Here is a 72,089-nt window from a genome sequence, read left to right on the forward strand (position 1 = left end):
TGGGGGGTTCATTTGCCATTTTTGCTGGTGGTTTAGCTCTCCTTAAGCTCACCACTCATCATTGTTAGCCTACACTCATCTAATCCCAAATACTCTTCTCCCCCCTTTACATAATCACAGCCCAAAAATGTTCTCCAACTAGTCACAAATAGCCCATTACTCACAAAAAGCTTCAATCTCAGTATTAATCCTATCCCTCTCACTCAAAACAACCCACATTCACCTCATTCATGCCTTATGCACACATACTCACCAAAATCTTTCTCTCCCTTCATTCTATCCTATTTTTCCTCTTTTATTTGTAACTATGGAGCCTTTAATCCTTGTTTATTATTATTATGATGAAGGTCATAATATTTTGGAAACTATGGAAGTTCTCCCTCATGTTGACTTAATAATAATAAGAAAAAAATATGATTTTTTACCATGTAAACACACTAATTAACCTGAAATTACCCTATTGCTGGAGATAATACCGTACCACTAGAGGACTGATTTGAACTATCGGATCAGTACCATTAATGTACTAATTAGGTATTGTAATGTGTTTTTCATTGGGCTTTTGTTGCTGTTTTGTCATGTGCAGCCTTTGTTTCTTGCTTGGATAGGCTTTGTCATCACACCGAAAGCCTTTGGATACCATCTCAAGAGCCCATAGTTGAGTTTCGGCTTGGCTTCCCAACATCTTAGATAGATGCATCAATTTCTCCGTCGACAACTATAGTATCAATTAGTAGTTCTAATGAAAAAAGTATTTTGTATCAAACCATGTCATTCATATCAAAATCCAATAAATAAGAGACACGTGTATAAAAAGAACTACCCACTAACTCATGTTTTTCATTTGTTGGCAGGGTAATTATTTTTTGCTGATATGTCATACACTTATTAGATTTTGATACTGTTGACATGATATCATTTAATACCAAATACCTTCTCTGTCAAATCCTTGTGAAAATTAAATTTTTTTTAAAGACTTTTGTAAAACCCAAGAGAGAGATAGGACGTGGGATCCTAATCTTTAGCTGTAGGATTAATCAATAGCTTTTTGAATGTTATCGACTTAGCTTGAAACTCTTTCAAAATTTTTCCTTAATTTTCTCAATTATATCAAGAAAATATTTGAGCTTCTACATATTGCAATAATGTCCATCAACACATTGCAATTGACCCTTGAAAATTAAAGAATTACATATGAGGTCCCATTACCTAAAATTTTATATAATATTTGTCCTTCCACCACACCATATTCCCATATGTCACTAGGATTGTATTAATATAACTATTATGTCCCTAGCTTTTGTAACTCTTAATTTCTTGATTTCATAGTTTCTATTGGATTTCAAAATATCTTTGAAAAACTCTTTAAATATATATACAAATATTATATATATGAAAAACACTTTTGAAAAAAAGTCATTGGCCGGTTTTGTTTTGAGTCAAACTTCAATATGAAAATCAACTAAATATATTATCTTCTTTAGAGACTGGAGGGTTTATTGTTGAGTATTTACTTATTTTACTCATTACACACATAATCGAACGTATCTGTATATAGCCTTTAAAAAAGCATCACCAGATGAAATTGTCAAAGCTATGTGCATAATCTATATATATATATATATAAAACCGAAGCTTTTGAAGCTTCCATAATTTTCCACGTCATCATTTAATTTTTTTTTTATAAATTTTTTCCCCACCAAATACACGTTACAAAACCCAATACCTCTTTAAAACCTAAAACTAAAACTCAGCCACTATCTCCTCAGTTGCTATCTCCTTCCCCTAATGTACCCGAAGCCTGATACCCTTAATTACTTACTGGATCATGTTTCTCTGTCCACGTGTACGTACCAGATCTTGTAGTCCATAGCCCCCCAGTTACATTTATTTCCAACAATCAATCACGCGTGGCACGTTTCCATAAGCCTTTCAGAATGAAAGCCTCCATACCAAAAATTCCTACTAATTCTCGAACAACTCTTTAATAATAACCCACAATAGTCACTCAATCAATCCGTCTACAATTAAGATACCAAGGAAAGTTACTCGATCTATAACTCCTTTCATGCATATATAAAAAAGAAGGCTTCTTTCGCAAGGTCCTCAACTATTTCACAAGCTATTTTCTCCATTCCTAATTTAATTCCTTTCCTATACACAAAACTTTAAACACACAGCTTATATATAAACAACATGGTTTATATGTGTTTTCTTGGTCTGCTAGTTATTGTTTTTTGTTTTAAAAATTTGGACATTATGATTTAGGTTTTGGGTTTTTCTTGAGATTTGTTTTTATTTAGCCGTTCATGGTCTACTGGTAATTGTTTTTTGTTTTAAAAATTTGGACATTATGATTAAGGTTTTGGGTTTTTCTTGAGATTTGTTTTTATTTAGCCATTCATGGGCTGCTGGTAATTGTTTTTTGTTTTAAAAATTTGGACATTATGATTTAGGTTTTGGGTTTTTCTTGAGATTTGTTTTTATTTAGCCGTTCATGGTCTGCTGGTAATTGTTTTTTGTTTTAAAAATTTGGACATTATGATTTAGGTTTTGGGTTTTTCTTGAGATTTGTTTTTATTTAGCCGTTCACGGTTGGTAGTGTTGGAGAATTGGAATTATTAGGATGAGAGGAAAGGAGGATGGTATAACCCCAAAAATTAAATTTTCTTTTTTTGGGTATTGCTACATATATGACTAAAATATTTGTGTTTTTGTGGGAATTTTTTTTTTTTTTCGGAAGGTTGGGGTTGGTTACTATAGTTGTTTGAGGTTCCTAACAGGGGTTTGATAGAATGCCTGGGAGAGCTATACTCTCAGATGTTTGTTCTCTGTTAGTGTTGGCAATCATAGTTTTAAATACATGCATTTTTTGTTCACGGAATCTTTTAACCTCATAATCAATCTTTTAATGCATGAATTGTACTTCTTTTAACCTCATAACCTCATAAACTGAAGTATAATTCTCTTGATTAAAACTTTCAAAGAATTTATTGCTTATGCAGTTTTATGTTTTGAGAAATTTGCTGATGGAATCTTTTGATTTTCCTATAGATTGTTATGCAGAATGTTGTGGCCCTTGTGGGAAGCAATCCCTTTTCTTGTCTGCACTTTTTTTTTTGTCCCCCACCCTCCCTTCTTTTAAAGAAAGATAAAGATTACATCTTTTTTAGGTTGTCTCCAGTTTTCTTATTTGTATTTCTTTATTCAGATTTCTAATTCTAATTTCTATTATGCCTTATGTGAATGATCTGATTTATTAGAAAAGAAGAGCATTTTGTGCATATTGTTGGATTATATATTTGGGTTGTGCATTTTTTTTTTTCCTTAGGAACCAATATTGTTGCATAGTTGCTGAATGTGTGGAACATTGAGGTGCTTTTACTGACATCAGGTTTTAATAATCTTGAGGATTTCTTTTATCTGGACATAATATATGTTTAGTTTTTTGTTTTTGTTTTGATTAGTATTAAAGGAAAAATGATTTGGCTAGGAATGAGATCCTTCTACTAAAATGTAGATTTGAGGGAGAATGTGGTGTGTTATCGCACTTTCTCAAATACTATAACTCTTCTATTCTCAAAGCCCCTAACTTGGGTAGAGCAGCTGTTTTCTAGGAACTATTTTAAGGCAAAGCAAAAGGGTTTGACATGGAGAAGGCTTTATTGGCAAAGTCTATTCGTGATTTTGAAAAAGCAATATCTATGGTATCTAAGCACAAGAGATGTGGTTGGGAATGTGAGCAAGCAAAGATGATTTATAAAACTCTATGTTTTATGTTGAATAAATATATGATGTACTCTTCTATATAATGTAGATTTGTTGTATTATGTTCTTTTTCTACTCTTTTTGAGTCATAGCAAAAGAATTTGACATTGGTAACTATATTCTATTTATTTATTATGAAAATAAGATTGCAATCATTATTGCAATTTATTTATTTGTTTATTCACAATATATATGTAATTATGACAATAACTTCATTGCCAATGGACCTATGGTAGTGGTATTAATCTTTTTGGCATGTATGTATTTTTATGGAGATGATATACAAGATTTCTTTATCCCTTATTTGTCTTTATAATTTTTTATTGGGCACAAGCATGTACTAGGTTTGACAATGTTTAATATTTGAATTAGTGAAGATTTTATGTTATGCTTGGGTCTTCTCCATTTAGTTGTATTATTTGATTAGTGAGTCTTGAGACATTTTGATTTAGTGCAGCAAATGATAATTGCAATATTGTTTTTTTTCTTTTTAAAGAATCCCGTGCATCGCACGGGTTGGCGACTAGTAAATAAATATACACAAACCCCTTATGTTTGAGAGCAATAGGAAAATTGTGATGGAACAACCTTTTAACTAACAGTGATCACACCATAAGGTGTTCTTGATCGGATCCAGTTCAATGTATGTACTTGATATTGTTAGGGTTATATTTTCTATGTAATTGGCTAAGACTTTGACAAAACGCACTTTACTTGTGATTTGGTAGATCTAAGTTGGGTTTAATGTATCAAGAACTATGTTGTTCAAACATATCAAGTGGTTTTTTAAAGACATGAAGATAGATCCAAGAAACGAGTGAAGAAAAGTTGGTTCATTAAGTTTCAATAGAAGCTCAACATATAATGCTATCGAGGATTATTGAAGAGGCTTGACATAAACTTGACACAAGCTCAATCTATTGAGATCTACGATTTTAGAATTTCCAAATCTGAAATTCGGCTCATGATGACTTGTTTAATTAGGATTTCTTTTCTCACAACCCTAGTCATATATAAGGTTTTTTTTTTAAGTCATCAAGTATGGAAAATAGTGACTTAGAACTCACATACTCTGTGTGAAGCTACTACATTTATACGCCTTAGGATTTTGTAATCAAGTACTTCCTGATCTTCATTCTTTATGAATGTTCACTTGGTGTGTAAAATACTAGTGAATGTTTAGACCCCCAATTTCAAAAATATCAACACAAGCTTATATTCAAACAATGTATGTGCGGAATGATAAATATAAGCTATACCCAAACAATCAAACTACTCTAAGCCATAATTTAATCGCAACACAACAATAATTAAATGTAAAGATTAAAGGATAGAGAGAAGCAAACACAAGATAACACTGGCACGTGTTATTAAAGAGGAAACCGAAGAATTCGGCAAAAAACCTTTCTGTCACCCTCCAAGCGGTGAAATGATCCACGAGAAAATCAGTTGGGATATATGAATAGCAATAGACCCTCCAAGCCTAATCTACCCGATGCACCTAAGCCCTCCAAACTTCTTGCTCCAACAGGGTTAAGCCTAACCTTGTCTTCTCTAGCTTACCGGATCCCACAATAAGCTTATTGCATCAACCAAATGTATTGGTCCTCTTTGAACAGCTCCTAAGCACCAAATAACCTTCTCACTGATATGAATATGGTGAGGTAAGGATTTAGCTAAAGCTCCTCTCAAGGGTATGTCAATGGAGAGGGTGAGAGTAAAGGAATTTGAAGAGTCAAAAGAATAAGATTGTGGATGAATCAATCCTGTTGTTCTCTAGGGTTTATCTCTCAAAATTCTCTCTTGAAGCTCTCTATATTTTGTGGATATAAGGGTATTTATAGTTAGGTATAAGTAGGAATGTGAAAAGTCATTTTTTTGCAAAATAGGGGGCTTTGGCAATTGACTTGCGACTGGGATGAGTCGCAAGTTCCAGTCGCCAAGTAACAGAAGGGCCAGATTGTACTTTTTTTCTTGTAGTGATCCAGCTGTCTTGGCCCTTCAACTTCCTACATGCTTCACACGTGTGACACTTTTGGCGAGTCACCACTCGTGAGTTAGTCGAGAGTTCCAGTCGCGAGAATGCTCTTGAATGCACACACTTGATCAATTCTTCACACTCTCTCACACACAACCCTTATATTATTCCCACCTAAATACAGGGTTTCTAATTGCAAATTTGGCATGGAATAAAACCAACACATGATTGAAGAAATTCAACCTTACAATTTATGAAGTAAATAATTTTGCAGCCAACAACAATCATTTAAGTTGTTGGAGTTAGTCATGTACTGGGATCCGTGCAAAGGAGTTAGTCACAGATTGGAGGTTTGTGCAACAAAGGAAAGAAGACTATTACAATATCAAGTCCAATTAGGTATTGGAACGAAGGTTCAACTATAGGTTGGTATTTTGGGATAGGTTAGGGTAGTGGTAAAATTCCTCATACTTATAACCGCTTGATTATTGATTAGTGGATTTTTGGGAATGGTGACCTTAAATTCACCCGATGGGGTTTTTGCCTTGCTAGAGGTTTTCTCCATTTGTCAACAAATCACCGTGTCAATTTAATTTCCACTACATTTAGTTTATTTAGTGATTTGTCGGCATCTCAATGATTTGCATGTAATTTGACTTCATTAATCAACTTGAGTAATTAAATTAATTAACCGAGGTCAATTTATCTTAACCCAACGGATACATTACACCCCTTCTCTGCTTAAAGCCCTTCCTTTCCAATCTTAATTTTTTTTCTTCTTCTCCCTCCAAATACTCCAAAAATCTCTTTCTCTTTCTTTATCCATTTTTCCTTAAATATCAGTATCACTTCGCATATTCCTCCCCCTTCACTTTCTCTCTCTTTTGGACTTTATGTAACAAAATATCTTCTCTCTCACTTTTTCTTCTACTTTCAGATTTAAAAAAAAAAAAAAAATTCATTTCTCTTTATTATTCCCAGACTCTTCACTTTGCTTCATATTTAGACTCTTATTGTAGTTCTCACAACTCCGTTTGTACAACCAAAGCGTAAGCTCTACTAAGCTCACTTTAGTAATTATATATATATTAGCACAATAATTGTAAGCTTCAATGGTGATATTCAATTAATATTCGTACCCTAAAACAATTTTACAATTTATGAAAAATCATTACTTCATGTTTATGGTTCCTTTAACCATTAACATGATTTTTCTATAGAGGTGACATCACATGTCACATTTAAACAATAAAAAATACCCATAGTAATTATGCACATGAAAATACAATTTATAATAAAATAAAAATGCATAATATTATTGTACATTTTTAGATCCTTGTAAAACACAAGTTGTTTAATCTAATTAATTAACCTAGTGAATACTTAGGTTTTTTATTCAGATCTAGTTTAAAACAAAATAATCATATCATGCAAAGTAGCAGAAAATAAAGAACAAAATGATATGATGACCTAGGAAAACCAAATCGGTAAAAAACCTAGGGAGGGTTCAACCTAGCTATCCTCAAGGTAAAACAGATCTACTATGAAAGAATTGAAGTTTGTACAATAGAACTTAGACCACTAATATCTTATTGCTATCTCGAGTAGAAAACTTACTACCACGACCCCATGATAGCTCCGAGTCCACGGACTACTTCTTTCTTTGATCTACAGCAATCATAAGTTCTCTTACTTGTGACTTTGAGACTCCACTTAAAGCTTTTAGATCTTCTTAAAAGCTCTTTTTGTAGCAACTAAAGCGATCACCAAGTTCTTGACATGAATCTTGATCTTGATAACCCTAAGTGTGTATGAAGGTAAATGCCTCTAGATCTCATAAGAAATTCAACACACAACACATCAAAGATTTAGAGAGCTTTTGGGTACAAAACTCTGGATCTACAAAAAAGGCACAAGCTACACTCTAATCTCTCTCTTAAAAAGCCTTATAAAAATGTGCTTAGGGTTTCCTTTATATACTAGAAGAAGTAGATCTAAAACCCTAATACTTAATGGGCTTGAATTGTTGTTTGGGCCGACTTAAAATTCTGCAGATACATGTTTCGATCGGTCGAGCCTGTTCTTCGATTGATTGAGCCTTGCAGAAATTGAATAGTAATTTTCTGCAATTACTCGATTCCAAACTTACATTAAACCAAACTTTGAGCAAGTCTAAACCTAGACTAAATGTTTTGATCATGGTTTGCCAACATATACAAAGTGAAGTTTTAATACATTAGTTCCTAAAGTCTTAGAACCTAACAATCTCCCTCCTTTCACAATCCGTGAAAAAACACATTACGAAAAAAAAAAAAAATGCTCAAAGTAAAACAGCCCATTCAATTAAAAAGCCCTAAATACAATTCAACCTAAACCACTATCCATCAGTTGCCAAAGTAGACAGTAGCCATGACTGAATTAACTAATGAATTCCTGAAACACTCAACAAAACACATAAACGCATGTGTGGAAAGAAAGACATATAAACAATAAATAATCAAACTAAAGCAAATAACAAATATGCTAACTAACTCTCCCCCTAAGTTAGATACATCAAAAATTTTATATTCTCCCCCTTACAAAACAATTTTATCTTCCCCTAAACAAAACAAACATGATTCCCACATATTCCCACATTTCATCTAAATCTCCCCCTTTTTGTCACGTATTGACAAAGACAACTCAAACAAAGAGTAAATAGAAAATATATGCTATAGAAGTCAAGAGAAAATAGAGAATCAAGGAAACAAATGAATCCAGTTTTATAAAGAATAGAGGCAACTCCCACTATGAAGAGCAACAACTCCTTCTAAGAACAACAAAGGTTAAAAAAAAACTTTTCTCCCCCTATAAAAATAGGAAAAACAAAACAAGTTTTGGGAAAAATAGTTTTGGGAAAAATTTAGGACGTGGGGATAAATAAAAAGACACAAACCAAACTTAAAAATTAAGTTGAGGATACACATGAAAAAAATATTCTCTCTTTCAATAAATGCAAACTTGACACTATGTGACCCATAAACATATGCATGCAATGTGTTTAAGAGAAAATATTTGCACATTGATTATCCATCATATCTCTTAAGAAAAATATTTTCTGCAGTTCACACATAAAAATAGCATATACTAAAATGTACAAAGGACTCAAAAATTAATCAATCAATTTTTAAATCAAGTTGAGTACCCAATTTTGCAAAGTGTATGCATGTTATGTGTGAAAATAATAAGAGATATGATTGTAAAACTGTAAGATGGATACAGAAAACAATGCAATGCATGTGAATCCTAAACATAAATGATGCATGGAAAAAAATAGATTGGTCTAAAACTTAGAAATTGAAAATTTTCAAATTTTGATCAGTCGAGCATCGATCGAATACCAATCGAGCCAGGCTGAGAGCAATGATTAAAAATCAAGGGATTTTTGATTGATTGAAAAACACATTCGATCGATCGAAATTTTGGAAATTTTAATTTTTTTTTGAAAACTGCTTAAGATTATGCAGAAACAACTCAACCCAAGTAATTTCATGAATGAAATGTATGAGAATAAGTTTAAATGTTTTTCAAAAACATGAGTTTTCAACCCAGAACTTCAAAACAAGGTTTTTGATCATCAAAAACACAATTTTTTTGCCAACCCTTAAAACATATTTTGCATCAAACACCATAGAAAGCATTATTTTGGATGGACAAACCAAATCCACACACAATTTCATGTACTAAGTTTAGCAAAGAATAACTTGTGAAGTGTGTTCAACTAGTAAAAGTATGGGATATATGTGAGGTGATAAGTAGATAATAATCAATCACAATTTCTATATTATTCATCATATAAATTTGAGAATGACTATCACCTAAAGAGTTACATCATATAACTCCCACATCTCCTAGAAAACAAGCTTGTACACACCATTTTTATTTCATTGTGAAATTTTTATTTTTAGCCACATAATATACACACCAATTTTATTATTATTCCAAGGCTACACCTTATTTTTTTTTTTTTTTGTGCATGTACTACACTTTCTTGAGCACAAAATCATACAATAAGCACTAAGGTGTTCATGATTGGCTAGTAAATAGTTGTATGATGGTTATTTATACCTTTCTCTTAGGATTTTTTAGTCCTAACAATCAAAAGCATGTGACTTCAAAATCAAGATCATATGATTAAAAACTATAAACACTCCCACACAACATGCACTACATAGCTAAAACTAGCAAAGTGTAGAAAAATAAGCTCATCCAAGCTAAATAAGGTACATATTCAAGAAGTGCAAATATAATAGGCCAACCTCAATTACATATCCATGATGTATAATACAAAAGAAATAAAAATCTTTTGGTTTTAAAAAAATTTTATGACCAAAAACAAAAAGCACACATTGTGCTAGATGAACATTCCAAAACTATGCATGATAGTGCTAAACTAAGCTATAGAGGGTACACAAATAAGAAATATCAATTTCTTAATTAATCCTTGAGTACATGTACAAACTAGTACATACTCACAAAATCAGAAATAGTTTTGTACTTATATAACACACACTATTCAAGTTTCTCCACAATGTTAAGCATGTTCTAATCAAGAGAGAGATATCATAATTCATGTAATCCTCAAGAAAAATAAAACTAGACACAAAATAAAATATTTTTGTCTTTTTGAAAATTTTCAATGTTTTTGGATTTTTTTTTAATAAAAAAAACCTAAAAAAGAACCTAAAAAACAAAACAACCAAAAATAGAAACAAAACATGTCCACAAAAAATTGAAAGAATTAAATTAGAGACAAGTCAGCAATACTCATCTTAGAGAATCTTTTCTCACCCATATAGCACAAGTCTTCGACTTTGTAGGTGAAAATCCCTGAGAAGCAGAGTGTATTTGAGGGATTACACCAATCTTCTGAAAAAGTCTAAAATCCTACAAATTTCTTTCACAAGCCAACAAGCTTAAATTTTTCAAAAGAATATGAAATTTGTATGGACTTATGGTAGGAGAAATATCATCACATATCCTAGATTGAAATATAGAATTTTTAAATTTCAATTTATAAAAATTAGGATGAATGTGACTGGAGACACCACAAAAGTAACAATCAGGAACAAATTTAGGAACATCAGTATTCCTAACAAAAAATCTAGTCTTAGATTTTGATTTTTGCCTCAACAAAGAACAGTTTGGTCTAATATGACCAACAACACCACAAAAGTGACAAGTAGGCACAAAAACAGATTTATTATGCTCTCTAACAATAGGTTTAGACATAGGTTTAGTAACTTCAGCGTCTACATCAGAACTTTTACCTTTGTCTAACCTAACAAAATAAGTTTTTTTTATTTTTTTTTTATTTTTTATTTTTATTATTCCACTTGAAAAGAGGGATATAAACTTTCTTAGTTTTAGACTTAAGAGAAACAAAAACACTTTTGTTATCAACAGTAGGCTTGGTACTAGTCAAATTTTCAATTTTAGCTTTAGATTCAACTAACTCTTGTTCCAAGCTTTTCATCTTCTCATCTTGAGAGGAAATTTGATTTCTCAAAAATTCATTCTTTTTATTAGATTCATCTAATCTAACAACAATTTCCTCTTTTTCAAGATAAGCCAATTTTAACTCTTTCTTGAATTTCTTAGCAATTTTCATAGATTTCAATAGTTCCTTATGAAGAGTTTCACAGGCATCAATAAGATCAACAAAAACAACAGTGTCCTTTTTATTCAAATCATCATTGTTGGTTTTTAGACCCCTTAAAACACAATTGGATTAACCTAGTCAATTAGCCAAGTTGTTACTTAGTCCAAATTCCAAGTCTAGGTTATCACAATCAAACAATCATATCATGCATAGCAGCGGAAAATAAATAAGACAATGATATGATCACCCAGGAAAACCAAACCGGTAAAAAAACCTGGGGAGGATTTAACCTAGGTATCCTCAAGGTAAAAAGCAAATCCACTAGAAAGAATCGAAGTTCATACAATAAGACTTACAAGCCCCCACGCTCGACTTCTTATTGCTACCCACCAGTAGAACTTACTGACACGACCACGTGCAAGCTCCGAATCCACGGACTCTTTCTTTCTTTGGCCTTTGCAAAACACAAACACCCCCGTTTGTGACTTTGAGATCCCACTCAAAGGTTTAGCAACACAAACTCTCCTGTTTTTGACTCCAAGACCACCCTTGAAGGTTTAGATCATCAGCACCTTTGATGACTAGAGAAGGCAGCAACTTCTACAATACCGGATCTTGAGATTCTTCAAGGAATAGCTCCAGTAGAAGACATAAAAAAGCTTTCTAGGAACAAAACCCTAAATACAAAAGAGGCACATTCTTTTCTCTAATAAAAGCCACATAAAAACGTGCTTAGATTTTCCTTTATATACTAGGAGAAGTAGATTAGAAACTCTAATCTTTAATGGGCTTGAATTGCTGTTTGGGTTTCATTAAAATTCTACAGATACAACTTTCGATCGATCGAGCCTGTCTTTCGATCGATTGAGCCTGTCTTTCGATCGATCGAACCAGATAGATTATGAAATCTTCTTCCTGCAGCTTGTATGTTCTTGAATCTTGACTTGAATCACATTAAGCATTGTCTAATAAAACCTATAGATTCTAAGATCTATATTTAGACAAGTTTGTGTTCATGATTTGCCAATTGTTCTAAACATTTAGAACCTAACAATCATAATCAAAAATAGTAAGACACTTAAAATTATCCATGATAACAGGGATCAAGGATCAACTCTAGGTATAATAATCTAAATCAAGAGTTAACTTGTTTTAATACCACTTGTACATTTTTAGATCTCTGTAAAACACAAGTTGTTTAACCTAATTAATTAATCAAGTGAATACTTAGGTTTATTATTCAGATCTATCATGCAAAGCAGCAGAAAATAAAGAACACAATGATATGATGAACCAGGAAAACCAAACTGGTAAAAAACTTGGGGAGGATTTAATCTAGTTATACTTAAGTTAAAACAGATCCATTATGAAAGAATTGAAGTTTGTACAATAGAAATTAGACCATTAACATCCTGTACATTTTTAGATCTCTTAAAACACAAGTTGTTTAACCTAGTTATTTAGTCAAGTGATTAATTAGGTAAATTATTCAAATCTAGGTTAACACAAGTAAATCATATCATATAAACAATGCGGAAAATAAAGAACACAACGATATGATAACCCAGGAAAACCAAACTAGTAAAAAACCTGGGGAGAATTTAACCTAACTATCCTCAAATTAAATCAGATCCACTATGAAAGAATTGAAGTTTTTACAATAGTGACTTAGACCACTAACATCCTATTGCTACCTCGAGTAGAAAACTTACTACCACGACCACGTGACAGCTACGAGTCCACGGACTACTTCTTTCTTTGATCCATAACAACCACAAGTACTCCCATTTGTGTTTTCTTTAAACTCTTGAAACAGCAACTGAAGAGATCACCAAGCTCTTGACATCAATCTTGATCTTGATAACTCTAAGTATGTATGAAGGTAAACACCTCTAGATCTCACAAGAGATTCACACATACAACATATCAACAACCTCTAAAACGTGGTTGTGGTTTTTCCTTTTATACTTAAAAGCAAAACATAAAACCATAAAATTATATGGGCTTGGGATGAGTTGGAAAATTTGCAGAAAAAATAATCTGCACGAGTTTTGATTAATCGAGTCTAATTTTCGATTGATAGAGCCTTGCAGAAATTGAATAGTTATTTCCTACAATTACTTGATTCCAATTTTACACATAACCACACTTTGAGCAGCCTAAATCTAGACTAAATGTTTTGATCATGGTTTGCCAACATTACACATTGAAATTCTAATACATTTAAATTCTAAATACTTAGAACCTAACATATCCTATTACTTCCTCGAGTCGAAAACTTACTACCATGACCCCATGATAGCTCCGAGTCCACGGACTACTTCTTTCTTTGATCTACAGCAACCACAAGTTCTCCTACTTGTGACTTTGAGACTCCACTCAAAGGTTTTGGATCTTCTTAAAAGTTTTTTTTTTTTTTTTTTTTTTTTTTTTTTTTTTTTTTTTTTGCAGCAATTGAAGCGATCATCAAGTTTTTGATATGAATCTTGATCTTGATAACCTTAAGTGTGTATGAAGGTAAACACCTCTAGATATGACAACATATTCAACACACAGTACATCAAAGTCCTTAGAGAGCTTTTGGGTATAGATCTACAAAAGAGGCACAAGCTGCACTCTAATCTCTCTCTTAAAAAGCCTTATAAAAATGTGCTTAGGGTTTCCTTTATATACTGGAAGAAGTAGATCTGAAACCCTAATACTTAATGAGCTTGAACTACTATTTGGGCCGACTTAAAATTCTACAGATACGTGTTTCGATCGGTCAAGCCTGTTCTTCGATCGATCGAGTCTTGCAGAAATTGAATAGCAATTTCATGCAATTACTTGATTCCAAACTTACATTAAACCAAACTTTGAGCAAGTCTAAACTTAGACTAAATGTTTGCTTATGGTTTGCCAACATATACAAAGTGAAGTTCTAATACATTATTTCCTAAAGTCTTAGAACCTAATAATTATTTTTGAGGGCACATAATTTTAACACAATGACCATGCCAGAACCATGAAGAAGCATGGATTATTTTTATAGCTGTTCAGGAATTGCAAGTGGAAGTACAGTACTAAGTACAATATGCAATGAAGAAGATGAACAACGAGACTGAATCCACATTATTACAAAACAAATTCAAAGAGAACTAGTCTCTATTTTAGCCACATCTCAAACCACGGTGCTTGGAATACTCCAAAATCGATAAGGTTCGAATTTTTTCTACTAAGAAAGTTGGAACTAATGGTCACATTGGCCTGCAACTCTGCATATATATGATATATCGGCTAATTAGCTAGCCAAGAAGACCTTGAGCCATTTCGCAGACTTCTTGAGGATTCTGTCCAAGTTGTTGAGGTAATCAGTGTAAGCACCGCACAGTGTAGCCTGACCCTATTTCCATGCAGTCCATTAAAGCCCACACGAAGTATCCATTTACGTCTGCTCCCTGTCTGCACTCAAACAACAAACAATCTTTATGACTTTGTTTGTTGGGACAAACTTTTTAACTTTATGGTCTTATTTATGCATAATATTGGTGCCATCAAAAGAATATGTGACAATTAATTAGTTGCGATTGGCAGATTATAAAGCGGAACAAAATTAGTAGGTAGCACTCAAGAACATACTTCATGGCTACTGAAATGGCATAAAGATGGGCAAGAATATGCTGAATCCGAACATCATCTTGTAATGCATTATAAATGCAAAAAACGTGGAACTCTTTCCTTTGATAAAATAATGATCACACATTTATAGTTTCATCTACCCCACCCAACTCCATTTCCTTTATCCAAATACAACTACTGGTCTCTGTGTTTTAAAATTCTTATTACACTCTCCTTGCCTCTTTTTTGCTGCAAAAAGCAAATATGTGAAGGTTGAAGTTTCATGAGTAATTCACCTCAGTCTCAGAATCATCAAAGGTCACCTTCAGTTTTTTCCCCCTCTCTCTTCATTGTTGTAGAATTTTTGGTTATAATTGATGCCGTGAGTTAGAATAGAATCAGTGTAACTTAGGAGAGTTAGGACATTGCTACATGTAATGATAAAAAAGAACAAATTCATTCCGGCATATGCTACCTTGTTGTGAGTCTTGTCAGGAACGGACCTATGATTTCTTGTTGTTACTCACCCACGGTGCAAAAAACATTGTTAGATCATAATAGGCGTAGAATTTATACAGTTTTATCTAAAAATGACCTATATTAGATTGTGTATAATTGTGTAAATTTAAAATTTTTTTATAATAACCGTGTAAATTTACACTAACACTATTTATTTCGTATTTCATATTTTTTATGTTTATTCTTTTTTCTTTTTCTTTTTTTTATTTTTTATTTTTTTATTTTTTTATTTTTTTATTTTTTTATCTCAAGATGTATCTCGAGGTAAAGAAAGAGAGTAGATGATAATTGCGTTAAGTGAAAAAAGAGAATTAGCTAAAAAAAACAAGAAAATTTGATGTTTTAATGAAATGTAGTGTAAAATAGATAATCTGATGTGGAGTGTTTTGATAATTAAATATGTAAAATAGAAAAGGTAGGTTCTTATACTAAAATAGACAAATTTTTTTTTTTGTAAGAGTCGATGCGAATGTCCTTACCTACCTACTACCAACATTTAGTGGCAGCTCTAGGATTTTTTGTCTAGGGGGTCAACAAGAAGATAAATCTTAAATAGAAAATGAATCTTTTGGTCTACGATATTTCTTTATTACAAATTTGTCCAAATATTCTGTTTGAAGCTACTGCATTTATACACATTAGGATTTTGTAATCAAGTACTTCCTGATCTTCATCATTTATGAAGTGAAGAACTTTGCAGCCAACAACAATCATTCAAATTGTTGGAGTTAGTCTTGTACTGGGATCCGTGCAAAGGAGTTAATCACAGATTGGAGATTTATGCAATAAAGGAAAGAAGACTATTACAATATCAAGTCTAATTGGATATTGGAGTGAAGATTCAACTGTAGGTTGGTATTTTGAGATAGGTTAGGGTAGTGGTAAGATTCTTCATACTTGTAACTGCTTGATTATTGATTAGTAGATTCTTGGGAGTGGTGACCTTAAATTCATTCAGTGGGATTTTGCCTTGCTAGAGATTTTTCCCATTTGTCAATAAATCACCGTGTCAATTTAATTTCCGCTACATTTAGTTTATTTGGTGATTTGCTGGTGCCTCAATGATTTGCATATAATATGACTTAATTAGTCAACTTGAGTAATTGAATTAATTAATCGGGGTCAATTTATCTTAACCCAACAGAGATATTACACCCCTTGTCTGCTTAAGGCCCTTCCTTTCCAATCTCATATTTGTTTTCTTCCTCTCCCTCCAAATACTCCAAAAATCTCTTTCTCTTTCTTTATCCATTTTTCCTTAAATATTAGTATCACCTTGCATATCCCCCCCCTTCACTTTCTCTCTCTTTTGGACTTTACGTAACAAAATATCTTCTCTATCACTTTTGCTTCTACTTTCAAATTAAAAAAAAAAAAATTATCTCTTTATTATTCCCAGAATCTTCACTTTGCTTCATTTTTAGACTCTGATTGTAGTTATCACAACTCCGTCTGTACAACCAAAGCGTAAGCTCTACTAAGCTCACTTCAGTAAAATATATAAATAAATATATATATATATATATATTAGCACAATAATTGTAAACTTCAATGGGGATATTCAATTAATATCCGTACTGTAGAGAGGGAAAATTCCCGACTTATCACAAGCTGACACATCACATTATCAAGTCCACAAAATACAGTCAATTACAAAGCACCACGTACTGCTGCTAGGTTTTACTATCACTATTCAGAAGCCAATAGAAATTTGCCAAGTGTCATGCAAAAACCAATCACGCATCAGCGCACGTGTAGGCGATGACTCAAGCAGCCTTGCATGTGTAAGCGATGACACAAATAGCTTCGCACGTGTAAGCGATGACACAAGCAACCTCGCACGTGTAAGCGATGACACAAGCAACCTCACTCGTGTAAGCGATGACTTAAGCGGACCAATCAGGCTGTGACATGTGTCACCAATCAAGCTCCGCCACGTGTCGCTCATCCACCCCCAAACTCCTATAAATAGAAGCCTTCTTGAGACATTTAGGAGGACCAGAATTGAAAAGTGAAAAAACTCTGCTGGAATCAAGCCCTGAAGCCTCCAGGAACTTCAAGAACTTCAACCCCAAAATCGGAGAACATTCGAAGCAGAATCATCCAAACCATCTGCCTAGATCCTAAAGTTTGAGGGAATCAAACTCAAAGTTCCGAAAACATCAACAAATCATAAATCAATGAAGCTCTACGGATTCAAGCTTCCAAAACCCCGAAGAACTTCCACCATAAACCCTCAAATACAAAGAACATTCGAAGAGGAATCATCCAAATCATATTCCTAGATCTCAAAGTTCACTGGAATCAAGCTCAAAAGCCTCCAGAAACCTCAAACAACCACAAATCAGTGAAACTCCACGGATTCAAGCCTCTAAAGCCCCGGAGAACTTCCACCACAAACCTTCGAAGATGAAGAACATGAAGAACGTGAAGAACAAAGGATTTCTAACAAGCTCATAGCCAAAGATTCATTGTAATTCTGTTCCAAAAATCTTCGATCCATTCTTCAGCCAAATTGAAGTACATTGGGTGTTCGAGTCAAAATCACATTACTACAAATCCAATCAACAAATCTTTGAAGGAGATCGAATCAGAGGATCAATCTTTTGTAATCACAGAGAATTGTACCACACAATCATAAATACAAATTCGCATTTGTGAAACTATTTTACTTGTTTGATTTATTTTGAAACGAGAAATTTAGTCGCTTACACGTACCATAAAACAATTTTATAATTTATGAAAAATCATTACTTCATGTTTATGGTTCCTTTAACCATTAACATGATTTTTCTATAAAGGTGACATCATATGCCACATTTAAATAATAAAAAATACCCATAGTAATTATGCATGTGAAAATGTAATTTATAATCAAATAAAAATGCATAATATTATTTTCGAGGGAACATAATTTTAACACAATGACCATGCCAGAACCATGAAGAAGCATGGATTATTTTCATAGCTGTTCCGGAATTGCAAGTGGAAGTACAATACTAAAGTACAATATGCAATGAAGAAGATGACCAACGAGACTAAATCCAAATTATTATAAAACATAAATTCAAAGAGAACTAGTCTCTGTTATAGCCGCATCTCAAACCACGGTGCTTGGAATACTCCAAAATATATCGATGAGTTTCAAATTTATTCCACTAAGAAAGTTGGAACTAATTGTCACATTGGTTTGCAACACTGCATATATATGATATATCGGCTAATTAGCTAGCCAAGAAGACGTCCTTGAACCATTTCGCAGACTTCTTGAGGATTCTTTCCAAGTTGTTGAGGTAATCGGTGTAAGCAAGTCCGAAACGCACTTTGTAGCTTGACCCCACTTCCATGCAGTCCATTAAAGCCCACATGAAGTATCCATTTACGTCTGCTCCTTGCCTGCAGTCAAACAACAAACAATCCTTATGACTTTGTTTGTTGGGACAAACTTTTTTTTTATGGTATTATTTATGCATAATACAGGTGCCATCAAAAGAATATGTGACAATTAATTAGTTGTGATTGGCGGATTATAAAGCGGAACAAAATTAGTAGGTAGCACTCAAGAACATACTTGATGGCTTCTGAAATGGCATAAAGATGCTGAAGAATATGCTGAATCCGAGCATCATCTTGTAATGCAGTCTCTACTGGAATAGTATCATCTCGTAACTCCGGATATCCTGTTCCAAGGCATATACAATCATATCAAGATAAAAAAAAAAAAAAAAAAGATTTTGTGATGTCTTTTTTTGCTTGATGAATATGAAAAAGAGGAACTATTTTAATTAAAGTACTAACCATTCTCAGTAACAAAGAACTTAGGTTTGTTGTATGCATTTAACATATAAACCAATGCATCGGTTAACCCTTTTGGATAGATATAAATTTCACTGCTGCCTGGTGTCTGGGTTAACAATGAAATATCATGTTCTTAGTCGATGTCTTAAAGTCACTGGGTTTAATCAATGTGTAAACGATAGATTTAAAACAAAACAGTCTTACCGGTGGACCAATGTCATCCCCAACTTTATTCTTAACTGTGACAAATGCAACAAACAGGAAAGATGGATTAGATATTCCTAACTATCAAAACCAGATTTAGGCTAAATTCAATTGCATGCTAAATTAAGCTATTTTGCAAATGAAACCTCAAAAGTTTACCTGAGACTGTAGCAAACTGATAGTCAGAATAGGTAGAAAAGGTTGCATCTTTATCAAATGCTACGGCAGTTGCGTATCTGGATGTATAATAATTGACACCAATAAATTCGAACGATCCTTTAATTAAAGTCTTCTCGTCATCTGTGAATTCTGGAAGTCCATCCCTTACCAAAGCCTTCATGATGAATGGGTAATCTCCAAACACTAATGGTTCCAAAAACCTGTTCATACAATAGGAAAAAAAAGAAAAGGAAATTAGACATAATTTTTTAGTCAAAAGGATTTGATTATGTATGTGTTTTATTGACAATGATAAATTTTCTAACCATCCAACCAAGAAGTCAAATGCTCTCTGGGCTGCATCTTGATCCTGAATTGTATCTGAAGCAGGCAAAAACCATTCTGTCACTAGCGAAATGCCGATTTGTCCTGCTTGGACTGACTATTAACCAAAAAAAAAAAAAAAAAGGTTATATAAATAATGTTATATAGAAATAAAAATGCAAAACTAGTTATTCTAAAGCAAAATGGGTGTCAGCTTATGATTGGCCTGGTGGAAAATGCTGCAAAATGAAAAAAAAAAGAGAAGAAGATGAAGAAGAAGAAGATGATGATTTAATTAGATTTCACCTGGTATGTGTCTCTGTAGAGTTGTACAGCTGTGGCATGGGCTAATATAATGTGATGGGCACAAAGGAATGGATCTGTTGCAGCATTTTGGAGTGCGTTGGTCGCATCGATTTTATAACCGTACGGCGCCCAGATTTGTGGCTCATTGATAGTAATCCAGTGCTTCACTCGGTCACCAAAATATTGGAAACAAACATTGGCATAGGCTTTAAAATCATCCCTATCAATAGTAAGGTGGCAACCAACTATATTGATTAATATCTCAGGAAACTTTGATAGTTATAGTGATTAAAATAAGACATCAAATACTGGAAGAACTTGAACCTACACAATTTGGCTGCTCCAGAAGCCATTGTATTTGTCTCCCAGTGCTTGAGGTAAATCGAAGTGGAACAGTGTCACAAATGGGGTTATCCCTGCATGGGAAATTCAGAGTCTAGCTCATTTTTTTGAGTAGTTGAAAAGAAAACTGGTTTGAAACTGTAGGAACAAAAACTTATTGTCCATTCATCATGAATTAAGCACAACTAGGGTTGAAAAGTAAATTGATTCATACCATTTTTTATAAGTTCATTTATAAGATTGTTGTAGAAATTGATTCCCTCTTGGTTTATTCCACCATCTACAGTCCCATCTGCATGTTGATTATGAAAAAGTACATAAATTTCATATTTTCTAAAATAGTTGGCTTGTTTGGGGTTGGGTTGTTTAGAAGAAAAAAAGTACCAGGCAGAATTCTTGACCAGGAAATGGAGAATCTGTATGTGTCTGCCCCCATATCGACCAGCACTTGCACGTCATCCTGTGTTGTGAGCCAGTTAGAAAAAGAAAGAAAGAAAAAAGCACTATATTTTTTTTATTTTACAAATTAGTGACAAGAAGGAAGTTGTATTTATTTGGCAAAAATATTGACCTATTTGCATGAAGTTTGTACTTTATCCATAAACTTTAACAAGTTAATTTTCAATTTTTAAACTATTCATTCTCAAAAAAAAAAAAAAAACTTAAATTATTGAAAATATTATACTTTATTTTAAGATTATTATTATTTTTTCACTAGCTTGAGGGCAAAAATATAAGAATAATAAAAAAAAAAGATTTTTCTTTCAACAACTTAGGAATGAAATAAGATTATTTTTTTTAAGTTTTAAGACCAGAAGGTGTAACCTTATTAACAATTTAGAGAAGCAAAGGAACGTTTTTTAAGGGTTTGGGATGAATATTGAAATTCATGCAACTTTTAGGTATAAAAATAACACTTTAACCCATTTTTAAATTCCTTTTGATATAGTGTTGTGTTACAAACTTATTTTCCAAAATATAATCCTAGAAATATTACAAATTTTACTATATGACTTTTACAAACTAATGTGTCATCAATCACAAAAATATAACTCAAACATTAAGTTCTTTTTATCAAAAAATCTAATATTCATTTATGATATTGTTGAAAACCACCAATCACATTTATTATTATATCAATATATAAAAGTTCGTAATATCTTTAACATTTTCCTTTATGAATTTAGGTTGTAAAAAAAAACTTTGATCCACGAAGAAGGGGGAAAAAAAGAGACAATTTTCCCCTGCAGTTATTATTATTATTATGTTTTTATTGTTTCTAAATCTTTATTATTGTTATAAAGCAGATCAACAATCCTACCAATGCATAAGAATATTTTCCTAATTTGAGATTCATGATTCAATTAGGTATTTTCCTTTAAAGATTTTAGGGCAAATTACAGTATATCCACCTGAGTTCACCTCAGTTAGTCTTTTGTAACCCACATTTGTTAAAACAAGAATAAATATGTATTTCTACGCTCATTTTATGTCTCTCTCATCTCAAAACATAAAAAATATAAATAAAAAAAGAGAAATAAAGATAAAAATACTAATGTTATAAAAACATTTAGAGGTAATTATACCCCCTTCACTTGAGGTTTGGATGAATGACTCCCCACGCCAACTTTGAAGGAAAAAAACACTCCCCTCTCTTGAGGTTTGAAGAAATTAACACTCATCATCCTCCATTTATATTAATAACGAAATATTTCAAATTTGTCTCTTTATAAAAGTTTAACCATGATTAGTAAAAACATAATTGATAAATATAGAATAAAAATGCCAAATTTATCATGTACTAAAACACTTGTAACAATAAATCTTTCCATAACCCGTTTATAAATATAAAAAAGAGAGTAAAAAACATGCTTAATATTTTAAAATGCACTTTAATTAAGTTTTAAAAGCAACCCTCAAAAGCCAAGCTCACTCTCCAAGGCCACAACCCACAGACCCAGTAACCCACTCGTTTCTGCTCTAGATTGAGTCCCAAGTACTTGATGTTTTGGGGATTTGATTCAAGTGTCTTGCTACTGTGGTTGGGATTGTTGGCTGGCTGGGTTTGAAGTTGTAAGGTTGTAGACGGAGTAGACGAGATTTGGAGTGGCTCAACTGTGAACCCTGTGAAAGAGAGAGGACTGTTTGTTTCTCGATTGGGAAGATGTGTAGGTTTTTTTTATGGGTGAGATTTTTATCGGTTACACAAAATAAACATAGGAACCAAAATAGTGTAGATGATTAGTCCTTGCTGAGCTACAAATTGAAAGTCGGTCATCATGGGTTGTTCCTGCCAGCTTGGTCATCATGGTTTGTTGTTGATTAGATGACCGCGGGTTGCTAGGATTTTTGTCTGCGTGTTCTTGTCTTCTTGAGGCAAACAAGCAGTGGAGAATTTAGATCTATTAAGGTAATGTGATATTAATTAAATACACAATTACATTTATAAATTATAATATCAATTTGAATGATGTAATAGGTACATTTAAATAAAGATAATATATATATATATAATATTATATTATATATATAAAATATATATAATATAAAATATTAGAAAAAGGTACCAGCAATCAGTCAAACATGAACTGATGCAGTGGCGTCATCTACAAGCACTAACAAATTAAACACTATTTCAACTAAATAGAGAGACTTTACCAAGCAGGGGAGATCTCAGCAGATAACAAAGCAAAACAGAGAGAAAAGGAAAGAGAGATTTACGACAACAACAAAGCAGATTGTTAAGTCGTTGATGTGTGTAGAAGGGATTTTTATTTTATTTTATTTATTTTTTATTTTTTATCCAAGTCTTTTTGTAGAATTGGTTTTATATCATTTATTGAGAACTATGTAGCAATATTCATATATACTTTGTAACGATTGTATGAATCAACTGCAACGTCCGTGATTCCAGTACTATCTTGGATATTACGATCCCAGGTCGATGGTCCTCTCCCTCCTTCATCACCTTTTCCTTCTGTCTGTACCATTTCATTACATGTCAGTTATATATGCAAAGCACGTATTCTATATAAATGAATGTATGTGTGTTTATAAGAGAGAGAGAGATACCTGTAAAGCAGAAGTGGAGCAACCAAACTTGAAGTCAGTAGCGAAGTCTTTTCTTGTTATTTGGTTGGCTGGATTTGTTTCCTCGGTTTGGTCTGTGCTGGTAGTTTTATCAGTAACTGATGTTGGTGGAACAGAACCTTTCCAACATCTAATGGTAAGCCTCAAACTCTTGTTCTCATTTCTCAGAGATGGGACCCTCCGACTTGCTCCAAAAATGGTAGTTTCTGATTTCTTCAAAGAACCCAAACCAGCAATCGATGGCCTCATTGGCAATGCAAGGTTAAATGCCATGTTGAGAGAGAGAGAGAGAGAGACAGAGGAATTTGGTATAGAGCGAGAGAGAGAGAGTGCTTAGGGATTTATAGCTGGGGGAAATGACTGTTGCCTCCTTCTGCACAAGATCAACAACGATCTTCGCATCTAACTCACGTGTTACATGTTTCTCAAAAAAAAAAAAAAAAAACACTCACGTGTTACATTTGTTGCCTGCATGTTTACATGACTGCTTTTGAGTTTTCGTTTGGTAATGACTTTTAGGTGATGTTTGGATAACGTGTTGCGTTTGTTAGTTTGCACGTTTTGTGTTTTCCTCCTCATTATTTTATTTTATTTTATTTATTTTTTTTTTTTTTGGATTTACACACGTTTCAGGGAATGTGGTTATTGTTTATGCACTATTTCATGAACAGCAATCACAAATGTTGACTTTTTTACGGTGAATAGTACATTTGTGCACTGTTCACGGACCCACAAATTTCACTTTTCAACAACTTTTTCATTAAAAATGGGTCTCACGACACTATTCACACATTTAAAAATTATTTTGTTACAATATTTTCAGTTTTCAATTTCAGCAAAATAAGTTCTATCCAAACAGACCCTTAATTGGCTCACTTTTCCACAACTGTGGGTCCTTAGCTTGTTTTGGTCAGAAATCACTACTTTGCAGGTCTTATCCTCATGATTTTTGCTTACTTTTTAATTTTTTTTTTTTAACAGTAATTTCAGAAAAAAATAATAAATTTATTTTATTTAGTTTATTGCTTTTATTTATAACATTTTTAGTAAAAAACTAAATAAATTGTTCCCAAATGGACACTTAAGCGTTTTACATGTAAGAGTAGGCAAATACAAGTGTAAGTGAATATAATGCAAGAGTGAAATAGTGAAAAATGATATGTATAGTAAAGTATATGTAATATTTTTAGTATCAGTAAATAAATTTTTTTTTTTAAAAACTCTTTTTTTGTATTATACTTGAGCGTGATGAGATTTATTATGGAGTATTTGATAAAATACTTTTCTTGATTGTCAAATTTATTATTTTGACGAAATTTTTGCGGAGAGAAATCTCAACAATTGGTACGGGTTTCTTCCGGAGGATCTAATGAAAGGAGAAAATGCCAGCAACTCAGGTTTCGTATACATTCTCAAGAAATCTCAACAATTTCAACTATGAACTGTGGTGGTCATGCATGAAGTCATACTGGAAAGAAATGATTTGTGAGAAGTTACGTGCTGAGAAAGCATGGCCCCATCAAAAAGCTCTTTACTTGCTCAAGCAGTACATGGAGGATAATATGCTAATTCACATATATCAAATACAAATATAACAAAGTAGGCACGGCTCACAGTGTCACACGTTAGAGTGGTGCTCATGAGGTACCAATTCAACAACTCATCCTGTTTCATTTCAAATTAATGGAAAAAAAATTGTTAAAATTTTAGTGTTTGAATTAAAGACTTAAATTTCGGCTCTTGCCTCTCACCTCACAAGAACTTTGTACTTGTGAAATGACCATTATATCAAGTGTGTGCGGTGTTGATTATGGTTATAGTGTTAATATCTTACTCTATTTGACAAAATTTAATGTATTGTCCTAGTACGTAGTTGATAAAAGCTCTGCTGTGGGAAAATATTTATTCAGAGTAGGGTCCACTTGGTTGGAATGGTGGAAAATTAGAAGCATAGAAAAAAGGGGAAGGGATAGAAAAATGAGAGGATGAAAAGTATTTAGTTTTCTATTATATGTGCTTGGTTGGAAGGATGAGAAAGTGGAAAGATGAAAAACTTATTTGTTTGGTTAAGAAGAAAAATGAGATGATAGAAAATGAAGTTGGTATAAATCAGTGTTGGAGTCAGGATTTTAGTTTAGAGGGGGCAAAATTAAAAGACAATATTAAAAGTGAAATTAATCCAAAAAATATTAATAAACAATAATAACAAAATAAATAAACAATTGTAAGAAAATATGAATATATTTCATAATATTAAAATAAATAAACAAAAATAACCAATTTATAGCTACTAAAAAATTTACAATCTGATGGAGTAAAAATGTGATTAGTGGTACTTAAAAAATATAATGAATAAATGTTTGAAATTATTTTTTGTAATTGGTGACATGCCAATTTGTAAGACATAAGTAGTAAAATTTGTAGTATTTCTAACATTATTCAAGGATAAAATGCTGTAAAAAGTATCATAAATAGTGAAAATTGTGTAAATAATGATATAAATAAAAAATAGTGAAATAAGTGCAACATGTAGGACAAGACAAAAGCTACTTGTAAAAATAGTGAAATTGGTGAAAAGCTTACATGGTTTGGCATTTGAGAACTTTTTTTCCTTTCTTTTCTTGTTTGTTAAAGTCACTTTTAGCTAAGTAGAAGTCATTTTTTTTCATTTTTTTTTTCATCCATGTCAGTAAGTAATTACTAAAAATCAGTGTTATGAATACCATTTCAAACTTTGTTTCAGTTTGTCCATTGGAATGAAATATTTCAGTACCGGCCTGTTTTCTCGTATCGTTTTGGGGGTTACCGACTCCCCCCCCCTGCCCCCAACCCACACACATCAACAAAATTTCCAAAAGATAATAACTAATTACCAAAGCATATACAAATAAGTAAATGATTGGGTGCCTTTTTTAATTTTTATTTATCAAGGTGTAGTGCCATTTGAAAGTTTTTGACTGTTAGCTCATGTAATAGGTTGACCGGTGGATCACGTGGCACTTTTTGCTATAAATGCAAAAAATGTGGAACTCTTTCCTTGATAAAATAATGATTACATATCACCGCACACCTTTGGTGCGATGATCACTCCATAAATATAAGTATTTGTAGGACGAGGGCCGGAGTTCAAGTTTTCAGGAGGGAGTATTCACCCTGAAGCGTCAGAGCTACTCCTTGAGGAATTACATGAACGGATTTATGGAAGCCATACCGGAGGCAGATCTTTGTCTCACAGTGCCATCCCTTAGGGCTATTGGTGGCCAAATATGCAGAAAGAAGTGCAAGAATATGTGAGGAAGTGTGATCAATGCCAAAGATTTGCACCAAATATACACCAACCAGGAGGAGTCCTTAACCCCCTATCTAGCCCTTGACCATTTGCTCAATGGGGCTTAGACATCGTTAGCCCTTTCCCCAAGGCAGCCGGGAATAATAGATATTTGCTGGTCGGCATGGACTACTTCACCAAGTGGGTTGAAATGGAGTCTTTGGCAAATATCAAGGACGTGAATGCCAAGAAATTTGTTTGGAAAAACATTGTCACACGATTCGGGGTCCTTTGTAATCTCATCTTAGACATTGGCCATCAATTTAATAGCAAATCTTTCAGGAGATACTGTTGTGATCTTGGAATTACAAACAGGTATTCCACTCCAGCTTATCCCCAAGGAAATGGACAAGCCAAGGCTGTAAACAAGGTCATAGTGAACGGAATCAAGAAGACGATAGATGATGCGAAGGGAAGATGGGTAGAAGAGTTGTCACATGTCCTCTGGATGTATAGAACTACACCTTGCAGGTCAATGGGAGAGACCCCCTTTTCAATGACTTACGGAGCCGAGGCTGTCATTCCTTTAGAAATTGGCTTCCCAACGTTAAGGACCAGCTCATTCAATTTGAGTAGTAACAATGAGTTGCTAGAAAAGAGCTTAGAGTTTATTGAAGAAAGAAGAGAAAGTGCAATAGTTCAATTGACATACTACCAACACAAACTCAAGCAAGGTTATGATGCCAATGTAAAGCTGAGGCCATTGGTGCCTGGTGACTTAGTATTGAGAAAAGTTCTAGGTACTGCAAAGAACCCAGCATGGGGAAAGCTGGGACTTAATTGGGAAGGGCCATATCGCATCACCGCGGAAGATGGTATAGGAGCATATTTTCTGGAGGACTTAGATGATCATGTAATACCACGTCCTTGAAATGTAAACAACCTGAAAAAAGGTATTATTATTAATGAAAGCTTCCTTTGTCAATATGTTCATTTGTTGTATAAAGGTATTGTACTTCCCTTTATCAAATCTTTATAAGTGATTAAACAGAACCTTAGTCATGCCTGGGTTCTCGGATCAGATGCTTTGGGGAAATTAACATTCTATGACATCTTTATAAGTTATTAAACAGAACCTTAGTTGCTTTAGGGAAATTAACACTCTATGATATCTTTATAAGTGGTTAAACAGAACCTTAGTCATGCTTGGGTCCTTGGACCAGATGCTTTGGGGAAATTAATACTCTTTGACATCTTTATAAGTGATTAAACAGAACCTTAGTCATGCCTGGGTCCTCGGACCAGATGCTTTTGGGAAATTAACACTCTTTGACATCTTTATAAGTGATTAAACAGAACCTTAGTCATGCTTGGGTCCTCGGACTTGATGCTTTGGGGAAATTAACACTCTTTGACATCATTATAAGTGATTAAATAGAACCTTAGTCATGCCTGGGTCCTTGGACAAGATGCTTTGGGGAAATTAATACCCTTTGACATCTTTTTAAGTGCTTAAACGGAACTCTGGTCATACTTGGTCCCTTGGATCGTATACTTGGGAAAATTAACACTATAACGTCTACTTATTTTTCACTAAGTGTTAAAACAGATCTAGGATTATATCCAACTCCTCAAATAGCTGGCTTTGTGCAAGCTAAAGTCCTTAATTATTTACCCAAGTGTTGGGCAGAATGAAGAATATCTCCCCCTTTTATTTTTTATGAAGTTTATTACTTATCTTTATTGGATTCAGACTTCATGGCAGAAGAATCAAGTTGCAGTGCAAATATGGGATAAATCTCTTTGTTGCTTGCACTTAGTCAAATCAGTTAAGCTTGTGGTAGGGTATTGTTTTCAGTTTTTATTAAAGTTAGAATGACAACAGTTTTATTTTATTTGCAATAATAGTAAGCTTGGAAATATATAAAGACACAAGAGGTAGAAAGAAAAGTCTATTCATTTATCAAAGGAAGATGCTTTACAAATAGTGGTAGAATGGCATTGCAAAAAAATACGTACACATAGAAAGCTACAAAAGAAAATCCTATACTTAGGCCTTCACTTATGGAGGGTCATTCTTAGGATCAGCCTTCTCGGATTGGGAATCTTTGGCCTGAGACTTAGCTCTGCATCCTTGGCCTGGGAGACCACATCCCTAATTGTAAGGGCATCCTCAGAGGGTGTGGCCTTCATCAAGGGCTGGGTCTTCTAACCCACTCCAGCCCCTTTTGAAAATTTAGCATCAGGAAGGGGAGCTTGGGTGGTAGGGAGTTGCTTGGGAGGAGGGATGGTATTCGGAATTTCTCGAATATCCTTCGGGAAGAAGATATTCTTGGCTTTCCTCAGCTCGGAGTCTGCAGGTACTCCTACCCGATCCATCGCTACTCCCCATGACTCAGTGCAGTAGTCCCTGCACACTACGACCACCTCCTTTGCCAATCGAGTCTCTGTGTCCAGTACCCCACATTGGTAGGATGCCTTGACCGTGGCCTCAACGGCTTCCTTGGCCACCCGAGTTGCATCCTTGGCTTTCTGTAGCTTCGCCTTAAGATCCAAAACAATTTGTTTTTCGGTGGCCAAGTTTATCTCGGTTATGTGCAGTTTTTGGCACTGAACCTTGGCCTGCTTCTCCGTGGTCTTTAGACACGCTTCAGCATTCAGGCAAGCCTGGTTCGCTTCTTTCAGCTTCTCAGAGAACTCTGCCTTTTCTTGTTTGAGGGCTCTAAGAGCCTTCTTAGCATTAGCTCTGAAGTGGGCCTTAGCATTAACTTCATCGCGAGCATTCTTGACCCACTCCTCAGCTACAAAAACTTGTTGGGTGATTTGCATGATAATAGCAAAGTGGTCAAGTATATACATATGAATAAGTATACATCCTAGCGTTGAACTCAGAAGAGTATTCACTAACTTACCATGGCTAAGTCCTTCTTCAGGGACATGAAAAGGTCTTGTTGCCTTGTTCGCCTAAGGCCTTCCATGTCTCTAGGGAGGAGAAGAGGCTGCTCTAAGGCCTCGGCAAGGAAGGTGGTGTGCCCCCTTTGGGACTCCCAAATCGTGGCATCCCAAGTTATGGGAGCACCCCCTACCTCTAGCCGAGGGCTCATGTGCGCAACCTTCGGCATGCTTCAGCACCAGTCTCCTCCCTGTTCTCTACGGAGTGCACCCGTTTGTTCTTAACATTCTTGGGCTGTTTCACCCCTTTCAGAGGAATAATCTCCCCTTCCTCCCTATCCTGTGCCTTTCTTAAATCAGGACAAGGGATCAGTCCCTCTACGGTCACAGGGGGAGGAAGAGGGGGAAGATTAGGAGGAACTTGGGTTTTGGTGACTTCTTTTGAAGTTGACCCCTTATTTCGGTTGGCCAACAGACCCTTTAAGCTGGACCTTTGCTTCAAGTCCATACCTTCTTCTTCCTTCAAGCTGGTATCAACCTGAGCAACTATCAACCTCGGAGAATGAGTAGTAGAAAACCTATCCAAATCGGCCTCAGAGTCCAAGAGCTCTATCGGCCTTTCTGGCATTTCACCTTCGTCCTCAAGACGGAATTGGTCGATCTCGGCCTCGAGGGATAAGGGTGTAGAAGCTGTCTCCTCCCTCGGAGCGGCTACTTCCTGAGGGACGCGTTGAATGGACAACTCAATAGGTGGGAGGTCTTTCTGAGCCAAAAATCCCAACTTAGAGATGTCTATGTGGTTCAGCCTAGAGTCACCAGCCCTTATTGCCTGGCCTGCATCCTGAAATTGGCAAGACAAAGGCTCGTAATCTAAGATTAAATGAGTAGCTCTTAACTGTTCGTCTTTACTTATAAATATCTCCGATCTCAGCAACTTTTGAGACCTGTTACGTTGACCAAACTAAGTCTCGGAGCGACGTGACTTTTATCTGCAAAAAGTATCTGAGAAGGAAATTACGGTTAGATCAATTAAGACTATTATTCGAAAGGATGAAATGTTAAGGCAGAGTTAAAAAAAAAAAAGTTAAGAGTGCTAACATCCCTTGCCAAAGGGACTAATCCTAGAGTAGCCCACCTGGCTCTCCTGCTCGAGTTGGGCAGTGAAGACCATTGTTCCACTCCCCGGAGGCAATCAGGTAGTCATCCTTCATGCCCTTGTTAGAATTAGGGAGGCACGATATTAGTCTGACGACGTTGGATTGGGACTTGAGATAGTATCCCGTGTCGGCAAGCTTGTGGCACTCGTACATGTGAACTACATCGTGCCACGTGAGCCCCAAGCCCATCTGCTCGTTGAGAGCATCTACGTAACCCAAGACCCTAAATAGGTTAGGGGCACACTGATGGGGAGTCAGTCTATGGTTAATTAGGTAATCCTTGGTTCCTACCCATGGGAAGTGTCATCCCTCTCTCTATGAAAGTGATTATAGGAATGATGACTTCACCTACTTCTCTATTGGTAAGAACTTGGTCTGGGGCACACTATTTCAAGGCTACTCCCTGTGGGATATGGAATGTGGCCCTAAAACCCTCTATACCGGTTGGAGAGTCCACTAAATGCTTAAACCTACCCATCTAAATAGACGTAGATGACGTGAAGGAAGTTTTCTAAAGAAGGAAGAGGGCCGAAGAGGTTTATCGAGGAGAAACAGAAAGTTTAAAGAAAGAGAGACTTATGAAAGTAAGTGTATGTAACCCTGAATCTTTAGAAAAGTCTGTTGGAAATTTTCTTAAGGAAATGAATTAGGGAGACTTAGGAGTGTAAGGAGTTTTGAGAGTTGGAGTACTTGAGATCTCTGGAGAACTTGAAGATTCGTAAAGTAAAGGGAAAATGATTTCCCTCAAGGCTTTATATAGAGAATGGGAATGAGTGGGAGTAGTCTCGCTCAAAATTTCAAGAGAAAGATCAGCCGTTGGATCTGCGCCTCACCGTTAGATCTGGGGAACAAATCACCGCCTAGAGCAATTAATAGCGCCTCACGGGCTTCGAAGCATTAGGGGCAACTATAGGGCACGCAAAAGGGCACTCCTACTTGTGTAAATCAAAAGATCAAGTAGAATTAGCTCTTAAAAATTCAAAACCCCAGTTTTCTCCTTGGATGAGAGGAAAAAACCGGAGTTTTGAGGGGTTATTGTAGGGTCAAGGGCCTAAATTATATATTGGGCCTTCGACCTTGTCCTAGAGTGTGGGTGGTCCGAGGAGGAACGGATGGTAAAGAATGATTCAGACTCAAGACTTAATGAACAAAATACGAATGGGAAGGTGGTCTGAGGAGAAATATCTCCTCGGATATAAATAATAGAGCTCAAATATGTATTCCAACAATCGAGGTGACCTTTTAAGAAGCTCTAGCGGTAGAGACGTGTATCATGAACATACGAGAAGGAGGGGAACCCAAAAATATCTAAGAAAAAGCTGCCACCACCGCATTGAATACACTGTAGCTACTTTTCTAGTCGCATTTATGTGGAGAAGACCCCTGAACAGTGTTGTCTTGGCTACCACAACTCACAGAAAGCCAAAGAGAGTGTTTGATGGGACAGGTACTCAAGTAAGGGCTCAAATGATCAACAAGTGTAGGATCAAGATGGTCCAGGGGGAGTTATATAAGGTAAGAGACCCTCCATGAGCAAGAGATTAGAAAAATAGAGAAAGAATACTATAGCAATCAAAATTATACTTGTACCCAACTGTTATTGATTTGAATGATAAAATACCTCCTCGGATAGTGAATTCATTCAGCTTTATTTTCTTTATTCTTGCTTGATCACCTTTTAAATCCATACTAGCCATTGTCAAACTCATTAGGGCCTAGTTCTTCGTCCCACTTTCTAAAAATTTATTGTACTGGGCTTATTGGGCCAAGTTCCTATACATCTTGGGCTTGGGCTACAAAACGTGTCCCTACACTAACCATTCTTAGTAACATAGAATTTGAGATTGTTGTATTCTTTCTTCAGATAAACCAGTGCATCCGTTAACCCTTGTGGATAGACATTAGTATCATTGCTACCTGGTGTCTGGGTTAACAATGAAATAATAAGCTCTTAGATGATGTCCTGAAGTCATTGTCTCTCTTTCTTTTTTTGTTTGTTTGTTTGTTTGTTTGTTTGTTTGTTTGTTTTTTGGTAGGAGAAGTCATTGTCTCATTGATCAATGTTTAAAATATAAGAATTAAACAAATAATATTACTGGATCGCCAATGAGATCCTCATTTCTATCAAGTATCAACTGTGACAAACAAACAAAAAGGAAAGATGTGTTACATAATTCTAGCCATAAAAAATTAGATATATCCCAAAATCAAATTCAATTGCATGCTAAAAAAAGTTGTTTTTGCAAAAGTATAACATAAAGTTTACCTTTGATCAGAAACCAAGTAATTGGATGTATACATAATTGTTGTTGTTGTTGTTTGTTGTTTGTTTTTATTTTTTTATTTTTTATTTTTTTATTTTATTTTTAATACAAGATACAACACTATTTATATAATTTAAAGTTTTGTTTATTCATAGCCAATCCAAAGGGGAGAAATCGGTTTATTCCACGTCAATAAAAGCAAACCAATTAATACAAATATACGACTTAAGTTCAAAATTTCATGCAAAAAAGATGTTAATTTGTATTCGGTGGATATCTTTTATTGATTTGGAGCAGTGCATTTACTTCTATTTTTCACTTTAGCATTTTTTTTTATGCTCATTTTCTCTTGCGGTGCAATTGAATTTTGATCTTGTGTTTGATGTGATAGTTTTGTGGAAGCAATGTAAAATAAAATATTATATTTTCATTCAAAGTTCGTTGTACTACACAACCACGGATTTTGAATAGAACAAAATTGCGTATCTTTCTTAGCAACCCAAGCGTGTTGCCTCTTAAGGTATTCACGTCTCTCTCTCTCTCTGGGTTATCAGATGACTATTGTTAGAGTACTTTTTTTTACACCTAATTTTATTTGAGTACCACCTATTTATACCGCTAATAAGTTATTGGATTTTCCCAAATATTTTTTGCTCTATTATTATGTTAATCACAAATGTTTCATATCTCATCATCTAAATTTGGTTATGATATAAAATATCAATAAAAAAGCCCCAAAACTCATATTTTATCCAATTTTATTATCATTATTTAGCTAAGCCCAAAATCAGCCCTATGAACCCAATAAACACATCCTATTCTATTTAAAGCCCAAGAATACTTATGCTTGGCAATATTTGAAAAGCCCATGATCCAAGTCCGTGGCAAAACAATTTTATCAATGGAATTCAAATCCATGATCAAAGCCCATAATTTAAACCCATGACAATTTATTTATCCAAAGCCCAATTTTTCATTGGCAACATCAAAGCCCAATTCTCATTGGCAATATCAAAGCCCAGTTCATGCTGGCAATATTTAAAGTCCAATTCTCATTGGCAAAATCAAAGCCCAATTCTCATAGGCAACATCAAAACCCAATTCTTATTGGCAATATCAAAACCCAATTTACCTGGCACTATTTGTCAAAAAAGAGCCCAAGATTATCAATACTTGGCAAAGGAAAAATATCATGGTAAAATATTACCATGGCAATCGTCTTATAAAAAAAACTCATTGGGAGTTATCTTGAAAATTATGTTCTCATATTATAAAATACATGGACATCATTTGCATTGTGACATCCATAATATACACCTTGGACACTCATGGTAAACATTCAAACCCACAAGAACATCTTTTAAGTTATGATGTGATTATTAGAAACCATGAACATTATTGCAACATGAAATTCATCAAAGTAAATATTATTTACAAAAGTATTTTGAAACTTGTCCTATTGTTTCAAACATTACAACTAATTGCCCAAAGGCCCATTGCAAGTATTTATGAAAAACCCAAAAATATTTACTAATAAAAGTCCACGAGGAATGAAAATCCATGGCAACATGTGCACACAACCAGCCCTTGTTCATCCCCCTTTGAGGATGAACTAAGGGCTGTTCCATAAGTTTTCTGCCACCCTCTACCTGACGTGAATAGTACCCAAGGGCTATCATATCAAACTGAAGTCAAAAGGATAAAGGGACTCCATCATCTTCCTCAAGACTGCACTTTCAGCGGAAGGGGAGCTGAAACTAAATTATCTAAACTTCAACAAATTGATGCAATAAATGTTAAAAACGTTCAAGACGCGATTCATGTGCCAAACCCATGAATCCTAAAAGGAAAAAAATTGGGAATATGTGGTTTGTAGGGCAAAAAGGGATCTCCAGCGGGACCCTCTTAAGTGGGCTTAAACTTTGACACATGGCTTGGGGTGTTGAATCCTATTTCCTAGGGTCCAAATCTCAGTTGCAACACTAGGATTCTTCCTTATTACTTGCCTTAATCCCATTGGCTGAACACAATCTCAGCAATCTTAACATTTAATGCAAGATTACTCCAAATACTACCTTGCCCAAAGAAGCAAAACAGCCCTTAAAGCAAATCTCCCATTATTAGGTCAAATCCAGGTTATTAATTCAGCTGACTTGCTCCCCTGAATCAGACCTACATTTTTTTGGATGCTTGTTAATAATGCTTCTCTAAACTCCATTATAAAAGTATGAGCACCTCAGCCTACAAAGGGATAGCCAGCCCCCTCTGAGACTTTGGGGGTTCGTTTGCCATTTTTGCTGGTGGTTTAGCTCTCCTTAAGCTCACCACTCATCATCTTTAGCCTACACTCATCTAATCCCAGATATTCTTCTCCCCCCTTTACATAATCACAGCTCAAAAATGTCCTCTAACTAGTCACAAATAGCCCATTACTCACAAAAAGCTTTAATCTCAGTATTAATCCTATCCCAATCACTCAAAACAGTCCACATTCACCTTATTCATTCCTTACGCACACATACTCACCAAAATCTTAGTTTAATACTTGCTGCACTGAGCTGGGGATCTTTCTCTCCCTTCATTCCATCCTATTTTTCCTCTTTTATTTGTAACTATGGAGCCTTTAATCCTTGTTTATTATTATTATGATGAAGGCCATAATGTTTTGGAAACTACGGAAGTTCTCCCTCATGTTGACTTAATAATAAGAAGAAAAAAATATTATTTTTTACCATGTAAACACACTTATTAACCTGAAATTATCCTACTGCTGGAGATAATACCGTACCACTAGAGGACTGATTTGAACTATTAGACTAGGACTATTAATGTACTAATTAAGTATTGTAACATGTTTATTATTGGGCTTTTGTTGCTGTTTTGTCATGTGTAGCCTTTGTTTCTTGCTTGGATAGGCTTTGTCATCACACCGAAGGCCTTTGGGTACCATCTCAAGAGCCCATAGTTGAGTTTCGGCTTGGCTTCCCAACATATTAGATAGAGGCATCAATTTCTCCCTTGACAACTATAGTATCAATTAGTAGTTCTAATGAAAAAAGTATTTTGTATAAAACCATGTTATCCGTATCAAAATCTAATAAATAAGAGACATGTGTATAAAAATAACTACCCATTAACTCATGTTTTGTCATTTGTTGGCAGGGTAATTATTTTTTGCTGATATGTCATACACTTATTAGATTTTAATACTGGTGACATGATATCATTTAATACCAAATACCTTCTCTGCCAACTCCTTATGTGAAAATTAAATTTTTTTAAAGACTTTTGTAAAACCCAAGAGAGAGGTAGGACGTGGGATCCTAATCTTCAGCTGTAGGATCAATCAATAGCTTTTTGAATGTTATTGACTTAGCTTGAAACTCTTTCAAAATTTTTCCTTAATTTTCTCAATTATATCAAGAAAATATTTGAACTTCTACATATTGCAATAATGTCCAGCAACACATTGCAATTGACCCCTGAAAATTAAAGAATTACATATGAGGTCCCATTACCTAAAATTTTATATAATATTTGTCCTTCCACCACACTATATTCCCATAAGTCACTAGGATTTATTAATATAACTATTATGTCCCTAGCTTATGTAACTCTTAATTTCTTGATTTCATAGTTTCTATTGGATTTCAAAATATCTTTGAAAAACTCTTTAAATATATATACAAATATTATATATATGAAAAACACTTTTGAAAAAAATTCATTGGCCGGTTTTGTTTTGAGTCCAACTACAATATGAAAATCAATTAAATATATTATCTTCTTTAGAAACTGGAGGGTTTATTGTTGAGTATTTACTTATTTTACTCATTGCACACATAACCGAACGTATCTGTATATAGCCTTTAAAAAAGCATCACCAGATGAAATTGTCAAAGCTATGTGCATAATAAATAAATATACACAAACCCCTTATGTTTGAGAGCAATAGGAAAATTGTGATGGAACAACCTTTTAACTAATAGTGATCACGCCATAAGGTGTTCTTGATTGGATCCAGTTCTATGTATGTACTTGATACTGTTAGGGTTATATTTTCTATGTAATTGGCTAATACTTTGACAAAACACACTTTATTTGTGATTTGGTAGATCTAAGTTGGGTTTAATGTATCAAGAAATATGTTGTTCAAACATATCAAGTGGTTTTATTAAAGACATGAAGATAGATCCAAGAAATGAGTGAAGAAAAGTTGGTTCATTAAGTTTCAATAGAAGCTCAACATATAATGCTATCGAGGATTAATGAAGATGCTTGACATAAGCTCGACACAAGCTTGATCTATCGAGATCTACGATTTTAGAATTTCCAGATCTGAAATTTGGCTCATGATGACTTGTTTAATTAGGGTTTCTTTTTTCACAACCCTAGTCATATATAAGGCTTATTTTAAAAGTCATCAAGTTTGGAAAATACTGACTTAGAACTCATATACTCTGTGTGAAGCTACTACGTTTATACGCCTTAGGGTTTTGTAATCAAGTACTTCCTGATCTTCATCATTTATGAATGTTCACTTGGTGTGTAAAATATTAGTGAATGTTTAGACCCCCAATTTCAAAAATACCAACACAAGCTTATATTCAAATAATGTATGTGTGGAATGATAAATATAAGCTATACCCAAACTATCAAACTACTCTAAGCCATAATTTAATCGCAACATAGCAGTAATTAAATGTAAAGATTAAAGGATAGAGAGAAGCAAACGCAAGATAACACTGGCACGTGTTATTGAAGAGGAAGCCAAAGAATTCGGCGAAAAACCTCTCCGCCACCCTCCAAGCGATGAAATGATCTACGAGAAAATCAGTTGGGATACATGAATAGCAATAGACCCTCCAAGCCTAATCTACCCGATGCACCTAAACCCTCCAAACTTCTTGCTTCAACAAGGTTAAGCCTAACCTTGTCCTCTCTAGCTTATCGGATCCCACAATAAGCCCATTGCATCAACCAAATGTATTGGTCCTCTTTGAACTGCTCCCAAGCACCAAATAACCTTCTCACTAATATGAATATGGTGAGGCAAGTATTTGGCTAAAGCGCCTCTCAAGGGTATGTCAATGGAGAGGGTGAGAGTAGAGGAATTTGAAGAGTCAAAAGAATAAAATTGTGGATGAATCAATCTTGTTGTTCTCTAGGGTTTATCTCTCAAAATTCTCTCTAGAAGTTCTCTACATTTCGTGGGTATAAAGGTATTTATAGTAGGGTATGAGTAGGAATGTGAAAAGTAATTTTTTTGCAAAACAGGGGGCTTTGGCGAGTGACTTGCGACTGGGATGAGTCGCAGGTTTCAGTCGCCAAGTAACAGAAGGGCCAGACTATACTTTTTGTCTTGTAGTGATCTAGCTATCTTAACCCTTCAACTTCCCGCATGCTTCACACGTGTGACACTTTTGGCGAGTCACCACTCGTGAGTCAGTTGAGAGTTGCAGTCATGAGAATGCTCTTGAATGCACACACTTGATCAATTCTTCACACTCTCTCACACACAACCCTTAAATTATTCCCACCTAAATATAGGGTTTCTAATTGCTGAATTACAAGCAAATTTGGCACGGAATAAAATTAACACATGATTAAATTAATTCAACCTTACAGTTTATGAAGTGAAGAATTTTGCAGCCAACAACAATCATTTAAGTTGTTGGAGTTAGTCATGTACTGGGATTTGTGCAAAGGAGTTAGTCACAGATTGAAGATTTGTACAACAAAGGAAAGAAGACTATTACAATATCAAGTCCAATTGGGTATTGGAACGAAGGTTCAACTATAGGTTGGTATTTTGGGATAGGTTAGGGTAGTGGTAAGATTCCTCATACTTGTAACCGCTTGATTATTGATTAGTGGATTCTTGGGAGTGGCAATCTTAAATTTACCTGATGGAGTTTTTGCCTTGCTAGAGGTTTTCTCCATTTGTTAACAAATCACCGTGTCAATTTAATTTCCACTACATTTAGTGATTGTTGGCACCTCAATGATTTGCATGTAATTTGACTTCATTAATCAACTTGGGTAATTGAATTAATTAACCGAGGTCAATTTATCTTAACCCAACAGATACATTACACCCCTTGTCTGCTTAAAGCCCTTCCTTTCCAATCTCAATTTTTTTTTTCTTCCTCTCCCTTCAAATACTCCAAAAATCTCTTTCTCTTTCTTTATCCATTTTTCCTTAAATATTAGCATCACTTCGCATATTCCTCCCCCTTCACTTTCTCTCTCTTTTGGACTTTACGTAACAAAATATCTCTCTCACTTTTGCTTCTACTTTCAGATTTAAAAAAAAAAAAAAAAATCATTTCTCTTTATTATTCCCAAACTTTTCACTTTGCTTTATTTTTAGACTCTTATTGTAGTTCTCACAACCCCGTCTGTAGAACCAAATCGTAAGCTCTACTAAGCTCACTTTAGTAATTATATATATATATATATATATTACCACAATTTTAATATCCATACCCTAAAACAATTTTACAATTTATGAAAAATCATTACTTCATGTTTATGGTTCCTTTAATTATTAACATGATTTTTCTATAGAGGTGACATCACATGTCACATTTAAACAATAAAAAATACCTATAGTAATTATGCACATGAAAATATAATTTATAATAAAATAAAAATGCATAATATTATTGTACATTTTTAGATCCTTGTAAAACACAAGTTGTTTAATCTAATTAATTAACCAAGTGAATACTTAGGTTTATTATTTAGATCTATGTTAAAACAAAACAATCATATCATGCAAAGCAGTGGAAAATAAAGAACACAATGATATGATGACCTAGGAAAACCAAATCGGTAAAAAACCTGGGGAGGATTTAACCTAACTATCCTCAAGGTAAAATAGATCTACTATGAAAAAATTGAAGTTTGTACAATAGAATTTAGACCACTAACATCTTATTGCTACCTCGAGTAGAAAACTTACTACCACGACCCCATGATAGCTCCGAGTCTACGAACTACTTCTTTCTTTGATCTACAGCAATCACAAGTTCTCCTATCACCAAGTTCTTGACATGAATCTTGATCTTGATAACCCTAAATGTGATGAAGGTAAATACTTCTAGATTTCACAAGAGATTCAACACACAGCACATCAGAGACTTTAGAGAGCTTTTGGGTATAAAACCCTAGATCTACAAAAAGGGCACAAGCTGCACTCTAATCTCTCTCTTAAAAAGCCTTATAAAAATGTGCTTAGGGTTTCCTTTATATATGAGAAGAAGTAGATCTAAAACACTAATACTTAATGGGCTTGAACTGTTGTTTGGGCCGACTTAAAATTCTGCAGATACTTGTTTCGATCGGTCGAGCCTGTTCTTCGATCGATCGAGCGTTGTAGAAATTGAATAGTAATTTTTTGCAATTACTCGATTCCAAACTTACATTAAACCAAACTTTGTGCAAGTCTAAACATAGACTAAATGTTTTGATTATGGTTTAACAACATATACAAAGTGAAGTTTTAATACATTAGTTCCTAAAGTCATAGAACCTAACAATCTTCCCCCTTTTGCAATCCGTGACAAAACACATTACCCAAAAAAAAAAAAAAAATGCTCAAAGTAAAACAGCCCATTCAATTAAAAAGCCCTAAATACAATTCAACCTAAACCACTATCCATCAGTTGCCAACAGCAACCATGACTGAATTAACCAGTATATTCCTGAAACACTCAACAAACACATAAACGCATGTGTGGAAAGAAAGACATATAAACAATAAATAATCAAACTAAAGCAAATAACAAATATGCAAACTAACTCTTCCCCTAAGTTAGATACATCAAAAATTTTATATTCTCCCCCTTACAAAACAATTTTATCTTCCCCTAAACAAAACAAACATGATTCCCACATATTCCCACATTTCATCTAAATCTCCCCCTTTTTTTCACGTATTGACAAAGACAACTCAAACAAAGAGTAAATAGAAAACATATGCAACAAAAGTCAAGAGAAAATAGAGAACCAAGGAAACAAATGAATCTAGTTCTATAAAGAATAGAGGCAACTCCCCTATGAAGAGCAACAACTCCCTCTAAGAACAACAAAGGTTAAAAAAAACTTTTCTCCCCCTATAAAAATAGGAAAAACAAAATAAGTTTTGGGAAAAACAGTTTTAGGGAAAATTTAGGACATGAGGATAAATAAAAAGACACAAACCAAACTTAAAAATTAAGTTGAGGATACACATTAAAAAAATATTCTCTCTTTCAATAAATGCAAACTTGACACTATGTGACCCATAAGCATATGCATGCAATGTGTTTAAGAGAAAATATTTGCACATTGATTATCCATCATATCTCTTAGGAAAAATACTTTCTACAGTTCACACATAAAAATAGAATATACTAAAATGTACAAAGGACTCAAAAATTAATCAATCAATTTTTAAATCAAGTTGAGTACCCAATTTAGCAAAGTGTATGCATGTTATGTGTGAAAACATAAGAGATATGATTGCAAAACTGCAAGATGGATACAGAAAACAATGCAATGCATGTGAATCCTAAACATAAATAATACATGGAAAAGAATAGATTGGTTAAAAACTTAGAAACTGAAAATTTTCCAATTTCGATCGGTCGAGCATCGATCGAATACCAATCGAGCCAGGTTAAGAGCAATGATTAAAAATCAAGGGATTTTTGAACGGTCGAAAATCACATTCGATCGATCGAAATTCTGGAAATTTGAATTTTTTTTGAAAAACTGCTTAAGATTATGCAGAAACAACTCAACCTAAGTAATTTCATGAATGAAATGTATGAGAATAAATTTAAATGTTTTTCAAAAACATGAGTTTTCAACCCAGAACTTCAAAACAAGGTTTTTGATCATCAAAAACACAATTTTTTTGCCAACCCTTAAAACATTTTTTGCATCAAACACCATAGAAAGCATAATTTTGGATGGCCAAACCAAATCCACACATAAATTTGAGATTACTAAGTTTAGCAAAGAATTACTTGTGAAGTGTGTGCAACTAGTAAAAGTATGAGATACATGTGAGGTGATAAGTAGATAGTAATCAATCACAATTTCTACATTATTCATTACATAAATTTGAGAGTGACTATCACCTAAAGTATTACATCATATAACTCTCACATCTCCTAGAAAACAAGCTTGCAATCATGTAATTTTTTTATTTTGCCTCATAATGTACACACCATTTTTATTTCATTGTGAAATTTTTATTTTTAGCCACATAATATACACACCAATTTTATTATTATTCAAAAGCTACACCTTATTTTCTTTTTGTGCATGTGCTACACTTTCTCGAGCACAAAATCATACAATAAGCACTAAGGTGTTCATGATTGGCTAGTAAACAGTGGTATGATGGTTATTTATGCCTTTCTCTTAGGATTTTTTAGTCCTAACAATCAAAAGCATGTGACTTCAAAATCAAGATCATGTGATCAAAAACTATAAACACTCCCATACAACATGCACTACATAGCTAAAATTAGCAAAGTTAAGAAAAATAAGCTCATCCAAGCTAAATAAGGTACATAGCCAGGAAGTGCAAATATAATAGGCCAACCTCAATTACATATCCATGATGTGTAATACAAAACAAATAAAAATATTTTTGGTTTTAAAAAAATTTTATGACCAAAAACAAAAAGCACACATTGTGCTAGATGAACATTCCAAAGCTATGCATGATAGTGCTAAACACACACTATTCAAGTTTCTCCACAATGTCAAGCATGTTCTAAATCAAGAGAGAGATATCATAATTCATGTAATCCTCAAGAAAAATAAAACTAGACACAAAATTAAATATTTTTGTCTTTTTGAAAATTTTCAATGTTTTTGTATTTTTTTTAATAAAAAACAACCTAAAAAACAAAACAATAAAAAATAGAAACAAAACATGTCCACAAAAAATTGAAAGAATTAAATCAGAGACAAGTCAGCAATACTCACCTTAGAGAATTTTTTCTCACCCATATAGCACAAGTCTTCGGCTTTGTAGGTGAAAATCTATGAGAAGCATAGTGCATTTGAGGGATTACACCAATTTTCTGAGAAAGACTAAAATCCTACAAATTCCTTTCACAAGCCAACAAGCTTAAATTTTTCAAAAGAATATGAAACAATTTGTATGGACTTATGGTAGGAGAAATATCATCACATATCCTAGATTGAAATATAGAATTTTTAAATTTCAATTTATGATAATTAAGATGAATGTGACTGGAGACACCACAAAAGTGTCAATCAGGAACAAATTTAGGAACATCAGTATTCCTAACAACAAATCTAGTCTCAGATTTTTGATTTTTGCCTCAACAAAGAACAATTTGGTCTGATATGACCAACAACACCACAAAAGTGACAAGTAGGCACAAAAACAGATTTATTATACTTTCTAACAATAGGTTTAGAAACTTCAGCGTCTATCTCAGAACTTTTACCTTTGTCTAACCTAGCAAAATAAGTCTTTTCTTTATTATTCCACTTGAAAAGAGGGATATAAACTTTCTCAATTTTAGGCTTAAGAAAAACAGAAAAACTTCTGTTATCAACAGTAGGCTTGGTACTAGTCAAATTTTCAATTTTAGCTTTAGATTCAACTAACTCTTGTTCCAAGCTTTTCATCTTCTCATCTTGAGAGGAAATTTGATTTTTCAAAAATTTATTCTTTTATTATATTCATCTAATCTAACAACCAATTCCACTTTTTCAAGATTAGCCAATTTTAACTATTTCTTGAATTTCTTAGCAATTTTCATAGATTTCAATAGTTCCTTATGAAGAGTTTCACAGGCATCAATAAGATCAACAGAAACAACAGTGTCCTTTTTATTCAAATCATCACAATAAAAAACGGTAAGACACTTAAAATTATCCATGATAACAGGGAACAAGGATCAACTCTGGGTATAATAATCTAAATCAAGAGCTAACCTACTCTGATACCACTTGTACTTTTTTAGATCTCTGTAAAACACAAGTTGTTTAACCTAATTAATAAACCAAGTGAATACTTAGGTTTATTATTCAGATCTAGGTTAAAACCAAACAATCATATCATGCAAAGTAGTGGAAAATAAAGAACACAATGATATGATGACCTAGGAAAACCAAACCGGTAAAAAACTTGGGGAGGATTTAACCTAGCTATCCTTAAGTTAAAACGGATCCATTATGAAAGAATTGAAGTTTGTACAATAGAACTTAGACCATTAACATCTTGTAAGTTTTTAAACCCCTTAAAACATAAGTTGTTTAACCTAGTTATTTAGCCAAGTGATTAATTAGGTAAATTATTCAAATCTAAGTTAACACAAGTAAATCATATCATATAAACAATGCGGAAAATAAAGAATAAAACGATATGATAACATAGGAAAACCAAACTGGTAAAAAACCTAGGGAGGATTTAACTTAGCTATCCTCAAGTTAAAACAGATCCACTATGAAAGAATTGAAGTTTTTACAATAGCGACTTAGACCACTAACATCCTATTGCTACCTTGAGTAAAAAACTTACTACCACGACCACGTGACAACTCCAAGTCCACAGACTACTTTTTTCTTTGATCCACAACAACCACAAGTACTCCCATTTGTGTTTTCTTTAAGCTCTTGAAACAGCAACCGAAGAGATCACCAAGCTCTTAACATTAATATTGATCTTGATAACCCTAAGTATGTATGAAGGTAAACACTTCTAGATCTCACAAGAGATTCACACACACAGCATATCAACAACCTCTAAAACGTGGCTATGGTTTTTCCTTTTATACTTAAAGCAAAACATAAAACCCTACATGTCATATGGGCTTGGGCTGACTTGAAAACACAAGGATATGACAACTCAGGAAAACCAAACCGGTAAAAAACCTGGGGAGGATTTAACCTAGCTATCCTCAAGGTAAAAAGCAAATCCACTAGAAAGAATCGAAGTTCATACAATAAGACTTACAAGCCCCCACGCTCGACTTCTTATTGCTACCCACTAGTAGAACTTACTGACACGACCATGTGCAAGCTCCGAATCCACGGATTCCTTCTTTCTTTGGCCTTTGCAAAACACAAACACCCCCGTTTGTGACTTTGAGATCCCACTCAAAGGTTTAGCAATACAAACACTCCTGTTTGTGACTCCAAGACCACCCTTAAAGGTTTAGATCATCAACACCTTTGATGACAAGAGAAGGCAGCAACTTCTACAATACTGGATCTTAAGATTCTTCAAGGAATAGCACCGGTAAAAGACATAAGAGAGCTTTTTAGGAATAAAACCCTAAATACAAAAGAGACACACTCTTTTCTCTCTGAAAAGCCACATAAAAACGTGCTTAGGGTTTCCTTTATATACTGGGAGAAGTAGATTAGAAACCCTAATCCTAAATGGGCTTGAACTGCTGTTTGGGTTTAATTAAAATTCTGCAGATATGACTTTCGATCGATCGAGCCTGTCTTTCGATTGATTGAACCAGACAGATTATGAAATCTTCTTCCTGCAGCTTGTATGTTCTTGAATCTTAACTTGAATCACCTTGAGCATTGTCTAATAATACCTATAGACTCTAAGATCTATATCTAGACAAGTTTGTGTTCATGATTTGCCAATTGTTCTAAACATTTAGAACCTAACAAGAATTACATGTAATTTACACATTTAGACCAATTGGTACGAAATGGATTGCAGCTTGATCAACTTAAACCAAATTTATCAGAAGTTGGCATGTACGACGTAGTAATTTGATGGTTGAAATATCCACTACATAACAGTTGGCCATGAAAGTTCAAAAACGTGTAAAAACACCTTTGAACGTTTAGACCCCCAAATTACAACTTAATCAATTCAAGCAATATGTCAAACAACTAGTGTGCGGAAACTTAACATATGCTATAATATGAAATTGATTAAATACTATCTAAGCCATAAAAAATTAAAATCCACAGCAGATAATGAAAAGACAAAGATAGAGAGGAAGGAAGATGCAAACACAAAGACAACACGCGATGTGTTATCGAAGAGGAAACCGAAGCCCTCGGCGTAAAAACCTCTCCGCCGCCCTCCAAGCGGTAAACAATCCACTTAGAAAATACAGTTGGGATACATGGACAGCAATAACCCTCCAAGCCTAATCTACCCAGTGCACCTAAGCCCTCCAAGCTTCTTGCTCCAAACGAGGTTGCGCCGAACCTTTTCTTTTCTAGCTTCCCGGATTCCGCTACTAGACCGTAGCATCCGCCATCCTTGGCATCTTCCAATGCTTCCCAAAGCTCCAAAAACACTCAACACTCTAAATTGGTGTCGGTAGTGTTTGGATAGAAATCTCCTCTCAATAGGTATGACAATGAGAGAGGGAATGAGAAGAGACTACAAAGGTTTCTCTCTAAGAATGAGTAGCTCTCTCTAATTGGGTGGGTGTTTTGAGGAAACCTCTCTTAGGGTTTTTGTTTCTGAATAGCCACCCATATCTTGTGGGAATGAGGGGTATTTATAATGGTATGAGAATGGAATGCGAAGAGTCAGTTTTTCCAAAAACAGGGCTAGCTGGCGACTTGACCTCGTGACTTGACTGAGTCGCGAGTTCAAGTCACGAGCTAACTTAATGGCCAGTCTGGATTTTTGTCGTGTAGTGCTCCAGGTGGCGTGACTGTTCAGCTCCCCTGCATGCTCTGCACGTGAGCAACTTTTAGCGGCTTGCAAGCCGCGAGCCACCCGTGAGTCCTAGCCGCGAGTCTCTGCTTCACTGCACTGTCTTGAGCATTTCTTCACACTCTCTCACACACTACCCTTACATGATTCCCACCTAAATACAAGGTTTCTAAGTGCTATATTACAAGCAAATTTGTCATGGAATAAAGCCAACACATGGTTGATTAAATTCAACCTTACAGGCCACTAAGTTTCAATTCAATCTAACACATTTTCTAGATACAATATATGATATATAAGTAGTTGAACCAGTTAGTTGTTAGCTCATCCACCAAAGCTAACATAGAAAGTTAATTTTGGCATTATGGCCTTCTGTTCAACAATAACTTTCAAGGCTTGTACTACTAAACTTGCTTACACTTATTGGCCTAAAATTTTACAATATGGTAATTTTGCCTATTAATTTTGGCAAGTTTGTAGGGTGCCAACACCAATATGATATGACAGCATCGTGTATGCATTGGTTCTCATGTACGGAGAAATATGCAGCATGTAGTATTAAGCATGTAGTCTTATCCTTTCTGGACCTGAACCATCAATCCTTCAGTTTGACACCTGTTATGATGATGTAGATCCAGGATGGGTGGAATACTAATGATCAAACATGTATTAAGGTCATAAAGTTACTCCATTTCTGGCCAAAATAGGAAATTTTAATGTCAAATTGTTCATTTATTAAAATATAAAGTCGTAATCACCAATAAGCAGTTTTGGTGACTTTGCTATTCTAGTTTCGTCAGAGATGTGTACTCAAAATTATTTTTTTTTGGGTGTGGTTTCGCAGTATCATTATGAAGATTTTTCTCTCTTTCAGACTTCTTGCTCAACTGATTACACTTTGGCTGACAAGTATGTAAAACATACCCCATCTTTTTTCATTCTCACAATATTGTGTTTATATTTATATATAATGGCAGCTCAGATTTTATTTTCTTTTTATAACAAGTAATTCTTGTTGCAGTGTTCTGTCGTCTGTCCTGATGGACATAGATATGGAAGTGAGCACATCATGTGGTCTAGCCACCTTAAAAGTAAACACAGAGAAGTTTAAAGACGAAAGGTTCTCTCCAGCAGAATGTGTTGACCTTGAGACATTTCTTGAGACTGAGGTACAACCTACAGATCCTTTTAAACCATTTGATGAAGAGATTCAAACTAATGGAGAACAGATAAAGGTTCCAGAAAAGGCACCATTGGAAGACGAAATACCTGGAGAGGCATGCACAGAGAAGATTCAAGATCGTACTTTCTCTCACGAAGTATGTGTGAACCTTGAGATGTTTTGTGCGACTGACGAGGAACCTGCAGACCATATTAACCTATCTACTGAAGATCATCAAATTGATGGAGAGCAGATAAAGGTTACAGAATTGGCACAATCAGAAAACAAAACTCTCCCTGTTATTAGGGAAACCCATGATCTAAGCAACTTAGAAACAAGCATGGAGAAGCTTCGAGTTGAAAATTTTGCTCATGAAGAATGTATGGACCTTGATATGTTTTGTGGGGCCAAGGAGGAACCTCCAGAACTTGTTAGAAAATTTAATGAAGAGCGTCATAATGATGCTGAGTCAAAAAAGCTCCCAAGTCTGACATCTTTCGAAAACAAAAAGTGTCAAGTTAATACAGAAGAACATCCACTGTCTGTCACAGTTGATAGGACCCCTAAATCCAAGTTCCCAGATGCATCAGGTGCAATTATGTTTCTTGCCACCTCTTGAGAAATAGATATTGTTAAAGAAATTTATCAACTGAACCCCTAGTGATTCATACCTTTATTGCTTGATCAGGCAGCCAAAGATTTCCCAATTTATTTGCCACGGTATTTGCACATTTTGAAGAAAAAGTTATTGTCCTTAGGAATTCTGTCCTACTTAAAACAATTCTTCTCTCAATGCAGGTGCCACAACAGAGTTCATGTTTATTCCTACACCAACTACTAGGGAGCGAGCTCGGCCTTCTAGGAAAAGAAAATGTTTAATTGATGAGTTCATAGTGTTGCCTAATAAGTATGTCCAGTTAACTCCAGTTTAAATCCACGTTTTTTCATATGAACTAATTCAATATTATCCATAAATAAAAGTGGACTCTAATTGGGTATTTCTAAGAATTTTTTTTAACAATGGATGTTAATTTATGTCTACATAGTGGATGATATAATAGCCAAATGATAATATAGCCATCAATGTCACTTAGAAGCCCTATTTATTTATTATTTATTTTACATTAATATAATGCTAATCATTTTAATACAAAAATGGGGTATAAGGTGTTCCTGATATGAGCTAAGTTGAGCTTAATTCTTTTCTCATCAAGTTATATCAGTTAACAGTCAAAGTTTAAAATTAGGATTGGGAGCTCTGTAGTTGTGAATCCATATCAAGCAGTTGCCACATTATTTCAGGCATACAAAATTTCTGTTATGAATATCTGATACAAACTTAATGGGTTTTTGGGCAAGTTACACATTTTCACCCTAAACTATCACCCAATGACACTCAACCCCTTGAACTTCCTAAGCGCATGATCGACCCTCAATTTTGATAATACATTACACTTAACCTCCTGTCATCTGTTTTGCTGCTAACTCTAACGGAAATTTCCATTGAAAAACAAATTTACCCCTCAGCTATGTGTTTTGGAGAGGTGTAAATTGGTCTTTAAATTCTAAATCTGTCAAGAAACACTAAAACAATTGACAGGGGGCATTGAAACAAAGTTATAACTTTGAGAATAAATCATACATTTTGATAGTTCAGGGGGTTAAATATAATCGGGGTGATAGTTTAGGGATGACAAGTGTTATTTGGCCTAGTTTTTTTACTGCACTTGGCTTTTACTTAAAGTCCCTCATCATAATTAATTCCAAGTATTTTGAATCATGAAAACAGTTGAAGGTGCTGAAATCAATGCTTTCTATATATAGCTAGGGCAAGCCTAGGTTTCATCTTTAGCTGCATTGTTAAATACTGAAGTATCATTTCTTCCCTTGTATTAAGTAATGTTAGGGAATTTCAGTTGTTTTCGTTGCAGTCAAAACTCGCAATGTATCTTTATATGAGAATCTCACACACAGTGAGCGTTTGGGGTGGGCTGAAAGTGGTGTTTTCAATTCTGCGTTTTCAAGCTTTCTTTTTTCCCCCCTACACATGAACAGTAAAATCACATGATTTACTGTGTAAAGACAAAAAAACACTGTTTATACACTGTTCATGTACTGTTTATGGGTTCCACGACACTATTCACACATTTAAAAATCATTTTGTTACAGTGTTTTCAGTTTTCAGTTTCAGTAACAATAAGTTCAATCCAAATGGACTTACACACACTCACACATGGGTGTGGGTGTGCTCCCATTCAGACGTAGATATAGACACACATTATCATTTTACAATACACCCAACATCCCAACTTTTATTTTACAATACACCTAACATCCCAACTTTTATTTTACAATACAACACATTAAAATAATATAAATTATACAATAAAATATATTTCATTTTCTCTCTAATTTGTGTCTCCCTTCTTCTCTCTCAACCAGTGGTCAAGTACCACAGAGAAAACCTAATACACCCATCTACATAGCAACCACCCTCTCAAGCACACCACCTCCACACAGCAACCCAGTCACCACCACACAGCAACCACCATGACACCAAACCCACCACAACCCCAGCAAATATCTAGTTACAAACCAACCAAAAACCAACCACAAACCCATTAAAAAATAACCAAATAAACCTTGCACCAACAAGCCACCACCATGCCCACTGCCCTTTGCCCACCACTGCCATTGCCACCACCACGAACCCACATCAGCAAACCACTGTCACGGCAACGCCCACCTCCACCATCATCAATCACCCACTACCCACCACTTCACCACCCACGGCAACCCCCACCTGCCCCATCATCAATCACCACACCACCACCACACCACCACCAAACCAACCCAAACCAGCCAAAGAAACCCATACCAAAATAACCCACACGTCCAAAGAAACCCACCACCGATCTGCCACGATCTTCACCACTAACCCACCACAAACCCACTACATCAAAGAGAGAGGCTGAGAGTTTGGGTGCCGATCTGCCACGATCTCCACGATGCCGATCGCCATGAAAGACCCATCAGACCACGCCAGGTGAGACAGTGGCCAACGGCGGCCTGGGCTTGGGTGTCGCTGGTGAGACGCAGCTTGGGCTTGGCGTCGTTGGTGGCCAACGGTGGCTTGAGAGAGAGCAAAGGGAGAGGGAGAAATCATTGAGAGAGAGTAAAGGGAGAGAGGGAGAAATCTGAGAGAGAGAGAGACGTGGGAGACCGTTGAGAGAGTGGGAGAGTTAGGGAGACAGTGGAGAGAGAAAAAGCATTAAATAATAATTTTGGTTTTCCAATGGAGCTACAGTGCAATTCTACCAATAGAATTGCACTGTAGCACAATTTCAAATTTTTTTTTGCAATAGTCTACATTTACAAGTCTGAATGCAGTGGAGTTTTTGGGCTTTTATGCTAAATTGAACCAACATATAGCATATGGCATTTCCAATGTGAATGCTCTTAGATGATGTCTTGAAGTCATTTTCTCTTTGTTTTTTTTTTTTTGATAAGAGAACTCATTGTCTCATTGATCAATGTTTAAAGGGTTTTGCTAACGAGTGCCCTTAGGGCACTCGTTAATAATCCACTTTAGGAAACTTTTAGTACCACTTTTATGGGAAATGAAAAAAGCTGTCAAAATATTAATTATTATTTTTTTTTTAATTTTCCATAAAAAATTTCTTTATATGGATTATTAACCAGTGCCCTAAGGACACTCGTTAGCATTTCTCTTGTTTAAAATATAAGAATTAAACAAAATAATATTACTAGATCGCCGATGAGTTCCTCATTTCTATCAAGTATCAACTGTGACAAACAAACAAAAAGGAAAGATGTGTTACATAATTCTAGCCATAAAAAATTAGATATATCCCAAAATCAAATTTAACTGCATGTTAAAAAAAGTTGTTTTGTAAAAGTATAACATAAAGTTTACCTTTGATCAGAAACCGTGTAATTGGATGTATAAATAATTTTTTTTTTCTTTTTCTATACAAGATATAACACTATTTATATAATTTGAAGTTTTGTTTATTCATAACCAATCCAAGGGGGAGAAATCGGTTTATTCCACGTCAATAAAAGCAAACCAATTAATACAAAAATATGACATAATTAACTCACCTGAAGTTAAATAGGGTCTTTTATTGTCCTTGGTGAAACATTATTATCTATTGTGTGATGGAAAAGGCCAAAACAATCATTGAAATAATTAACTCAAGTGCTCTTTTTCAACCTTTGGAATTATAATATGTTATAAAAACTTTTCGAATATAGTATTCATACAACGTAGAATATTCACTTTTATTATTAAAATTATGATAGTTCATGTAAAATTAGAAAGCTTTTAAGTGTAAACAATACTTTTATAAGAAATTTTCCATACCAATGCATCTTTATTGCATTTGTTGCATAAGTTTTATAGTTTAAAGAGGTTTTTTTTTTTTTTTTTTTTTTTTTTTTTTTGAGAATCAAGTCAATACTTTTTATTGATCAATGAATGCTGTCATGAATTACAAGTTGTTGCACATCACTAGGGATGTCATTTGACCAAAAATGGGGACAAGGTATACATTTAGATGCCTTAGCCAATTTTTTAGCCACGGCATTTCCTTGTCTTTTTACAAGAACAAAAGTTGTTGATACAAAATTAATGCCATAGCTTTAACATCATCTAGTATGTGGCTAAACGAGCTGAAGCATGGAGACTTCGAATTAATAGCACTTGTGATTGTTTTGGAATCCCCTTCAAACACCACTTTGTTAGGACATATGTGTTTCACTTGTTAGGAACATATGTCACTATTTTATGTAATTGGCTTATCCTTTGACAAAACGCATTTTCCTTGTATTTGGGTAGATTTAGGATGTGTTTAAATACTTCAAGAAACCATGTTTCAAGATCAAGTGTTGAAGCCTTCAAGTCTGTCCAAGAAAACAAGCTGATAGTGCAAATTCATTAAAGCTCGACAACTGCATCTATCGAACTTAAGAAAGTTGTTCAAGCCCTGTGTGCTCGACACCTTCTCTACAGCTGCTCGACACCTCCTATCTGTCGAGGTTTAAGAATTTCAGAATTCTGATTTGATTTTCTTGGGATCCGTGAATATGTCTTGGGCTTTCTTTTCTCCTAACCCTAGACATATAAAAGGATTGTTTTAAGGGCCGTCAAACAGTTCACAAGTTGCACAAGCATTGAGCAAACTTTGTTCAAGCAAATTGTGACCGGAGACGAAGTTCTTGCCCTAGTTCATCTCTTTCTCTTGAAGAAGTTGCTGTGTATGTGCACCGTAGGATTTTGTAACCAAGCATCTTCTTGATCTTCATCGTGTGGATGAACTGAAGAATTTTGCAGCCAAAAACCTTCTTAGTTGGTGATTAAAGTCGCGTACTGGGATCCGCGCAATTGGTTAGTCACGTACTTGGGAGCCATGCATTGAAAAAGGAGAACTGTCACTACAGAACAAGTCCAATTGGGTATTGGGATAAGGGTTCGACTATAGGTTGGTAAGGTACTTGGGATTCCTTTACTTGTAACCGCTTGTTGTGATAATAGTGGAGTTTCGGGAGTGGTGACTTGAAAATCACCCGGTGGGGTTTTTGCCGTTAGGTTTTCCCCATTCGTAAACAAATCACCGTGTTATTTATTTTTCGCTGCATAATTAGTTTATTGGTGATTTGTTTGTGCTACCACGTGTTTGCATGATAAATTGATTAATTAATAACTTGGATAATTAATTAATTAATTTCTTTCACAAGGGGTCATTTAGTTTGTGGCCTATCACACTTCTTCAAGTCCAAACTCTAGAGCAAACCTCACGGCTGTTCTGTAGGCAATGGCCTCGACCTCTTCCACTATTCTAGGTAGCACTGATCTATCCGAAAGGGCTCCACAGACCCTTCCTTCAGCGTCTCTAATCACTACTCCAATTCTAGCCTGCCAAATTTCTTTAAACAGGGCACCATCATAATTTACTTTATGTTGTGAACTTTGTGGCGGGTACCATCGTGTTGCTCCTTGGATCATGTCCTCGGGTATGGATTGCTCTTGTGCTAGCTGGTATTCATTTAATCTGTCACGCATGTCCTGGTACAACTGATTAAAAGGAAGGGAAGGTGCTTGCATTCTTGTAGCATTGCTTTTGTTCCAAATACTCCAGGTGACGAAAGCAAACCGTTCAGCCAATTTTGGTTCCTTTATATTTGTGATACCAATCCACAAATCTCTAAAGTCCACAAAGCGTGTGGAGAGCTGATTTCTGAGGCTTTCTTCTTCCCACTAGACTTCCTTGAGTACTTGGCATCCCCACAAGGCATGAACAGAATCCTCAACTTCCTCATTGCACCATTCACATAGTGCATTCCTTGTGACCTTCCTGACCAGTAGGTTCTTTTTTGTGTAAAGTGATTCACAGCAAGCCCTCTATAGGAAGTGCTTGATTTTGTTTGGTACCCTCAGGGACCAAATTCTTCTCCAACAATTGGTTTGGGCCGAAGTATTTGATGTGCTTGGGGTGGAAGATTCATTCTTAGACGTTAGCTGTAAGGTTGAATTTATTCAACCATCGTATTGGCTTTATTCCGTGCCAAATTTGCTTGTAATTCAGCATTTAGTAACCCTGTATTTAGGTGGGTTTGATGTAAGGGTAGTGAGTGAGATAGAGTGAAGTTTGCTCAAGAGTGTGCAAGAAAACAGAGTCTCGCGGCTGGGTCTCGCGGGTGACTCGCGGCTTCAAGCCGCCAGAAGCAACCTCACGTGCCAAGCATGCTGGAAGGTGAACAGTCTGCTAGCTGGAGCACTACAGGACAAAACAGGACAACTGGCCATACGGTTATCTCGCGACTGGATCTCGCGACTTAGTCAAGCCGCGAGGTCAAGCCGCGAGCCACCCCTGTTTTGTAGAATTCTGACGTTTCACATTCCTCTCCACTCCAGTATAAATACCCCTATTACCCACGATTGAAAGAAAGCTTCCAGAGAGAATTTTGAGAGAGAAACCCTAAAGAAAAACCAGATTGTTTCACCCACAATCTCTACCTTAGAATCTCTTCAAATTCCTCAACTCTCTTCCTCTCCATTGTCAAATCCTTGAGAGGCATTATACCAAACCAGGTTCTCACAATCATCATCATTGTGAGTCTGTTGTTTGGATTTCTAGGAAGCAGTTAGGAAGGAACCAATCTTCATTGGTTGATGCTACGATCTAGTAGCGGAATCCGAAAAGCTAGAAAAGAAAAAGGTTCAGCGCAACCTCGTTGGAGCAAGAAGCTTGGAGGGCTTAGGTGCACTGGGTAGATTAGGCTTGGAGGGTCTATTGCTGTCCTTGTATCCCAACTATATTTTCTAGTGTATTGATTACCGCTTGGAGGGCGGCGGAGAGGTTTTTCGCCGAGGACTTCGGTTTCCTCTTCGATAACACATCGCGTGTTGTCTTTGTGTTTGCATCTTCCTTCCTCTATCTTTGCCTTTAAATTATCTGCTGTGGATTTTATTTTGTTATGGCTTAGATAGTATTTAATCAATTTCGTATGATTGCATATGTTAAGTTTCCGCACACTAGTTGTTTGACATATTGCTTGAATTGATTAAGTTGTTATTTGGGGGTCTAAACGTTCAAAGGTGTTTTTACACGTTTTTGAACTTTCATTAGCATTTTGTATGCACTCTTGGTCGTGTATCTACCTGACTTTGTACCAGCCCAAATAAGTAAATCAGGGACTCGGTTTGAGCTTAGAGGAATTTCAAGTATTTGTTGAGCTTCATGGGGAAGGAATTCATGGACTACCCGTTCTTTGATCCATCTAGGGCCATCTTCATCAATAAGGGCACATACCTTTGCGTTCATTAGGAGGTTTGTTTGAAGAGAGATGATATGCTTGGTTGACATGTCAGGCAACCACATATCACCCCTGACTTGCACTTGTGTACCATCCCCAATCTGCCAATATGCTCCTTGCTTGACCACTTCCCTCAACTTGAGAATGCTTTGCCAAGCGTATGAACCGTTGGTTTTTACCCCACTATCAAGAACCGAGCACGTTGGAAAGAACCTTGCTTTGAATACTTTGTAAAACATGGAATTGGTGTTGTGGACTAGTCTCCATATCTGTTTGCCTAAGAGAGCCAGATTGAAATTCTCCAAATCCCTAAACCCCAAACCACCATTTAATTTTGGTAGGCAGAATTTTTTCTAAGCTATCCAATGGATTTTTCTTGCCTCACCTGAATACCCCCACCAAAATTTTCTAATCAAAGCTTCAATGTCCTTGCATAAGTTCTTAGGGAGTTTAAAACACCCTATAGTGAAGGTCAGCATTGCTTGGATGACAGATTTGATTAAGATCTCCCAGCCCAGCATTGCTTGGATAACAAAATTGATAGGAGAGAGTTTCCATGAAGTCATTTCAATATCAGCTCTTAAGAGCCTCTTAGGCTTTGTATGTTATCATAGAAAAGGAGTGGGAGTTTCCTTCTAATATAAGAAGGTCAATTTATATTTTAGTTATTGTTAGGTTTTGAGTTTGTAATGTTGGCAAACCATGAGAAAAACTAAGTCTCATTGGTTTAGAATGGTCTACATTGAAGTCCAAGACAAAAAAACTCAAGTTCAGGATGAAAAAAATGAGTTACAAGCTGTTTCGTTTGATTGGTACTCAATCAATCGAAAGTCATTCGATTGGTACTCGATCGATCGAAAGTCGCATATCAACAAAAAATCAGCAAATGTAAAAAGCCCATAACTTAACCATTTGAAACCCAAATCACGAGCCGTTTTTTCCAGTATTTAAAGGACATTATAAGATAACCCTAGAGAGGTTTTACAGAGTTTTTTTAGAGAGATTAGAGTGCATCTTGTGCCTCTTTTGTAGATCTGGGGTTTTGTACCCAAAAGCTCTCTAATGTCTTCTACCAATGTAATTCCTTGAAGAATCTCAAGATCCGGTGTTGTAGAAGTTGCTGCATACAAGATCAACATTTAAGGAGATCCAAAACTTTTGAGTGGAGTCTCAAAGTCACAAGCAGGTGAGCTTGTGTTGTTGCAAAGACCAAGAAAGAAGTAGTCCGTGGACTCGGAGCTATCATGGGGTTGTGGTAGTAAGTTTTCTACTCGAGATAGCAATGGAATGTTAGTGGTCTAAATTCTATTGTAAAAACTTCAATTCTTTAATAGTGGATTTGCTTTTTACCTTGAGGATAGTTAGGTTAAATCCTCCCCAAGTTTTTTATCAGTTTGGTTTTCCTGGGTCATCATATCATTGTGTTCTTTATATTTCCGCTGCTTTGCATGATATGATTGTTTTGTTTTAATCTAGATTTGAATAATAAACCTAAGTTTTCACTTGGTTAATTAATTAGGTTAAACAATCTAATTTTTAGGGGTTTAAAAACGTACAGTTATTGATCTTTTTTGTTTGTTTCAATTTATTATAGAACTTGCACTTGCATTTGTGTATAAAGAAAAGTAGGTATATTTCTAATGAGGATGAGTTATGTAATTTAATAGTCTTTTGTTGTATATTTGCTCTTTAGAGTGCTTATTACAAGTGGCTATTTTGGATGTCGTATTGGATTTTTATAGATTTTGCATGTTGTATTCTATTTTAGTTGAGAAACTGTTTGGGTACTAAGTTGGGGAAAAAATTGTAGCAAAGTAAAAGTTAGTTCAATTAGTTTTGAAGGTATTATTATTATTATTATTCACAAATGCAGAAGTGTGACTAATGAAAAATCTACAATTGATTTAGGAAATTGTAGGAGTCCTGATGTGAAGCTCTAAAAAAATATGTGACCCACAATTGGACTAATGAACCAACTAGAATTTGGCATTGGTCAATATCAGTGATAAGCATTTCTATTTGTCTCTATTGACCTATTAGTTTGATAGTTACATCCAATAACAGGCTTGGTTACATTTACATTTGTTAATCTTTTTCTCATGAGATGGTAGGATATGAAAATGGGGTTATGTGCCTCTTGCAATATTTAAGCATGTGTTGGAGGTTGTGTTCTTTATAAGTTAGATTTTATTTCTTTTTGTTGTCTTATGCTTCTTCTCCTCTCTTTTTTTTTTTCATAAATTCTGAAGGAGGAAGGTCGTGGATACTTTGCTAATGCTTGCTATACATAGGGCAAAACTTGGACATTGATGCTGAAATATATCCAAGGAACTTCATCTTTGAGACTTATCAAGTTTTTATATCTCTCCTCTTTCAAATTATGATTCAAAGTAATTGCTTATTCAAGTATGTAAGGTTGAATTTAATCAACCAAGTGTTGGCTTTATTCCGTGACAAATTTGCTTGTAATACAGCACTTAGAAACCTTGTATTTAGGTGGGAATCATGTAAGGGTAGTGTGTGAGAGAGTGTGAAGAAATGCTCAAGACTATACAGTAAAGCAGGGACTCGCGGCTAGATCTCGCGGGAAACTCGCGACTTGCAAGCCGCCAAAAGTTGCACATGTGCAGAGCATGCAAGGGAGCTAAACAGTCATGCCAGCTGGAGCACTACAGGACAAAAATCCAGACTGGCCATTCAGTTAGCTCGCGGCTTGAACTCGCGACTCAGTCAAGTCGCCAACTAACCCTGTTTTGGAAAAACTGACTCTTCGCATTCTATTCTCACACCAGTATAAATACCCCTCATTCCCACAAAATATGTGTGACTATTCAGAAAGAAAAACCCTAAGAGAGGTTTCTTCAAAACACCCACCCAATTAGAGAGAGCTACTCATTTTTAGAGAGAAATCTTTGTAGTCTCTTCTCATTCCCTCTCTCATTGTCATACCTATTGAGAGGAGATTTCTATCCAAACACTACCCACACCCATTTAGAGTGTTGAGTGTTTTTGGAGCTTTGAGAAGCATTGGAAGATGCCAAGGATGGCGGATGCTATGGATTATAGCGGAATCTGGTAAGCTAGAAAAGAAAAAGGTTTGGCGCAACCTCGTTGAAGCAAGAAGCTTGGAGGGCTTAGGTACATCGGGTAGATTAGGCTTGGAGGGTCTATTGCTGTTTATGTATCTCAACTACATTTTCTAGTGGATTATTGACCGTTTGGAGGGCGGCGAAGAGGTTTTACGCCAAAGGTTTCGGTTTCCTCTTCGATAACACATCAAGTGTTGTCCTTGTGTTTGCATCTCTCTTCTCTTTATCTTTACCATTTAATTACTGATGTGATTGTGATTATTTATGGTTTAGATTGTTTATCAATTCGGTTATTAGCTTATGTTCATGTTCCGTACATTTATTGTCTGACATTAAGCTTGAATTGATATCTTTGTTATTGGGTTCTAAACGTTCAAGGGTGTTTTATACACATATTTGAACTTTTAATTGGTATCAGAGCAGGTACACTTGTTATGGTTTAAATATCTAAGTGTGATCCTTGACCCCTTGTGTTTATTTGCCATGGATTGTGCTTTGTATGCCTCTTTGTATGATTTGATTGATGATAAATGTAGCATGTCACGTGTTTGTGAAAATGCCTCTATGAGTGTGGATCCTCATGATTGTGATGCTATGTTGCATGAATCATTTGATGTTGTTGATATTCCAAATGAAAAACTCTTGAAGAAAAATGCTAAGAAGTTTCAAAAGAATTTGAGCAAGTTATTTTGTGAAAAGGATGATTTGATTGCTAAGCTCAATGAATCCAACAAATTGGTTAAGGAATATAAAAAACTTGCTGAAGATTCTCTTGAAAAGCTAAAAGAGTTTGAATGTTTGAATATGGACTTGGATGCTAAACTTGTTTTGTCTAACAAACTTGTTGATAAGTTAAAATATGAAAATGAATCTCTTAAGATGCATGCCAAGTATTTGATTGTTGAACCCATTGATAAAAGGGGTGATAATATTTGTTGAAATCATGTTGTGGTACCCGATCTTGTGCCTATTGTATGTTCTACCTCTAAGGACAAATCGATGTACGTTCCTCCACACAAAAGAAATCAAAAGGTGGAGAGAAAGATTGTTAAGTCAAAGCCTCTGTTTAGGTCTCAACCTAAGGCTTTGGATGGATCTAAATTTGTTCCAACTTGCCACCATTGTGGTGTGATTGGTCATATAAGACCTCAATGTCATAAGTTGAAGAGGGAACAAAACCATATTGCTAGATCCCTTCCTAAAAGGCCTAGTGGACCTAAACACATTGTGTGTCACCATTGTGGTGCTTTTGGTCATCTAAAACCTCAATGTTCTAAGTTTCATGCTTTTAAAAGAATTAAAAGAAAAGAAAAACTTGAGTTTTTTGGAAATTGTGCTAAAAAGAGTAAACCGGTTTTGAGTGAAAATAGTATGTTGTTAAAGAAAATGTTTAATGCTCTTAACTCCTTGACTATGTGCATCTCCGGTTCTCATTCTTCCAATCCTCGTCTCACTTCTCTTGAGACACTCATTCCAAACAATTGTTCCGTTTGGATGAGGAAGGGTTCCTATGGTTGAGCTTTTGCTCTTTTGGTCCTTGATCTAATTCTTTCAATCTTTGTAGGACCCTTCATACATTAAATGTCATATCTTCATGCATTTTGTGCATCTTGCATTTATTTGTATGCATTGTTTTGTTTTTGATCTTATTTTTATATTTAGTTTTGTGTGAGTAAAAAATCCAAAACTACATAAAAAGTGAAAATTTTAAAAAGTTTGATCGTATATTGAAAGTTCAAATAGTGTAAAAACACCCTTGAACGTTTAGACCCTCAAATTACAACTTAACCAATTCAAGCATTATGTCAAACAACTAGTGTGCGGAAAATTAACATAAGCTATAATATGGAATTGGAAAAACTATCTAAGCCAAATTAAAATCACAACCCATAGCAGATAATAAAAGGCAAAGATAAAAGGGAAGGAAGATGCAAACACAAAGACAACACGCAATGTGTTAACGAAGAGGAAACCGAAGCCCTCGGCGTAAAACCTCTCCGCCGCCCTCCAAGCGGTAAACAATCCACTAGAAAATGTAGTTGGGATACAAGGACAGCAATAGACCCTCCAAGCCTAATCTACCCAGTGCACCTAAGCCTTCCAAGCTTCTTGCTCCAACGAGGTTGCGCCGAACCTTTTTCTTTTCTAGCTTCCCGGATTCCGCTACTAGACCATAGCATCAACCAATGAAGATTGGTTCCTTCCTAACTGCTTCCCAGAACACCAAACAGCCCTCTTACAGTAATGGATATGGTGAGAACAAGGTTTTGGTAAAAAGCCTCTTAAGGGTTTGGCAATTGAGAGGAAAAGAGTTGAGGAATTTGAAGAGGCACTTATATAAAGATTGTAGATGAATCAATCTTATTTTACTCTAGGGTTTCTCTCTCAAAATTCTCTCTGGAAGCTCTCTTTCTTTTGTGGGTATAAGGGGTATATATACTAGGGTGAGAGAGGAATGTGAAATGTCAGGTTTTTCAAAACAGGGCTGGCTCGCGGCTTGGCCTCGCGACTTGACTGAGTCACGAGATCCAGTCGTGAGATCCAGTCGCGAGATAATCGTATGACCAGTTATCCTATTTTGTCCTGTAGTGCTCTAGCTAGCATGACTATTCACCTTCTGGCACGTGTGCTGCGTCTGGCGGCTTGCAGTCGCGAGTCACCCTCGAGGCCAAACCGCGAGTCTCTGTTTTCTTGCACACTCTTGAGCAAACTTCACTCTATCTCACTCACTACCCTTACAACAAGCCCACCTAAATACAGGGTTACTAAATGTTGAAATATAAGCAAATTTGGCACGGAATAAAGCCAATTAGATGGTTGAATAAATTCAACCTTACATATATGTTTGAGCACATATCACATGTGAGTTTGGCCTTGTACCTTTGTACAAATGGCTTTGTGCATTTACGAGGTTAGCTTGTTATTTTTGCACTTATATCTTTGTGGGAAAAATCTTGACATCTTTGTGTGATTGTTGTAAATCGATTTTCAAGCTTATCATGAATGATTAGTCAATAGTCATGTTGGTTTTGATACATGAGTAGACTTGTGCTTATATTTCTTCCCACTCTTTTATTTTTATTGCTTAAAGAGCTCTATAAATGTAAATCTCAAAATGAGAAGAGATAATGAGTTGCAAAAGCCGTCGCACATACTAGTATTCGACTAGGAAAAAGGGAAAGCGACTTATATGAAAATATATGATGCCCAAAAAGCCAAAGGCTTGTTTATCAAATTGAAATATCACAAATTTCAGGCATTGATCTCAAAATGAGATGTTTTGATTCAAAATGATCAAATATTATGAATTGTAAAGAAGCCAAATGAAAAGCTTCATCGTATGTAATCATTTTCTTGTGGGAGGTTATATATGTTCATTTCTATAATTGAGATAGACCACTTGACTTAGTACTAGTTGTGTATGACTTGATTGAATTGATCATTGAAGTTTCACTCTAAACTAAGGACTATTCCACATTTGATACACACACACAACACACAAGTCTAATGTTCAATGAATGTCTTATTCATTTGTTAGATTGTACTTATCTAAATGTGATGTGTGTGTGCTCAATCATATATGGGTTAATCCAAAAATATTTTTGATCATTTTATATGTTTTTGGAAGTGATTTTTATCACTCTTTGTGTTCATATTTAGTGCTTACTTTGTTTTTCATTGTTTAAACATGTTCTGTTTTGAAAAACAAGTGTCAGAATTTTTGGCTACTCATTTTGGCTACTTGCGTGAGCTGCCAGCAAGCTGCCAGTTTTGGCTACTCATTTTGGCGGCTTGCAGCCCCAAGTTTAAGCTGTAAGTTTTACACAGAATGGTTTCGCGACTCACTCGTGACTTAGCTCGCAACTCGCCAATCGCGAAATGCCCAGAATCAGCTTTTTAAAGAGCTTTTTCGTGGGAAACTTGTTTTAAACCTCTCCCATCCTCTCTTAAACACCTCTTTCAATATTCTTACATCAAAACCCAACCAATTTGAATGGTTTTTCATTCCATTAACATCTCTTAGGTAATTATAAACTCTTTTCATTAATTTTGATCCTTAGATTATGTTTTGGAGAGTTTTGTACTCTTGGTTGGGGTTTTTATCATAGGGGTTGGGAAAACTTAATTGTTGTCAAATTTCTTCATGGAATTGGTTTCTTTTATTGATTTGCATTGGATGTTGGCCCCTTGTGGCAGAAAGAACATGTATTAAGGGTGGATTTCATGATGTTCATGCATTGTTTCACATTATTGTTCATAGTGTGCATGCTAGGTGTTTGATAAAATGCCTCTTAGACATTTTCTCGCTTGTTTGGACTCCGATGAGTACCAAACTTTGGGGTTTCTCATGTTTCCTCATTAGGAACATGTTGGTTCATTGATTGTGTATTTAACACAACTTGCCCCACATGTGCATTTTTCATGCATTGGTCATACATTGCACATAGCCACCTCTTGCACACACCTTTGCTACCCTTGTCATGCATTGGTCTATACCTTGTTTCTTCATCTTAGCATGTCATGTTTACCTTATACTTTGTTGCACTTTGTTTTTTCTTAGGATTGAGCTTCATTTTCTCATTCATCTCGCATCCCTCATGCATCATTAGCATTGTTCGTTCCTTTATCTCTTGCCCTCGTTTCTCCTTGACCCTTTGTCTATTCCTGACAAAAAGGGGGAGAGTATACTCTAGAGAGTATACCGGAGAGTTTTTGTCATTTCTATATGACTCTTGTGCACATCCTTAGGGGGAGAAATTCTATTTCTCATGCACATTTGTAGGGGGAGAGATATTCCATAAGGGAGATACGTATACTAAAGGGGAGAAGACATTGTGTTAAAAATAAAACTTTATTTTGTTTGTTTTCTTGTATTGCATCGTGTTTGTGTTTTGGACATGCATATATCCCTATGCTATTGTGCTTCATTGAATACATGTTCGGATGATCATTTGCTTTGCTATGTGATCATTGTAGTCATTTCTATATAACTGTTTTGGTGTATGATCAAGTTGCTCACATGTTTCACATCATGTTTACTTGATCGCAATCTACTTGTTATATTATACTTGTCATTTTATTACTTGCTTTACCTTGAGGGTCTAATGTGTTTTGTGCAAGTGTTTCAGGCTACAAGTATATATGTTCCAAGTGCATCATAGCTTCTCATCATTCTGAAGGGGAGAAACTTTAAGCACTTTTAGCTTATATTGTTTAAGTTTTTATTCAGTATTTTGTGTTTTGTACCCATGTTGCTTTTTTAAGCTTTTAGGGTTTGTTTTCATTATCTGTAGGCTTTATGGTTTGTACCATGCTTTATGCAGGCTTTATGCTTTGTTAAATCAGTACTTCTAACTAAATGTCATGCTTTTTATTTTTAAGTACTGTCACTCTTGTGCCCTTGTAGAATTGTTCTTAGATGCATATACTTAGTGTATTATGCATTGGTTGAGTGTTGGGCATACAAGTGACTTGCATTGTTCTTGTTAGCTTGTATGTCCAAGTGTTCATTCCAAGTGTGAATGAGCATTGTGGTCACTACCTTGTAGTGATTGCTTGTTTGATCAAGCCATGGTTTGTTTCTTAACTCCATCTTTGCTTGATCACATCATGCCTGCTTCATATGCATTTCATGCTTTTCTGCATACAATGATCATGGTGTATTGTTGTGTTTCAGGAGATTCATGTTCATATGATTCAAGAGCTTCACAACTTCTAAATTTAGGTGTGAGTGAGTTTTGCCATTGTTCCCAAACTCACGTTTAAGTCTAGAGTCTGTTTTAGGGTGTTTTGTCACGGAATAGCCAAAGGGGGAGATTATAAGGTTGAATTTAATCAATCACGTGTTGGCTTTATTTCGTGAAAAATTTGCTTGTAATACAGCACTTAGAAACCTTGTATTTAGGTGGGAATCATGTAAGGGTAGTGTGTGAGAGAGTGTGAAGAAATGCTCAAGATTATGCAGTGAAGCAGAGACTCGTGGGAAGCTCGTGGCTTGCAAGCTGCCAAAAGTTGCACACGCGCAGAACATGTAGGGGAGCTAAACAGTCATGCTAGCTGGAGCACTACAGGACAAAAATCCATACTGGCCATTCAGTTAGCTCGCGGCTTGAACTTGCGACCCAGTCAAGTCGCCAGCTAACCCTGTTTTGGAAAAACTGACTCTTTGCATTCCATTCTCACACTAGTATAAATACCCCTCATTCCCACAAAATATGTGTGACTATTCAGAAAGAAAAACCCTAAGAGAGGTTTCTTCAAAACACCCACCCAATTAGAGAGAGAGCTACTCATTTTTAGAGAGAAATCTTTGTAGTCTCTTCTCATTCCCTCTTTCATTGTCATACATATTGAGAGAAGATTTCTATCCAAACACTACCCATACCCATTTAGAGTGTTGAGTGTTTTTAGAGCTTTGGGAAGCATTGGAAAATGCCAAGGATGGCGGATGCTATGGATTATAGCGGAATCCGGTAAGCTAGAAAAGAAAAAGGTTTGGCGTAACCTCGTTGGAGCAAGAAGCTTGGAGGGCTTAGGTACATCGAGTAGATTAGGCTTGGAGGGTCTATTGCTGTTCATGTATCCTAACTACATTTTCTAGTGGATTATTGACCGCTTGGAAGGCGGCGGAGAGGTTTTACGCCGAGGGCTTCGGTTTCCTCTTCGATAACACATCGAGTGTTGTCTTTGTGTTTGCATCTCTCTTCCCTTTATCTTTACCATTTAATTACTGATGTGATTGTGATTATTTATGGTTTAGATTGTTTATCAATTCGGTTATTAACTTATGTTCATGTTCTGCACATTTATTGTTTGACATTAAGCTTGAATTGATATCTTTGTTATTGGGGTCTAAACGTTCAAGGGTGTTTTATACACATATTTGAACTTTCAAAGTAATTACAAGTAATTGTGATTTTAATGTTGAGTCCACTTGAAACTTTTCTTAGTGTTTGATTCAATGTTTTTGCTACTTTTAAGGATTGTGATGTGTTGATAATTTTTTTCCTACTAGACTCTTAATTGTCTCTCAAGAATGGGGTGATTCGGTGCTAGCATTGTTCCTTTATTAGTAAAGGTAAATGCCACATCCCTTCTTACGTATGTAAGGCAATATTTTTGTAGTTGAACCAAGTATTTGAGAAGATAAAATGATGAAAGTCACTGATCAAAATGTTCCACCTATATCATAAATTGAGATCCAATTTTGTGTCATGTGTCTAGTTCTAACTTTATAAAATTTTGAGCCAATAAGTTATTGGTCCAAAAGTCGAAGAGACTATGCACAAGTCTCTCTCTCTCATAGACCCATCGATCTCCAATGGTTTTTATTTTTTATTTTTTATTCCCTTCGTCTCCATGCTTACAAGTGAAAATTTCAACCCCATTTTTAATCATAAAAACTTAGTTCTTCATATAAGTGAGTTTATGTTATCTGTATTTGTTTTCAGGTCAACTCAAACCATCTTTAGTGTGTTATTCACATTAATTAATTAATTTTCTTAAGCTCTTCAATGCCTGCAAATTTTCTAAATAAATACTGATGCTGAATTAGGTACCAGAAGGGTACTACATCAACTTATGCTTGCGTTATTTGTAATTATATCTATGTAAGTCTAATGATTTTTAATTTCTCACGATTTTAATTTTGTCATAGGCTTCACTGTTACTTATTCTGCTCCAACGAGACATGCTATGCTCCAAAAAGAATTTTCTCTCATGTGTGCTATTTTTTGGTCTTTCACTCTAAATGTTCGCCTAAATAACACCCACTGCTCTTTCTCTTTTTCAATTCATAAAAACATCAAACAAATCATTATTTTCAAAATAGAGAAGTGAGCATTTTCTATCGTATGTTACATATTGCTGGACTGAACATATGGGTTTTGTAATGCACCTTTAAGACCATGGAAAGTAGAGATCAAATGTTATTGCTTTATAATCAATCTTCTGGTCACTTTTATGGCTATTTAATAAAATGATCTGATATATTCTTTTTTTTAGTTTAATTGAGGATTACATGGTTTGGTAGATTGGAGTCTCATATATCCCCCAAATTTCAGGTACCTTTTTTTCTTTCTCCTTGGTTGGCTAGAAGTTCAACAAAATGTTAATCTCGAATTTGGCATAATTGATGTTATTTTGGGTTAGCATTAGGCGCTATCATTGTCCAGCCAGTAGGCACAAAACCATCAATATAGATCATTAGTTAGCTCATGTTGCAATCTTTTCAATTTAATTTGTTTTGGTCTTACCAATCTACCAATTTGAGATTCTGAATTGATTTGTTTCAATTGCATTGGCATAGTCATGATATGCTTTTAACATGTGAGTTTTGCTTCAAATGATTGTATGAGAATAAAAGAAATAAAAGGAATTATTTGTTGAGGAAGAAGCAAATGAAGAAGAATAATGCACTTGCAATAATGGTTTTGTAATATGAATATATATTATGAAACATTCATATACATGTTAAAAAAAACAAATTTGTTAAACATTGTGCTCTTTTAAAGTACTCACTACCATAAAGTGCTAACTGCATAAGGTGCTTGTGATTTGCTTATTTTGTTTTGGAGCATTAGGGATTTTCACCCTTGATTTTTATAACCAGATTTCAACATGCATGCTTTAGAATGTATAGTAATTATAATTTTTTTGTAAATGGGATTATGGAATTTTTTAGGACATATGTGATTTGATGTTAGGAACATATGTCAATTTAGAATTGGCTAATCCTTTAGCAAAACACACTTTACTTGTAATTGGGTAGATCTAGGATGTGTTTAATGCTTCAAGAAACAAGTTTTCAAGATCAAGTGTTAAAACCATGCAAATCTGTCCAAGAAACAAGTGAAGAAGTGCTGGATTTTAAATCTCAACAGCTAGTATCTATCGAGGTTTAAAAAGCTGCTGAAGCCCAATGCTCAACAGTTACCTCGACAAATATGCTATTTATCGAGGTTTATGAAATTCAGGGCCCATTTGGTAGGGCATTTCAAACACCTATTTTCAGTTTTTAAACAACATTACACACTTTTTCACACACTTTTTCACACACTTTTTCACCCATATGTATTTCAAAAAACTACAAATAACACTACTTAAACTCTTCTACCAAACGGGCCTTCAATTTTTCAGAGTTGATTTTCATCCAATCCGTGTGTATATGTTTGGGCTTTCTTTTCTCATAACCCTAAACATATATAAGGATTACTTTAAGGGCCGTCAAAAGTTGCACAAGTGTGAAGCAAAGTTTTGTTCATGCAAATTGTGACTGGAGACAGAATTTGCTCTAGTTCATCTTTCTCTTGAAGAAGCTACTGTATTTGTACACCGTAGGGTTTTGTGACCAAGGAACTTCGTGATCTTCATCGTATGATGAACTGAAAAACTTTACAGCCTACATCTTTCTCAAGTTGGTGATTAAGTCGCGTACTGGGATTCGCGCATCTATTGGTTAGTCACGTACTGGGAGCCGTGCATTAAAAGAAGAGATTGTCACTATAGAACAAGTCCAATTGGGTATTGAGTAAGAGTTCGACTGTAGGTTGGTATAAGGTACTTGGATTCCTTTACTTGTAATCGCTTGTTGTGAAAATAGTGAATTCTCGAGAGTGATGACCTTAAAATCACCCGGTGGGGTTTTTGCCATGTAGGTTTTCCCTATTCGTAAACAAATCACCGTGTCAATTTAATTTCTGCTGCATTTAGTTAATTGGTGATTTGTTTGTGCTACCACGCGTATTGCATGCTAATTGAATTAATTAATTAACTTGGCTAATTAATTTGTTAATTCATCACAAGGGGTCAATACATTCTTGGCCTATCAGAATTTTTTGGGTTAATTGCTGCATTTTAAATTAATAAACAAACAGATTGATAACTAACGTATGTTATACACTTTGCAACAGATTTTTAGACCTTGTTATCAACTTCCTTACGACGATTACTTCAAACTCTTTTTTGTGGTTTGTCTTTTACTCTTTTGTTTAGATAGATTTATAATGTTCACAACGTTGCTCGAACAAACTGATAGATTATGATAGTCTGATTTCCCTTCTACTTATCTCATACTTCGTATTAGATTTTGTCCATTTAGTGTATTTATCTTTCAATAGGCTCTAATTTGCATGTTTTAGCAAGCTTTTTTCTTTAAAGATTAATTTTATTAGCCAAATTTCCCTTCTACTTATTTCATACTTCGTTAACTATATTCTCTCAAACCCACAACCTTAAAAAAAACCTTAAACCAAATCTACATTAGTTATAACTTACGAGATTTCAATTAACATTTTTTCTAGATCATGTGTTGATGCTAGGTTGGCCATTCTCTAAACAAGAGTGTATGCCTGTGTTTTTTTTTTTTTTTTTTTCATGCGCTTAAATGGTGGCATTCTTTCTTTCTTGGTTGTCACTGCTTGACTATAACATCCAAGCAACATACTTCTCCCCAACATGTCCTTGCACTCGAAAATAAAGCCAGTCAATTTTAATTCTTTCAGAAGAACACCTGCACTTTATCGTCATTTTCTGAATAACTAATCATCCACCCCCTTCCATATTTTACCATCACATTAAGTGAAATAGACCACCCTTCAAAAAAAACTTTGTTCTTCAAAAAACACACAAAATCCCATGAAAAGCATTAATACAATGTTCTACGTGAGGTGCATTAATACAATGTTCAAATCTAACCACTAAAGGATGGTCAGGGGTCTTAATGAAACATATTAAGTTGATTGTTTTCTAATTCATAAAATGATCATGTGCATTGCGTGGGTTAAACACTAGTTACCCTAAAACAATTTTATAATTTATGAAAAATCACTACTTCATGTTTTTGGTTCCTTTAACCATTAACATGATTTTTCTATAGAGGTGACATCACATGTCACATTTAAAAAATAAAAAATACCCATAGTAATTATGCACGTGAAAATGTAATTTATAATCAAGTAAAAATGCATAATATTATTTTTGAGGGCACATAATTCTAACACAATGACCATGCCAAAACCATGAAGAAGCATGGATTATTTTTGTTGTGTTAAAATGAATTGACCCCTTGCAAATTAATTAATTAATTACCCAAGTTAATTAATTAGGTTCAATTACATGCATTAACGTGGCAGCACAAACAATTTACCAATTATACTAAATGCAGCGGAAAATAAATTTAACACAGGTGATTTGTTTACGAATAGGGAAAACCACCAAGGTAAAACCCCAACGGGTGATTTTAAGGTCACAACTCTCAACAATCCACTATAATCAATCACAAGTGGTTACAAGTATAAGAAATCTTACCAAACCCATTGGCCTATCCCAAAATACCAATCTACAGTTGAACCCTTACCCCAATACCCAATTGGATTTGTATTGTAGTGGCAATCTTTCCGTTCAATGCACAAATCCCAGTACGTGACTAACCAATGATGCACAGATCCTAATACGTGACTAACTCCAGCAACTTGAAGAGGTTGTTGGCTGCAAAGTTCTTTAGTTCATCAACAATGAAGATCAGGAAGCTTTTTGGTCACTGTAAGGTTGAATTTAATCAACCATCTTGTTGGTTTTATTCCGTGCCAAATTTGTTTGTATTTTAGCAATTAGTAACCATGTATTTAGGTGGGATTCTTGTAAGGGTAGTGAGTGAGATAGTGTGAAGAAATGCTCAAGACTGTGCAAGAAAAATAGAGACTCACGACTGGATCTCGCGGGTGACTCGTGGCTGCAAGTCGCCAGAAGCTGCACACGTGCCAGGCATGCCAGAAGTTGAAGTGTCATGCTAGCTGGAGCACTACAGGACAAAATAGGACAACTGGTCATTCAGTTATCTCGCGGTTGAAACTCGCGACTCAGTCAAGTCACGAGCAAGCCCTGTTTTAAAAAAACCTGACTTTTCACATTTCATTCTCACCTTAGTATAAATACCCCTTATACCCATGAAAGAATGAGAGCTTCCAGAGAGAATTTTGAGAGAGAAACCCTAGAGAAAAACAAGATTGATTCATCCACAATCTTCACATTAGAGACTCTTCAAATTCCTCAACTCTCTTCCTCTCCATTGTTAAATCCTTGAGAGGCTTTTTACCAAAACCTTTTTTCACCATATCCATTACTGTAAGAGAGCTGTTTAGTGTTTTGGGAAGCAGTTAGGAAGGAACCAATTTCACATTGGTCAATGCTATGGTCAAGTAGTGGAATCCGGGAAGCTAGAAAAGAAATGGGTTTGGCGCAACCTCGTTGGAGCAAGAAGCTTGGAGGGCTTAGGTACACTGGGTAGATTAGGCTTGGAGGGTCTATTGCTGTTCATGTATCCCAACTACATTTTCTAGTGGATTACTTACTGCTTAGAGGGCGGTGGAGAGGTTTTACACCGAGGGATTCGGTTTCCTCTTCGATAACACATCGTTGTGTTGTCCTTGTGTTTGCATCTCTCTTCCCTTAATCTTTGCCTTTTATTTTCTGTTGTGGATGTGATTTTAATCGGTTTAGATTGTTTACCAATTCTATTTATAGCTTGTGTTCATTTTCCGCTCACTTATTGTTTGTCATAAAGCTTGAATTGGTATTTTTGTTATTGGGGGTCTAAACGTTCAAGGGTATTTTATACACTATTTGAACTTTCAATTGGTATCAGAGCGGGTATACTTTTATTGGTTTCATTACATAGTGTGATCCTTGACCCCATATTGAGATGGATCGGTTTCAATCCCTAAATGCACCTCCATATTTTGATGGTAGTAATTATGCATTTTGGAAGGTTTGCATGAGGGCATTTTTATGTTCCATTGATGAATCAGTTTGGGATGCTGTTGATATAGGTTGGACCAGGCCTGAGGAAGCCAAAACCACATGGGATAAGGTAGCACTCGCCGCATCTAATGCTAACAGTAAAGCACTTAACGTGATTTTCTGTGGTGTGTCTCCAGATGAGTTTCATAGGATTTTTCACATTACCGTTGCCAAAGAAGCATGGGAGATATTGGAGACCACCTACGAAGG

The 72,089-nt window shown here is 35.2% G+C and overlaps 1 protein-coding gene across 1 annotated transcript; it reads right to left on the reverse strand.

Annotated features, from left to right (window-relative positions):
• Positions 1-18,493: 18,493 nt before the first annotated feature.
• Positions 18,494-24,020, reverse strand: LOC115976477 (beta-glucosidase 13-like). The gene is made up of 12 exons (XM_031097780.1): positions 23,709-24,020; positions 23,507-23,617; positions 21,021-21,096; positions 20,851-20,928; positions 20,623-20,710; positions 20,295-20,514; positions 19,991-20,106; positions 19,665-19,885; positions 19,506-19,540; positions 19,302-19,407; positions 19,075-19,183; positions 18,494-18,899 (listed from the first exon to the last, which is right to left on the reverse strand). The coding sequence occupies exons 1-12, from the start codon at positions 23,997-23,999 to the stop codon at positions 18,728-18,730; spliced, it is 1,623 nt and encodes a 540-aa protein (XP_030953640.1). The 5' UTR covers positions 24,000-24,020; the 3' UTR covers positions 18,494-18,727.
• Positions 24,021-72,089: the final 48,069 nt, after the last annotated feature.

Source organism: Quercus lobata, chromosome 2 (assembly GCF_001633185.2).
Source record: "Quercus lobata isolate SW786 chromosome 2, ValleyOak3.0 Primary Assembly, whole genome shotgun sequence".
Lineage (NCBI taxonomy): Eukaryota > Viridiplantae > Streptophyta > Magnoliopsida > Fagales > Fagaceae > Quercus > Quercus lobata.

Coding starts and splice junctions, on each gene's coding strand:
- LOC115976477 (XM_031097780.1), bottom strand. CDS start 23,999: ATGGCATTTAACCTTGCATTGCCAATGAGGCCATCGATTGCTGGTTTG. Junction 20,929..21,020: donor CTGGTCAAGAATTCTGCCTG/GTACTTTTTTTC, acceptor ATCAACATGCAG/ATGGGACTGTAGATGGTGGA. Junction 20,107..20,294: donor TCTACAGAGACACATACCAG/GTGAAATCTAAT, acceptor TTTGGTTAATAG/TCAGTCCAAGCAGGACAAAT.